The following is a 72,089-nucleotide window of genomic DNA, read 5'->3' as shown; positions in this document are numbered from 1 at the left end:
CAGGATTAGATGCATCAGGGCCACCATTGTAAAAAGAAGCCATGAATCTGGCCAGGCCTTAAATCTCAAACTGTTACCAGATGAGACAGGTTGGGATGAATGGAGGCAAAGATGCTGCATCAACTATTGCCCTCTAAATGAGGAAGGTTCATTGTGAAAAAGAGGGACATACTTATAGAATCCTCAACCTAGTGCCTAGCCAAGGATAGCAATTGTTCTACACCAGTCTGTGCCAACCTACCTAACATCAACAGCATGAACACAGTAGGTGAATGCTTCCTCTGCAAAACTGAATAAGCTCCATCTTAACGAAGAAACAGTTTCAGGCAAAATTTAGAGAAGATGAGGGCATTCTCCACTCCATGTTCTGCAAGATGGTCCCCAGGGAGGCATGTGTCCTTCTGTGTCCTTCCTATGGCTTCCATGTGTGGGAATCTGGCCCTGCTGGGAGACATCCAGCAGCACTGGAGAGGCTATTAGCTTCTACCTGAACCGCTTTCATGCAAAATCCAGTGACAATTTAAAAAACAAGGCAAATCTTTTATGATAGGCAATTCTATTCCATAAGTAGACCAGAGCAGGGAAGCTACAGCTGCATTCAGGACTCTGTTCCCTGCCAGGGTGACAACACCAACAACCAAGGAAACAAACTCCCATTTCATCACCTGGATACTCTGAGAGAGTACTCTCAGGTCAGGGCACTGTAGCCCAGCAGCTGGAAAGAGCCACTGGTTTCTGTCACTCCATCTTTTTCCAGGCATTGCAACTGGCATTGTCATCAGCTACACATTAGGCCAGGTGAATTGCAAGAGGTCCCAAATAGCATAAGGGTGTTCCATGGCCTGTTGGCTGGGGTAGCAGAGGGGCGTTGTCCTGGTTAGAACGGCTGGGACCAATTCATCACTGGATGGGTGTAACCCAAAACTGTGTATTCTATAGCCTCCATGCCATTTCCCAAAAACTGTTGTCAGTAGAGGCCTGCAAGGTGGGAAGATGTTCCTGTACCCTTCTATGGAATTCCCCGCTCTGATACCCTTTTATGGAATTCCCCACTCTGATACCCTTATATGGAATTCCCCGCTCTGATACCCTTTTATGGAGGAGGGACTGAGCATCCGCATGCCCTTTTATGGAATTCCCTACTCTGAGGGAGGGACTGAGCACTCCCGCCTGAACTGGAGAGTATATAACTGGGAGTCTGGGGAACCTTGCCACCTCTCGTGGGATCCAGAGGAATACTGCAGACCACTGCCTTCAACTAGACTGCAGACCACCGCATCCAACCAGACTGAGACCACCACCCTCGACTGGACTGCAATCACCACTTCTGACCAGACTGCAGCAGCTCTCCCACCAGCAGGTTTATCCCCTCTCCCTTTGCTTTGGACTCGGGGGTGGGCCAAGGTACACCACTCTTGTTCATGCCCCAGGGTGCTGGGTTGTACATTTGGGTTTTGTGGGTTAAAACCAATTGTCTGTCTGTATAATTGTACTTATTGCATTATTTTAATAAATTGTTATTCTGACTTATAAATCTCTCTTTTGAATTGAGTTCATTTTCCCTTGCTGGTTAATTTTTAAACCAGCACAGGCGTCAAGCCAAAGAGCTCACTCTCTGAGCCGGGACACCTGAATAGTGTGGTGCTGCTGTCTAGGTCTTGTGTTTTAACACCTAGAGATGTGTGTGTCATCTTCATTTACAGTATTTCCTTGGCAGACTAACAACGAACTAGGTCTGACTCACCTGTCATGAAATACTCTGCTGTAAAAGGATTTTTACTGAGTTTTATCTGAGGAAGTAACTCAGATGTTGTTTAGTAGATGGGTGAGCAACGTGCCTTTTCACACTTGGGGAAAATGGGTATTTGGGATGGATTTTTAAGGCCAAACCTCTCTGACTTTAGAGATGACACCAGGGCAAGAGGTGGGAGAGGCAGGCTCATAGATCAGGGGTTAGAGGGCAACAGTGCTTCATTTGCTGTTCAGGAAGCTGGTGCTTGAATGTTGAAAGAGCTGAACTGAGGGAACTGAAAGCTCACCTTGGGGGCTGTGGCCTCCAAGGACCAGCCTAGAACTTCCTGGAGCTGCCAGAACATGACATTTCTATTGAAGCTGGTGGAGGTGCACTGGGATAAACAAAAACCACAATGATGCTTGGGGGAGGGCACAACTTAGCTCCAAAAAGCTGTAAGGTGGTGTTGATACCTGACTTGAGCTGCTCTTTGCTCATCCAGGACAGAAGACCACTCTGACATAGAGCAAACCCCACTGGTGTTTGCTGAACATGCAGAAAATCTTAGTCCCTAGCGCATCACCTAGAGCTATTGTCAGATTTCCCTGCCATAGGAGCTAATCCATTCTTCTACGTGCCTACCTGATGGCCTTCAGGGTTTAACAACCCATGGCAGAGCTTGAGCTGTATCTGACACAGATGCACTCTCTGTCCCTGTCCCTGACTACTGCAGCTGAAGAGCTGTTGGCCCACAGGGCAGGTGCCCCTCTCAAAGCTTCTCTCTTGGAGACCAGTATAGCTCTCCCAGATGCAGAGGTCGAAGCCTCTGTAACTGGGAGGAGGCAGAGCTTGGTTGTAGATACAATTGGTTGTAAAGGATGTAAAACAAGCAGCATTGTTTACGTTCTGTCCAGAGTGGACAATAGATCTTCATCTTCCCACGCAGTTCCGCAGTCAGGGCTATTGTGTTTATTATTATTATTATTTTTCCTCCCCATTGTTAGAAGACACGATTTCATTGTTGTTGTTTTGAATCTGCTAGTTCCGGAGCTTTAGGATGCTACCTGCTGACCCTCTGTTTCGATTCAAATCATACCTTTCTCCTGGAGTCAATCCCATCACAGTGACAAGCCCACTCCTGAAAACAACAATGGTGCAATATGCAGGCTTTGACTTCACAACTGATGGGAGATAAAATTATAAAGAGGGGTAGGTGAATCATCTGCACTGAAGCACTGATGAATACACATGAGACAGATTGCAGCTCTGTGTGGTACCACGAATGAGTGGAGAAAGGGGAACAGTAAGAGATTCAGACAAATCAGGAAAGCAAAATGACCATACATGCAGGTAGGAGGGTGTCTTTTTCCGCTCCTGTGTTGGGCTCTCCTGGCAGAACTGGAACATTATGACAGTACTTTCATCCTCCTTTTTTTTTTTTTTCCCTGTCTTGTACTGGATTCAGTGAGAAAAGAGGGTTGTTGTGGCATGAAGATGGGGACTCTTCTTTCACTGCATGGTCACCATCTCCAAGGCCATGCTTACTCAAGGCATACACAGACTGGGGGAGGGATCAAAATAACAGACCTTCATGTTAATTTTTAAAAACCCACAAAATTTTCCTTCCCTAAATGTTAAAGAGATAGAGAAGATTCTCTCTTTTCTCTAACAACTCTTTCCTTGCTTCTATCACCTCAAAAAACAGGGAAATGTGCTTGCATGGAGATCTTTTATCTCTGAAAAATTGAGAGGGCTAGAAAGCTCTCTTTTTCTTTATTTTGCTTCACTTGGAAGACCTGGAAAAGACAAAAGAAAGTACTTCTTTGAATGTTTGGTTTTGTTCTGTTACTGTCCTTCAAGATATGTCCTTCAAGCTTTTTGAATTTTTATGGAGGAAACAGAATTCAGAAAATAAATCTACACTTTTCTGAGTGCTAGATATATCTCTGGGGCAGGAATCCTAGATAATATCAGGAATTTCTTTAGTACTAAACCAGTGCCAAATCTGCCCAATTCAGTGAGAAGTCCAGGAGGTGACATGAACATGGCATCTCCATGTGTTGCTAGAAATAAGATAGTACATACCAGAAGGCTCCTTCTGTTTGTAGGGTCAGGTCCAATGAAAAAAAAAAGGACACTGAGAAATAGCTATGGCAAATAAAGCTGGTGTACTATTTCATAGGGTGAGTGGTTAACCACTGGCATGAAAAGCTAGGGAGACACCTTTTTGGTCAAAATCAGCTCGCCTAAGCTTTCAAAAATTTCCATTACACAGTATGAAGCAGGTTATTTTTAAAAAGAGAAGAAACGACCATTGACTTTGTGCTGACATCACATTTCACTGCATTGTTGTTGAAGCACGTGCTATGGAAAAAAGGTCTGCAAACCAATATGGAGACTAAACTGCTCATTCATATATATATAAGCATAAAACATTGTGAAGAAACTGGATGCATCAGTTCTTCTGTCATTTTCAACAATATAAAGACAACAGACATGAGTGGTCTTCCTATGGATATAAAAGAGGCATGAAAGGTGTGAGGGTTTTCCCCTGTCCATTGAAATCAGCCCCAGGGCAACGGGCAACTGATATAGTTTCCTTTGGAGCAGTTGTGGTCTGCTCATGCTGTACAAAGAGCTGTATTTCTGCAGGGTCACATAAGTTCTCAGTACCCTTCTTTGTAGCACTGGCTCTCTGTAGTAATTTAATAACTCACATTTATTGCATAACTACTATTCATATTCCATTAGCTTTTGGTGGGGGTGGGGCGTGCACAGAGTAGCAATGTACATTGTCATGGTTCACAAACTCTTGTGACACTTGACAAGTGAGAGGAAATTGCATTTTTCCCCACTGTAAAGCAGCTACAGAAATGGAAGGTATGAAATTAGTCAGTCAACATGAATTAATCAAGGAAAGGAACTTGGAGATGTCCTTGGAGAAAGGCAGGCTGAGAGGCTGGGCCTAGAGCCTGTTTTTGGCTAGTAGTACATGCTAGAGAGACAGCTCTTGTCAATGGCAGCAGAAGGGCTGGGTACAAGAGATGGGTGAGACACAGTTAAGTACCCAGTCTGGAGGGACCATGCCATTCTGAAAGCAGCTAAGACCAAGGGGTTGATGAGGTTTTCAGCACAGGGAGCAGGAGGAAGGAGAAATTTGGAAACAGCAGGTCTAAGAGAAGCTTTCCTGAGCCACCTGGTATTTCAGGGTCTTAGGGTTGTTCCACTGGGAGATGTCCTATGGAAGCGATTCATCTGGCTCTGCAGCTTCTCTGCTCCAGTGCTGTCCCTGCAGGTGTGGCAGGTGATTGACCTGCACAGTGTGGGTATTCCCTGATAGTGTGGATCTGCAGGTGTCAGACTGCTGACAAACCTCCTTTGCACAGGACGACGACGCATCCTCCTCTCTTGCAAGCACTACTGTGCTTTCTCCTGGGGTAGCTGTGACACTGAGACACAGAGACATTCTCCATACATCACTGGGCTGGAGGAAGAAGCATCAGAAGAGAGAAGCTTGTGTTTGCTTCCTCTGGGAAACTGACTGGAAACTGCCAAGCTGGCCTGAGGTTTAGTGCCTCTGGAGTGCTAGGAATGGTGTTGGAAGCACAAGAAGACAAGACAATTGCAAGCCAGCACATAGACAGTGATAATCCCTGTCCTTCATTCACAGCCAGAAAGCTGCTCTTTCCTGTAACACTGCCTGCAGAATAACTGAGAACTAACAAAAAAGGCATTGCTGCATTTTTTACTCAGTGTGTTATTCACCCACCACCCTGGCTTATAGTTGTGCTTGTTTTCTCCTGTGTTCAGAGGCTGAGTGTTTGAGACACTGGACAGACGATGATTGTTTTTGGTACTGAATACAGCTTTTTGGGGTTCATGCAAGACTGATTTTATTCATGAAACTTGAGGTGACTTCTTAGCTGTAGCAATATGAAATGGGAGTACAGCTCACCTTGCAGATGGTTGACTAAAATATTAAACAGTGATTCACCATTACTCACTGTCGCATCAGCTCATAAATTTAAAACAACTCCCTTTCCTATCTTTTTTATTTAAGGAAAAATAAAAGAAGTAAAGCTTTATCATGCATAACTGTGCTAAATTGATCCTCCGGAGGGTGGCTAATAAACTTTTTACTGGATTCTGCCTCTTTACATTAGTTGAGAACTGAAGCTATGAGAACTGAGCAATGCATTTCTATGTTAATAGAAAAAAAAACCAGGAATGGTGACATCCCTAGTAAAATAAATGAGTGGAAATGTGAATACAGTTTTCCATTATATTACTTAGGAGGATGAAAATAACAGCTGAACACTGGTTACAGGCCACAGAAAACAAGAAGGTGCTGGCGAATTGTTTCTGGGATCCCTATTAGCTGTCATTAACCATTGCCCAGGAAACAATCCATATCTACTGAAATCCTCATTAAAACATTCTCATAGATTTCTTCCTGTAAACTAGGCAGATTCTTCTTTTCTTCAGCAAGCCTCTGCCCCTCGGTTGGGCACCCACTGTCTCTGGGCATTAGGGGAGTTCTAGCCCATATTTTTCTGTTTGTTTTCAGTTTACAGTAAGTTCCAGGGGCTTGGTGTTCAGAGTGCTGGGGCAGTAAATATGCAGAGTGGGAAGCAGTCCTTACCTAAAGATTATGCGGCCAGAGAAGAGACTGGAAAAAGAAACCGATACTACCAAGGTGAGTGGTGAGAGAAAAAAAATCTCATTTATTGAATTTAGAAAGACGGCAAAAGTTGCAAAACAAAAGGAATAAAATGAAAAGGAAAAATTACAACACGTATTGGGTGTCCTAGGCACGCAGGATTCCCAGGAACACACCCTTCAATTCAAAAGTCCCGCTTTTTAAACATTCTTAAGGTTCAACCCCGTTTACGTCATAGAAGAGACGTTCCCCTCTCCCTGGTTGGCTGTGTCGTGCTGGGAGGTGGAGTGTCCAGCAGCACGGCAGCTTCCAGGACCAGCCATGTGGTATAAGGGGTTTCCTTACCAATATTCATTTACAGTTCCCTATTCCCGTTCGCATGTTTCCCTGACACCGGTTCCAGGCTGAATCCGGCGTCTTACAACTCCACGATACGCCCTATAGGTTAGTAAAGAAAAACTCTTATGTTAGTGATTTGCTAAATTCATTTGCTTGTAATAAAACCGATTCTTTATTTCTCACAGTGGGAAAGCTAGAAATTTGAACTCCTGGTTCCCAAGCCAGGACTTCCTCTGCATAGACCAGGCTACTCAATTTAACTTCCCTTGAAAGGGGAATAAGGCCTCCCTCCACTGATTTTAGCTGCTACTGAGAGCTGGAATAGTTGCATTTGCCCCAGATACAAGCCACCTCCCAAACACAGCCGTGACAGGTCAGAAAGCAGTTTCATTATCAGTGCTTGTGCCTGCTGGGACCTATCCAGTGGTCTGCTGTGATTGGAACGGAGCATGTAACACATTGCGTGCCTTCTTGAGAAAGAAAATTTGTTGAAGGACATCCAAGAGGATGGAGCCAGGCTCTTCTCTGCTGAGCAATAGACAAGAGGCAACAGGCAGAAACTGATGCACAGGAAGTTCCTCCTGAATATTAAGAACTTCTTTACTGTGTGAGTGACTGCACACTGAAACAGGTTGGCCATAGCTGTTGTGCAGATACTCAAGATAGTCCTCACTGAAGACATTCAAGAACCATCTGGACACAATCCTGTGCTATGTGCTCTAGGATGAGTCCACTGGAGCACAGAGCTTGGACCAGATGACCCACTGTGGTCCCTTCCAACCTGACCAATTCTGTGATTCTGTGATTTACAACATCTCTGCTAATACAAAAATTCAGTACTTTTGCCATATTGTGTCATCTCTCATCATCCTCCAGTGGCTGTAGCACTTGCTTTTCAACATCAAGGAGAATTTAAGTCCCATTTTTTAAGGATTATTCTGCTGCTATGAGTGAAAGCTGGTGGGACCATAAGCATCTCTGGCCTGCCAGGATGTTGTTTGCTCTCTCCTTTAGCCAAATAAAAGCAGAGAGAGTCAGCCTAAGAAAGCAGCATATCATGAGCTCTTTCAGTGATCAGCAAACACTTCTGAAAAAGAATGATGACAGAAAAGCATTGGAACTAACAGATTTGAATAGTGGCAGTGAGACAAACAGAGAGAAATCAAAGTTCCTCCCTTTTGTGTTAAAGGAGAGAGAGTCCCAGCTTGCACCTGCTCTAGGGTTTTCCCAACACTGTTTCCTGTCTCATGCAGGAATGAAGCCAGAATGCTTTGGTCCACCAGGCTTCTCATGAGCTGTGAAATTCTGCCATGAGACAGTTGCCTTCATTGTGTTGTGTCACTTGCTGTCTTGTAACGAGTGTTGCCCATCAATCAAGTTTTATGGTAGAGCCCCCATGTTGTTCTTTGTCTCATCATGTCAGTAAGTCCCATGCTCATTCTTCAGCAGGGGGTAGACATGCCTGGTGCCTTTGCAAAGGTTGGATGAGACAGGTCCTCTGGCAACCTGGTGAGGCAGAATTTGACTCACTCTGCAAAGTCCTCTGAATACAGAGGACTTGCAGTAAGGATGATGTTTGGGCACTGGAGAGGGAGAAAAACACCACAGACCTGAGGCTCAGGCTCTCCAGGGCCTCTTTCCTAGCTTTGGAGGTGAAGATGGCCTTTAATATCACCATTGTCTCTTTCCCCAGCTCCTCTTAGCAAACCATTACTGTGCTGGCCCTGGGGTTTGTTTTGAAGAGAAAGCGTTGCCATGGGCTCCCAGAGAAGTTGCCATGCTGTTGAGCTCACATCAGCTGCATCTCTCCTGGTGGTGCCTTTCCCTGTTTTGTTTAGGTTCTGGTTACAAGCTGCCCTGGAGCATGGGTTGTGCAGCCAGTGAGTTTAAGTGCTGGACAGCGGGAGCAGAAGAGGGCAAGTAGTGGTAGTGCAAGGTTGCCCACTTCTGCCCTGCACCAACGTTCATGCTACCTATATGATGTCAAGGATAGGAGTTTGAGGGCCATTGTAGATGTTGTCTGAGGGAAAAGTGGCCGGAGAATGGCTTATTTGTCACTTGGATAATCGAGTGTGACAGGAAAAGCACATGGTCCTTCCTCTTCTTGTGCTCTCTACCCTTAGACACCATCGCAGCCTGGGAACAGCTAGGATTTATTTTGGTGTCTTAGCCTCTGTTGCCCTGGTTAAAGGTTGATCCTGTTCAACCTTTCTGTCCCTTCAGGGTTCCTGTGAAGATTTCCTGCTTTCTGCTATAAAGGGGGCCAAAAATGCTTAAGGAAATGGCAGTTTCCCAGGCAACCACACTTAGCAATTTCATCAATTAATCAGCAGGAAACTAAGGAAGAGAATGGGAAGCAGATGCTCAGAGCAGGACAAGGCTTTGAATGATTGATGTCATCTAAGAGACAGGCAGAATTTACTCCAGGAGAGAACTCAGCCTGAGGGGTTGAGGCAACTTCCTTTGCAAAGGTTCGTTACTGCAGAATGATGGCAGGGAGCCAGGAATGGCTTTCTGGGTGAATGTCCAGTCCAGTATTTAGAAAATGATCAGGTACATTGCAAAAATATAGCCAGGTTGGCTCAGAAAGGTACATGAAGACTCAAGGAGAGATGGAGCAGGAGTTATATGCTAATTTCCCTGACCACATGTGACAGTTCTCCTATTGAGCCTAATAAAAATGGATTTTTGATGTTCCCCGGTCAAAGTTACAAGTAGGTCTGATCTCTTCAAGATGTTAATATCCTGCTGCATTTGTGGTCATGATGTGTTAGCTAACCTGTCTGTTTGTTGTAATCCAGGCAGACACATCCAGCAACCAGTACTGCCTTAAAATACAGACCGCATATGCAAGGCAGCTGAGGAAGAGATTGGATTTCTTCTGGGAGTCCATGCTTGGATTAAAAGCTGTAGAGGTCTTAACCAAATGTATCAGTGCTCTTGTTTAAGCCATACTGAGAACAGCAATGATAAGAGGAGAAAATCAGGAAATTATTCTCCAGGTTATAGAGAATCTTTGTTCTTTTCTTGTAACTTGATTGGAATGAAAATGAAAAGGTCTTAAAGAAGAGACAACAAAGTGGAAAATGCCTTGATGAGATAGAAGTTTGAGTAACTTTGAATCCATTCTTTTTTCTTTGCTTTTAAAATATCCTTTATACTTTCTTTTTTTCTTCATGGCATTTTTCTTCAGAAGATATTGCTCCTCCCATTTCCCTCCACATTTAACAATCCAACTTTGGGATTTTTTTCTGGTGGAAGCAACTAACTGGACCAAATGACAAAGACAGCATTGTTAGCATCCTTTCTTCAATAAGCTGCACATTTTTTCTCTAAATGAATTCATGTGACACTGTATTCTTTCATTAACACTCTTATTTAAATGACTGCCGGAACAGAGCTTTTGCATAAATCAGCAAGAAAAAACAAACCATCTCTTTCTATAACCATTTGTTCCTTTTACCTCAGTAATAAATCCCTCCTGGGGATACAGAGCTCATGGAATTTATCATTGATCCTTGTAATGCACATTGTGGTACTATATTTCACATGCCTGGAGTGCATCTTTCGATTAGAGCAGACATCAGCTTTCTGCTTGTAAAAGCAAATGAAAAGACGCTCTCGATGGCAACGTTGAAATGAGTATTGATTGCATTATATGATCATTAGGTAAAAGAGCAAGGTTCAAATAATCAAAGTATTCATAAGGAGAAAAGCTAATCAGAAATTTTAGAACCAGATTAAATTTGTTGTCTTTTCTAGGATAGATTTATTGCCTTTATTGATATCAGCCCTATGGCTTTTCCCTTTCTGATACATTCAAAAACCTTTAAATACACCTTCCAGCTTGCATTATGGGTACCTGAAGATATAAGACATTTCAGCCTTCGATTTCTTTTAGTTAATTGATTTTAGGCTTTTCCTCTGATAAGGAGATTCACAAAAAACAAACAGTATTAACCAGCGTTTCCAAAGCAAGTAAGACCTTTGGTCCTTCCATGTGCAATTTTCTGTCAGGTGTCTGGGATGAGCAGGGACATGCATCCTTCTTCATGTATCAGGTCATGCTGGTGGTCCATGATGGTTCAACATTGCATGTATATCAAGTCCTGTGTCAGGAAGAGGAACGAAATGCCAGGGCCTCAGCCAGGACAATCTTCACAAGCCATGCCAGCTGGCAGCTTCACTCTCCCCAGGTGCTTCCCAGTGGCCCAGGAAGTCTTTTCTCACCTGCTCCAGGAAGTCTTTTCCAGGTGATGACTCAAGATTTCAGCCAGAAAGGGATGGTGTGAGGAGCAAATGAATAGGTCTCAGGGATGTTCCTTAGACATGAGAGGTTGGGAAGGTGCTTCCCTGAGGCATGGCCCCTTTTACTGTGGGAGTTCAGCACTTTGACTACCTTCCCTTGCTGCTTCTTACAGTGTCTTCCATCTGGTAAACGAGTAAAGGGGAAAGTTAGAAGATCACAGGCAATGTGTTCTCCTTGGGCACCAAAAAATGCCATCAGGCATATCTTCATCCTGCTCAGCTGCTGTCTAAACCTTGGGAGAGACATGAACTAGACAAGGGGTTAGTTCCTCCCCAGCCAACATGTTGCCCTGGAGTCTGTTCCCTTGCCTCTGGGTCAGGCTTGAGTGATGGCCAGTTCCACGAATGACTGAGGAAGACATGCTTCCCTGGGTAAAATAACCATCCTGAAGTAAGTCTTACACCAGACTGTGAGAGGCAACTACAGAGGGTCTTCAACCCTCCTTCCCATGCTGTCTTGGGTGACAGCCCTTGCAGTTGTGACTCCTAGACACCTAGTAAAAAGGGTTTTATTTCTTTCCACTTCTACCTCTCTTTCAAGCATCCTACTAGGTGCCAAATGCATGACTTCTGTGTTGGTCTGCTGAAATGAGAAATGGCATGGGGTAAGTGGAATTTAACATCAGACTGAATGAAGAGCAGTTAGTTGTGTGATCCTCTCTGCTCTTTGCTGTCTTGCCTCACCAAAGTTTGAGGGCAATAATAGTAAGTAGGAAGGCAGTAGATTGCACTGAGAAGGGCAAAAGTACTCATCACAGTATAAAATTTGTCCATGCCAAAGCGAAACCAAGCTGCACTCCTACAGCAATGAGAGAGGGACCGAGCACCTTCTCAGCATGCTGACACAGGGCTGATGAATATTGTGCTGCTTGGAGCAGAGTGCCAGCTGAAATTGTAGCTCTAACCCAGAAATTCCCAGAGGTAACCTGCCAGACCACGACACAAGTTTACATAAAATGTGTTTGCTCCTGCTCATGAATAATTTCCAGAAGCCTGACTGTAAGCCGACACTGCTTTATTAATTGGACTGTGCTAATTATAAGCCACCCCAGTTGGAGAGTAAGGAGAAGGAGTGGTGTGCTCTCTCAGGCACTGAGAGCCTTGTGACCGGCTTAGTTTCTGTTTAACAACAAATCTTTTTGCCACAATTTCAGACTGCGGAAGCTGAAAGTCCTTTGTGCACAGGAAAAAATGTTAAGGGTCAGCTGTGGTTAACCCACAGATAACAGTAACAAAAGCAAGTATGTGTCCATCTCAATGAACTGCAGAATCAATTACACATTCATGATGGGGGCTTGTCTCATGCTGAAAACTGGGGTGTCACAAGAAGAGGTGACAGACGCACACTGCAGAAAGTTGACATGTTTTATTTTGTTGTGTGCTGCTTTTGTGATGATAAGGTTCTCAGAAGAAACTCTTGTCTTCACAGCACAAGTTTGAAGCCTCTCCTGATGAGCAATGGGCAAACCTGGCTTAACCCTGGCATAACCAAGGTCAGAAACACATCAGAGAAATGCGCTTGTGTTCACTCATACCCACCACCAGTGTGACCAGGAATACTGCCAGAAGGCTCCAAAATGGTTGAATTAAATAAACTTCAAGAATCTCTCTGATTTCCTGAGAAAAGTGATGTGTCTCTATTTCTAGTTGGGTTGGGTTTTTTTGCTGCTACTCAGTGGGGCCTTAAAAATAGTGACCCATTTGTTGTGATCAGATACTAATTGGCTGTTTAAATTCAAGAACAATGGTTCTGGTCAGGTGGCTTTTTTAAATCAGAGGACCTGTCCTTTGAAATATGTTAGATGCTGCTTGCTTCTGAAAAGTCAGGAAAAGCAAGCATGAGAGCAATTACAGTGGCTGCACATTGCCTGCATGGATGTGGACTGCCAGCTGGGAAAACCTTTGGCTGTGGTTCTGTACAGCACTAATGACCTGGGCAGCAGTTTTGTTTTCTTCCCTGAGAGAGCTGCACTGATCTAGGTGCAGAAAGGTGCAGAGAGACTTCCTTGATATTTTCATCTCAAAGATGGAGTTGATCTGTAGGATACATTATTCACTCGAGCAACAATGTCCTTGGTGCCTGCCTGGCCCAGGCTCGATGTGTTTGCGAAGTTGCAGCTCAGATGAGTTGTCTGTTTCCCAGAAGGAGGTGAGGCAAAATGATGAATTTAAAAAAATTCTTAAATCTTCAGGACTCTTTCTGCTTTGAAGCAGCATATGACATTTGGTAGAAGAAAGTCAGCTCAGAGTCAGGCTTTCCTAGCTCTATCTAGAGGTTGCTTTGATCAAAGCTATCATTTTTTTTTTTGAGCCAAAACCTCCCACTGTAAAATATCAAGCATTGGGATAGAGTCTGAAAGCAGATAAGTCCTCTGCTCAGCTCAGGTCACAGACATCTTTGTGTTTTGGGGGATGCAAAGAACATCTTGAGTTTGAATCTTTTGGGCAGAGCAGTTCTGGAATGGGAGAGGCTGAAGGGACTACAGGTGGTCACCGACACAAAACTAGTCTCAGAACTGCTGTAACTAATTCAAAGAAGGAATTTTCTCCTGTCTTCTGCTGAAGGGTAGTGATGGCTGAGGCAGATACTTCCTCATTCATGGTCCCCAATTTGCAAGAAACCCCTGACATTTAAGCAGATGAGATGAGTATTCAAGAGCCAGAGGACTCCAGCTCCTTCACCCACAGACTGATCTCTGCTGACCTTCCACAACCAGTCAGAGGTTTCAGGTAGTGAGGAAAGCATGGGAAACCGAATGTGCTCCTGTAAGAGGTGGTGAGGATGTAGTGTTATCCTCAGGGGACCTGTTTGCTCTGCTGCAGATGAGCCTGCACTAGCCTGGTGAATTGATTATTTGCTGATTTGTTGAGCAGGCTGGGAAGGGATCCCACTGCTCCTGGTGATGTGGAGGTGATATGGGATGGGACCATTCACTGGGATTGTCCATCTCTATGTTTGGCCAGGCTTTGCCTTATTTTATCCAGTCACCTAACATATACTTCTAGACTCAGAGAGTCCATGTGATATTCTCTGAGCTATTTTGCTGGACAAAGGGGATAAGGCACAGAACATGAGAAAAACAGGAAGGGAGAGTAAAGGGAAATCACTTAGTTTCTGGTAACAGAGGTCTGCTCTCTCCTTCTAGGGAAATGTCTCTGTTTATCTTTTTGCAAATTATCTTCTCTTTCCCAAGGAAAAGCCTCACATTCAGCTGTGCCTTCAGTAAGTGGAACAGTGGAATGATGTTATCAGAGGACGAGATGCTTGTTAGCTGGGCCATTAGTGCTAAGAAGAGTCAGACCAGCTTAGGAAAGAGGTTAAATACAAGTGCTTTATAATCTTGGCTTTCCTATTTGGAGCTGTATTGTGAGCTCAGTTGTGAGACCATCCACATCTCTTTCTTGGCTCTGACTGTACCAGCTTGCAGCAGTGCCTGGCCATGGTTCAGGTGGAACAATAGGCAGAGAATACTCCCAGGATGTATAGATGGAGAAAAGAGTTCAATTGTATGAATGTAAACTCTGTTATGCTGCTTGCCCTCTAGGCCAGACAGGTAACCTTGGCCCATGTTATTTACCAGCCCAGATAAAGCTACTCAGATTTCAGCCTATGGTCAAGACCTTTTGGAGAAGTAGTGCCTTTGAGTCACACTACAGAGTTGGCAGAGCATCACCTTCTCTACTGAGGGATAGGCAGCAGCATTTCCAGCATGCTGCAGGTTTTTGGGAAGTAATTTTGGTAGCTGAGATATGGAGAGCTGCAAGTGTTGGTGTAGAGTCCCACATGCCATCCTCTGGAGGCTCACCTTGATATTCGAGTCAGAATGAGTCCTCCTCTTCTTTCCCTTTCTGAGTCACTGCCACAGTCTATTTCTGACTTGTACTTTAGGAAGAGTGGGTTGATAAGAATGTGATAAAGAGGTCATAGCTGGTACCAAGGGGTACATACCAAAATGTTTTCCGTAACTAGATCAGTGCGGTTGCGCTATACACTGTGATGCTGTTGTATACACTTCTAGGAAGTAGGTTGAGGCAAAAATGCAGCACTGTCTGGGTTCACTGAGCCCAAAGAGTTGGGATGAGGTTGAAATTGCCACCAGTGGCAGAGCTTTTTCAGGTCCCTCAGTGCCCTGTCTGTGAAAAGCGTTGCCTGACACAGTCCCAGAGCCCAGCCTTAGCTTGGAGAAAGCCTGAAGTAACCCAAGAAAAATATATCTATTATTCTCTTGCCAGAAGATGACTCTGGAAAGAAGGGATGGACTACTGTTAGGCCACTCCTAGAGGGGTTCAATCCTTCCCTCCTTTATATCAGGTAGAGGGCAAGACTTCACAATACTTAGTTTGAAGGACATGGCTGAAATCAAGCGAAAAAACTCCTCTATCACCCTGGCTAATGAGGTGGCAGCTGTAAGACTCAACATTCCAGTCCATCTGCATCAAAGGTCCTGGATAAGAGGAGGACAGGTTTCTGGGATCCAGTCTTTTGGGGAGCAGGCTACAGACTCTCTAGGGTCTCTGCCACCGAGGCAGCACAGGGCCAAACAGTCAGGAGGACCTGTGAGAGCTTGTGTCAGATTTTCCTCTTGGGTGCTATTGGATGCAGAAGCTGGTGGTACTGTCTGCTTTTCAGGTAGCTGCTTTGTGGGAGTTGAAAGATAAAGCTACAAGAGAAGAAGATGATGGCCACGGGTTACAAGAAGCATGATGGGACCAAAGTTTTTGAGAGACCTCTGTGGTGATATGAGGCCTGGTGATAGGAAGTGTTATTTACAGTGTTTGAACTCAGGCTGATGTCTATCATACACTGGCTAAGCACAGACTGCATTAAAATTGGCATTGAGAATAACCTTGAGGCAGTGGAAGATCTCTGCCCACTCAGGGAATGAGAGATTGCCCCTGATAAAGATATACCTTAATGCAGGCCAACACAGCCTTCAAAGTGGTGGTCACTGGGGCTTCCACTCTGCTCCTTTGGGAAGGAGCAGAGAGGAAGTGAGAGGCATCGAAGCAATCTATCATTTTAAAATTAAATGATGTCTCTTCAGTTCACAGGGGAGCTTGGAAAGTAATTTACCACCAATAAAAAGAAGAACAGAAAACAGCCCTGAGAGAGGCAGACCTCTGAATGGGCTCTGCTAATGTTCTCCAGCTGTGTATGCCATGGCCTCGGTGTTCAGTGTCAGCAGAGTCCTCTCAGTGTGTTGCTACCCTGTATCCACTCCATTTTGTCTTTGAATATTCATTTACACAAGCCAGATCAGGTGTGTACAAGAAAAAGGACTGAAATTGTTGTTGATTAGGCTGTAACAATAATGAAAGAAGATGGCTGAAGGGTCTGAAAGACAGATAGAAAAGGCAGAGCTGGAAAACGTCAGGCAAAGCACAAGGTGAGATACTGATATGCCATGGCTAAATTGAATCCAAAACACCTCCTAACACACACAGGGGAAGGTCCTGCAAAAGACACCCTTAATTTACTAATCTATCAGAAATGATTCTTTCTAATTTTGGCTCAGTGTTGCTGCCCGCACATGATAAATGTTCCTGCGTGGGAGTGCACTGAAACAGGGAAGCAGATGCTTGCTGGAGGGGTAGCATTCAGGCAGCGGATGTGACCCAGCAAGGAGGGGCTGTTCCTGGGCTTCCCATCGGGGCTCAGCAGGCTTCACTGCGCCCCTGCTGCTTTGTCCTGAAGCTGGCTGCGGGAACAGTGTGAGCCTTCCTGTCAAGAAACAATGGGGAAGGGGGGTCTGAGAGTCTCAAAATGGATTCCTCACCACATTAAGGGAGTGCACTGGGACTTGTGCTCTCATAGGGCCAATCAGGCATTGGTTTTATTGGAATAAGAATTGATGTTAGGAAGAAGGAAAAACATTTACGTTCCGTGTCAAAAGCGTGCAATAGAAACACAGCATGCCAAGGCAAGAGCCCTGTCCCCAGTGCAACATACATCTCCTCTTAATTAAATCTCCTGCAGCCAGCAAGCTTCATTCAGTCCCAGCAGTTAGCTGCGGATGATGTATGAGATAAGCCCTTCCAACCCACCCACTCTACACATCTCTGCTGCTCTGTGCTGGTGGGCTGCTCAAGATAATAGCAAAGCCAGATGCAGGGAAAAAGGCAGAAGGAATTGGTGCCTCCACTGGTAAATAAATTATTTACAATATTATTTTTTTAGATCTGCTCCCTTCCTGCCCTCTTGGAAGTATTGAACATGAAGAATTTTAAACCACTAGAAGGTTTGGGAATGAATCCTACTGCATCTGTACCACTGTACCACTTTTGGATTTACTTTATTCTGACCCAAGCCTTCATCATCCACAGCCTTGGGGGAAATATATGTTTCACAACTGATTCCAGGAAAGGAGAGCCAGCTTATATGCTGTGGGTCAGGATAGGGTCTCTGAGCCAGCTAGCCACCTTCCCTGGAGCTTCTTCTCAGTCAGAGAGGCCAAGGTCTTCACCTGCCTGTTACCTTATATTTTTGGGCACCAAGTGCTTACCACAGCTTATGCAAGGCCAGATAATCTGGCCTGACTTTTTGAAGCAACATTGTGTTTTGGAAATAATCCCTTTCATTTGATGAAGAGCAACGTTGTTCTGAGGTAGATACAGCATCCTGTCTTCTGGAGAAGAAGTCTGGAAACTTCTGGAACCTCTTTTCACCAGTATTGCACCCAAGAAACTAAATTCCTCTTTTTCGGGGGTCAAGTCATCCGTGGCTCTGGCTCTGCTTCCTCACTGTCTTCTCTGGCTGCTTATACAGTTTTTTCTGCCTCCATCACACACACAGAGCCTTTCCAATAAACCCTGTGAAGCCCTCTGTGCCGTGCTGGTCATGCTTTTCAATAAGCTCACATCTATACAGGTTTTGCATGAATGCTCAGGCCTGCTGTTCAGTTTGCACCATGTTGTGTCGTTGTGTTCTTGCTGCAACACATCTAGACAAAGTTCAGGAACACTTACCAGTGCCAGCCAGTCTAACTCTACCTGAAATAATAGTTACGATAATTAGAGTCATTTTATCATCCCCATTTGCTGCCGTTTTTAGGATCAAAGCTCCTGAAAGCACCTGAAAGCTGTATTACTCGGACATTCTGACTGTGTGGGCAGATCCGTTTTGCAGGGTGGTTTCAATAGGACTAGGTTAAAGATCTATGCTTGCTGAAGTCTGCAGGTGAGTATTTGCTGGTTTTCATTCATCTTCTTTGCCCTGTTCCTAATGGAAGTCCGCTTCTCACAGGATGTAAACAGCACGCCAGATGTTTCTGCAAAGTTAAGGCAATTAATTGAACCAACCACTCCTACTGCCCAAGCAATTTATGGTAGTTTTTTGCTTTTGCTATTATTTCCTTGATCAAGAAAAAAGATTGTTGTTCTCAGCGGGAATGAAGAAAAAGAGATTCAGAAAAAGGTTTGGGGAAAGGAGATTATTTTTTTTTAAATAAAGGTTTAAAAAGCTACCCTGGTCTTTCTTTTTGGGTGACACCACTGGAATTTAACTCTTTCCTTCCAGTGGCGATACTTTCCTATTTATGTTAGTATTAAAATCTCATTTGTTCATCCACCTTTTGAGTGGCAGAAGGAAGGCAGTGTGGCACACCTACATCTCTCTGCTGTTAGATCTCAGGTCCAAATTTGATGAGATTCGTAGCCATGAAGCATTACTGTTTTCGTACTTGCTTCTTTTAAGCAGGTGCTGAAAAACAACAAAGTACCATTTCTGAAGGTTATGATAGGATTGTAAAAACTAATACCTGCAGAGAATGAATCATCCACTCAGCTTATACATCCACCCCGGGATAAGAAGAAGCCCATCTGGAAATAGCTACACCAGCTCCCTCAGTTTGGATGTATGCATGTCAGATGATCCATCAGACATGAGGGAAAGGTTCATAAGCAAATCTAATGTTACAGACTTACAACTGTCACATTGGCATAGCAACCTAGGCTTTGGCTTTTCTGTTTTCTTTTTGCTTTTGAAGAATCCATCAGTTGTAAATGTGGATTCCACTGGTGAGGGGAAAAATGAAGGGAGCGTTCAGTCCAGGGAGAAATCTGCCAGCACTAGGAAACTTAACCTCAATGCACAGGTAGCAAAAAACCCACCACCTCTTCATGGAGGAAAGGGATTGCCTGGTGAGCTGAAAGCTGAAGCAGTATTAGAACCAGGTTCGTGATCTTGATTTTTTTAAAGTTGATCCTTTTTTGTATGAGAAAGCCACACATTTGGTGCACATTCACAAAACTAAAATAGGTGTTTGTGTATCTTCAAACAACAGATAAAGTGAAATCAAAGTCTCACTTTGGCTTGTGTCCACCTTGTGTGTCTCCACAAAAGACCTTGCAGCTCCTCCCAGGCTCCTGGCACCAAGTGCTTGGCTCACAATGCCCAGCCTGATTCTGATGCTCCTGATTTTCCTCACTACTGGTGGGTCAAGATGTGACAAGCCCATTTCCTACATTATGTGAACAACAGCTAAGTCTAGGAGAAATCCTGAACAAGAATATAACCTAATGCTAAACCAAAGGCAGCCACATGAGGGAGGACAATCACATACCTGTCTGGCTTTTCTGGTGGCTCAGATTTGGCTTAGGCTGCAGTTCCCACCCATCATTAATTGTCACATTGAAAAACCCCAGAGCTATAGCAAGGATGGATAAGAACAATTTCCACCAGGTGATCGAGGAACTCAATCGCAGAGTGAATGTTCAGGAGCAGTGAGGGCCAGGCTTAGGTCCTCACTAAAGGACAGAAGCCAAGAGTGGTAACACAGCCAGCAAGGCAGGGTCTTTGGAAACCAGGACTCTGGAATCCATACTCACACCCAGGCAAGGCAGGCCTAGATGACAGCCAGGTTCAGCCAAGAGTGAAAATCATCAGGCAAGTTCATGGTAACATGTCCAGAGTCTCACTGCAGGCAGCAGTGCAAGGCCTTTGGACCATACCTGCCTTGCTGTGCCTGCTTGGGACATGAGTTCATACCTGCCCTGTGGTCTGTGCATTCCTTCACTGGCCTTCGGAGTCATTGTGCCCTCTCTTAGGTGTAGAGTAATAGCAGAACCAGTGATGAATAATCGGAGTTAATAATAATGCTTGCCTAAGGTACTTGGTGCACTTTGCTCCCAAATAACTGTTGAATGAAAACACCCTGTCTGCTGGAGACACACCATGGCTGTGCAGCGCTGTGAGATTTAACAGCATCTGACAACAGCCAGGCCCCCCTGGCAAGCTGTAGTTTTCAGCCAGCCATTGCTGATCCCCTTTTTTTTTCCATGGAAGTGCTGAAAGTCAGCTAAGTAATGCTCTCCCAGTGAATGAATTCCCCCAGCGGCATGCAGAGTGGATCTATTCCCTGGGTGCTCACCCAGGAAGTCATTAGCAGCTTGCAGGCAGAGGTCGATCCCATTACCATGGTTTTGTAACGTTTTGTTGAAAAAAATAAACCAGTGCCTTAGGACTGAAGCTGACCTTGAATGAAAAAGAAGGAAAATCCATCATGTCTGGAGCTTGTCTCTTTATGGGTTGAAATGTGCTACTGTTGAGATGCTTATTTCGGGGAAAGCAATTAAGGGAAAGGAGGCAAGGTGGGAGCAATGTTTTGGAGGTGAAACAATTTTTCATCAATGTATGTTCTGCCCCTAAAGAAGAGCATTTCTGTGACTACTTGTATCCTCTGAAGTATGACTGAAAGATATCTGGAAAAGGACCTGACTGAGGCCTCACTCATAGGTGCAATGATCTTTGTGCAGATGTTCTAGCTGTGAGTGTGTAGTAATCGGTTGTACTCATGGGCAGCCTCCATTTCTCTGCTGGCAGATGGTACTCATTTTGGTGGTTTTTGTTTAGGGCTAGGGTGAGTACTTTGCTATGAATGGAAAGTAGATTCTTTCAACCAGTAGATCCTGGGTAACTGGCAAGCACCCAGACAAACACAGAATCCAAAATAAGTCGAGTATCCAGCTACATCACTTGCACAGTAATCCATGTTCCTTCTCAGTTGATTTTTCTGCTCTCCTCAGTTTTAGTTTTCAGAGTACAAGTGCTAGGCACTGGAGGTGGTTGTGGAGAGGGGGAAGGCTAAGATGTCTCTTGCTGTGGGCCCGTTTGCCTTTTCTGTGGTTTGGATGGATTAGAGGGAACTCCAGCCCAGATAGCTACCTGATGTGCAAGGGGATTGGAAGAAAGAAACATGCTGTGGTTGATACTTGCACAGCTTTAGAGATGTCTCCTGGTGTCACTGGATGCTTTCTCATCCACATCTGGACTTCCTCTTTTCTGCCTAGCAGGTTCTTCTCTGCGATGGCCTCTATTAGGTGAGTCAAAGCATACCATTCACTTTGATGCAATAATACAAGTATAAGCTGCTTCCTGCTTAATGTGGATCCATTTGCTTCCATTTATGATGAATTAATATTTTCTTCTGTGCTGTGAACAGTAGCACTAAGCATACAGCAGGTATGCTGCTAATTTTGTCAGCAAAGCTGGTTAGGGAAGGAGATAAGAGGGGAAAGAATGAATCATTGAAGGGGATAGCTGGCTCAGGCACTGCCATGTTATCATCATGACCGCACAGCAGTTGCTGTGCCTACTCACCCGCTCCACATGAGGTCCATTTGGACCTGCAGAGACACACAGTGACATGAAACAGTCTTTCCTTTAAGCTTCCCAGAAAGCTCTGGGCACAAATGAGCTGGCAAAAAGGTAGCTCAGTCACGATCTCCAACCACTGGGAACCTGCAGAGTATTCCTGACAGCCAAGTGCTGCTTGATCCAGTAGACAGAGGCAAACGTAAGGGCTAGATCCAGATGTGAAGCAGGCTAGGAAAAGACAGGAGGTACCAAGCTTTATTACCTGGCAAGGAAATTAAATCCTGGGACAGCTCATTTGGTAGATCCTTCAAAGTCTGTGCACGGAGAACAGGTAACACTTTCTACATGATACTATCAGAGGAGATTTGTCTGAAGGGGCACACTGTTATGGGTGATGGGAGAATGGGGTTTGAGCAGCTGGCATAAATGGGAAGAAAATGAAACACTATTTGGTAGTTCTGGATCACCAAAGACCTCCGTAATATTAAGGTGAATAAGTTGTAGTAGAGTTCTTATCATCTCACCTTAGCGTTTCCTAGTGCTGCTACTGCTGGGTCCTCCCGGCTCCTGAAGTTCATGTATTAGACATTCCAGATTTCATAGTGGTGCCCACCCACATATGGTTTTAACTGTGTAAAATTGTCTTTGTCAGTAAAGAAAGGCTTTGTTCCAGGACAAACAAACCCTTCAGCTCAATCAGAGCAGCTTAGAGATAACCACACAAATTTGTTCATGTAAACAACAGCAGATACTATGTGATACCGACCCAGGTCCAAGTCCAGTACCTCCAAGTTCATCTGCAAATCACCTCGAATTGCTGCAGAAGTGCAAAGTGTTGTTTGTTTTTGATAAAAAGCAGAGCAAGTCTCCCTGTTCCTTATTTTTCTTCCTCCTTCTCATCCATAAGTTAAAAAACAAGGAGGATAAAAAGAGCATCCTAAGGGGGAGAGTTACCACATGCTGCTGTCAGTGTTAGGAAAATAGTACTGAGTCACACAAATAATTTTAGATGCTTCTAAATACACTATGCTCTCAGCAGGCAGCCTTTCCAGCTATAATCTCACCGGCTGTCCCTAATTCTGAGCACACAGTATACTTTGCTTCCTTCCTGGTTGCAAATGAGTCAGAATTTCTCTCTGTCACTCACCTGAGCCAGAAGGAGTTCACCAGCTCAGTGCTTGAATACTAATACACAATTAGAGGATGTATTCCCTCTCCCTGTAAAAAAACCAACCTCTCACAACCCCAAACAAAAAATGCAAGGTACAATTGGGATTCCCCACTGAAATGCAATAGCTGGGGAGCAGTTTCAGCTATCTTGGTGTGGTAAGCTGGGAAAGCTCTCTGGGCAGCCTGCTTAAATTTTGCTTGCTATTTGAGGAGATGTCAGCTCTCCATGGCAAGGGGATTGCCCTTGGAGTGGACAGCATGGACGTTGGAGCCCCCAGAGACTCAAACCATATAGCTCTCACTAGCTGCATAAAAAAAGCTAGGAGCAGGCCTCTGAAGAAAAGAAAGTGAAAAAAGGAAAGACTCAGCCCAAGAGCCAGGATGAGTTTAGAAATCTCAGGAGACTAGCTCCTGCTATGATCCATGGAGAAAATCTCAGCTGTTTTTGTTCGTTTGTTTGTTTCATTGGTTGTTTTTTAAAAAAGTAATATTTTAAAGGAAATTTGAAAAATTCCATCAATCCCAACACAGAAAAAAAAAAGAAAGGCAAAATTCAGTCTTAGGTGAAGTGATGCATTTGCCCGATTCTATGTTTTTATCAGATTAGAAGAACTTTGCTTTATTTTTGTCTGTAGAAGTTGGCTAAGTGAAAGCACTCCCAGATCTTGCTTTCATTTGCTCCTTTTCTCTCCTTCTCTATGCACCACCTTAAATATAGTCTTGTCTATCTCTTCCTTATATTTAACCTATATGATTCTTTAGGTTTATCCATATTTGTCCCTTTCTGTGTTTGGTATACACCATTACTTTTTATTGTCTCAAAGAAAACCAATAAAAAGATAATTAGAAAAAAAAATCTAGAAAGCTGTTATAGGTTTTATTGTCTCTGTTTTTCAAGGGCAAAAGAAAAGGGAGTGCCGGAAGGAGAGATGTAAAGTGAAAATCAAGGAATGAAATTGAGAACCCACACACATACAGAAAGGAAAAAAAAAAGCAAACAAGAAAAGAGTAATGCTAAGGGGAAAAATGATCTTGGGTAGTAGTAAGCACTCTCCAGAAGAATAATAGGATCATGACTCAGGCTCATGACTTGTTCTGTCGTCAAATGTGGACCAATGAAATGGCAAGAGGGCAGGTGAACATTAAGCCATGGTAATGCACAGAAAGAGTGAGAGGTCACCAAAGGAGATTTAAGTGGCTCTAAGGGATATCAAGAGCAATTTATTATGAAAAGATGTTCAACTTACTTAAAAGAAAAAAACAGCAGTAAATGAAATGTTGTCCAAGTGTTCTCAGGGGAAGGAGAGGGACAGATGGCAAACAGACCCAATAGCTCCCTGGAAAGGCTGGAAATTGCTGATGGAAATGGCAATGACGAAAGAGCAGGTGATGAAAAAGTAGTGCATCTGAAGACAGACTGAGCTCCATGAGCAGATGGGACATTGGGTACCCGCTGGCAGAGACTGAAGGCACACTTTCAGCAACTGTTTCTCAAGTAAAGTGGATCAGATCTTGCCCACATTGTGCACAAACTGAACAGGGAATGTCCCTATGATGCCTACACATTATGTGGTCCTGTGAGGCTTCCATGTGGGCGTCACCTTCATCACTGAGAGCTGAACTATCATTGAAATTCTTTCTCAATCCCTGTTTTGGAAAAAGTGATAAGAAATTACTAGAAAAATATGTTATATCTTTTCAAAGAAAAAAAAGTACCACTAGCCCCACTAAGAGCATATTGGGTTTGTATGGCCAGGTTTTGGCAGTGGGAGGGCTACAAGGGTGGCTTCCATGAGAAGCTGCCAGAAACTTTCCCCATGTCCAACAGAGCCAATGCCAGCCAGCTCCAAGATGGAACCTGCCAAGGCCAAGCCCATAAGCGTTGCTGGTAGTGACTCTGTGATAACATATTTAAGAAGGGGGGAAAAAATCTGGACCAGTGGCAGAGAGAGGAGTGCGAATATGTGAGAGAAACAGCCCTGCAGACACTAAGGTCAGTGGAGAAGGCGGGAGAGGAGGTGCCCCAAATATCAGAGCAGAGATTCCCCTGCAGCCTGTGGTGCAGACCATGGAGAGGCAGCTGTGCCCATGCAGCCTATGGAGGTCCATGGTGAAGATATTCAGCTGCAGGCCATGGAGGACCCCATGCCAGAGCAGGGGAATGCCTGAAGGAGGCTGTGACCTCTTGGGCAGCCTGTGCTGGAGCAGGCTCCTGACAGGGACCTGCAGACTCGTGGAAAGAGGAGCCCACCCTGGAGCAAGTTTGCTGTGACACCGTGGGGGACCCACACTGGAGCAGTCTGTTCCCAGAGGACTGCACCCCATGGAAGGGACCCACATTGGAGCAGTTTGTGAAGAACTGCAGCCCATGGGAAGGACTCACATTGGAGAATTTCATGGAAGACTGCCTTGTGTGGGAGAGACTCCATGGTGGAGCAGGGGAAGAATGTGAGGAGTCCTCCCACTGAGGAGGAAGGAGCAACAGAAAAAGCATGTAGTTAGCTGACCACGGCCCCCATTCCTGTTCCCCTGCACTGTGGGGAGAGCAGGTAGAGAATCAGGAATAAAGCTAAACCCTGTGGAAGGAAAGGGTAGGACGGAAGGTGTTTTATAAGACAAGGTTTTATTTTTCAGTGTCCTACTGTAATTAGATTGGTAATAACATGCAATTTATTTTCCCAAGTTGCATCTGTTTTGCCCATGATGGCAATTGGTGTGCAATCTCTCCCTGCCCTTATCTCAACCCATGAGCCTTTCAACATATCTTCTGTCCCCTGTCCAGCTGAGGAGGGGAGTGATAGAGAGGCTTTGGTGGGCATCCAGCATCCAGCCAGGGTCAACCCACCACAAAGAATTTCTGCTAAAATATCAAAGACAAAAAAAACCCTAAACGTTAGTGGCAAGAGCTGAAACCTTTCTGATCACCTCAAGTGCATGACAAGAGCAGAGAAGGCATAGGTATGAGCTGGACACTTTATATAAGCAGTAGTTTATATGGGGAAGTGTTCAGAGTCAACCCCACTCCCCTACCATTGTGATGACTCAGTTTTTGCGCTACCACAAGAACCCTGACATCAGGATAAAGAGCTTTCTAGGGAGCAGCACCAGAGCCCCTTTGAGCATTTCCCACCCCACAGGACTTGCTCTGAACACAAAGTCCCTCATGATCACAGATCCTCCTCCCAGCCGTGCAGCTCTCTTTAGCCAGGGCACAGTCAACCACTGTCTCTGTGACTTGGCCTCTGTGTAAAACCTGCTCTAATCTGCTCATGAACACCTCTGTGTGCTACAAACCTCTTCCTCAGTGACCTCTGCTCAAGATCTCATAATTGCTTCTAGCTGCCCACAGGGACAGAAATTTACCCCAAAGAGCTGTGTCAGCATACAGAGGAAGGAAGGTGCTAGCGGATACGTTGAAAAGTTGCCAGCTAGTCCAACAGGAGCTTAGCTTTCTGACATATGTATGTTCAGAAGAGATAATGGAGGATGAAGGACATATTTTAGCTCCAACATAACTAAATGGGTATTTTTCATGTCCTTGTGTTTAAAAAGAAATTCCAGTAGCTGAACCCCAGACTGGGTTGTTGCCGAAAAATTTCTGTGCATTGGAGTTCTGGTTGAGGCTGGGTTTCACCAAACCCAGCTCACTGTTACTCCATATGGAAACGGTGCAGGAGAGAGGCAAGAGATTCTGCTGGCAACCCATTTTCCATATCAGGCAGGCAAGAGATTTTGAGTCAGAGCATCAAATAACACCAGCCAAGTGCTTTAGAGACTAGCTGAAGGCCATAGAGGTAGAATAGACATCTTTCTTTCACAGTGAGATGCTGGTCAAAGAACTACTACACACTTGTGGAGACATAGGACTGAGACTGCTTTTGGAGCACAGTAAATCATTCCTGTCGATGTTTTGTGTGTCATGGTTCCTCTCCTGGTCAGATGGTGTAGCATAACCCTATGCTGATTTTGTTTGTTTAGATGTAAAAAGTTTCTCCAGCTAGATGTGGGCTTTTTTTCTGATGTACCAGTGAACTGACAAGAAAATGGCCCAGCAATCACTCTGGAATAGCCAGCTATATGGGAATTCATTGCATTACAACTGTATTATAGGCTGCACCGGCTGCAGTGCCTCTTATTATGGATACCTGGTTCTTCTTGTAAGAACTCATTCTGCTTGCATCTAACTTGGTCAGAATATCAAGCAAAATTCTTAGTGTCATTCTCTGCCTTGGGATGAATTTTTTTTCAGTCAAAGCAAGCTTGGTTAATTCTGAAAGTGAGGTTGGGGGAAATATGTTTCTTGCCGCAGCTATAAAAGAAATTAAAAACTTCCAAGGTTTGTACTGCAATCTGCAGTTTCTAAGAAAGGTTGTGAAAAAAACACCCCAAAATGTGGGGTGATAGGTAGATGTATAAACTGCTAGAACTGCTCAAGAACTTTCTTCTCTGAGTCTCCATATAAGGTTGGCTGGCAAACCTTCCCCTGTCTTCAGCAAAACCATGAGCTGGGGCAGATGGAATGAAAGTTTAAGTGGGTAGCTGAAATTTTCAGAAGAGAGTCTGGAGTGTCATAACTGACCAGTGGCTTGATTTGCCCTTGGCTTTGTTGTTGCAAACATCTGAAACCGTTGTAATGAAGATTTCAAAACAGGTGAGTATCTGACAGGAAAAATGGCAACTCAGCATCTGGGAGATCTCTGTGCAGCAGAGGACAAGGGTAGAGTTCAGGTCTGTTACGACCCGCCCTAGGAAAAGGGGAGGGGGCGTAACCCAGGTTTTTATCAATAATTCCCTTGGGGTTGATTAGAGTGAAACGACACTGAATAATCGGTGTTTGAAAACATATATAGGTAGGGTTTATTTTAAACATATATAGGTAGGGTTCATTTTAACAATTTTGTTTCAACAGGTATGTTAGCATTTTGGGTGTTATCATCTATATCATTTATAGCAATATGGCATAGGGATAACTTCGGGGGGGGGGAAGGCATAAGGGAGAGAAAGGAAAGACAGGATAAGGGTAAGGGAGAGTAAGGGAAAGAAAATATGAGAGTGGAAAGATGCATATAGTCACCGCCCACGGGGTCCAGCGATGACACTTGGTAGTTGCCACTTCCATGTCTGTCAGTTGAAGTGGTGGCCTTGATCTGCTGGGGGTGAAGGAGGGAAGCCCTCACACTCCAAGAAGTTATGAGTTATTATATCCATGGTTAGTGTCACGGGCCATGTCTCGAGCCTCTAACCTCTCCCTGGGCCTGCGCAGAGGTTTTTGTGTCTGGCCTGGTTCCCGCCTTTCAAGATTGGCAGAGGGGGGGATGGGCTTTGATGAGCCGTCAGAGGTATAAACTCGGCTCTTTCTGCCTTTTCAGGGCTTGACACCTTCAGCACTGGAGGGAGGGATGGGCCCAACTGCCCATTAGAGGTATAATGCAAAAGTCAAAGGCCTGCAGAAGTCCCTTGGCAATCCTAGAATGCATAAATCATTAACTATTTCAGTCTCTGACAAGGTCCCTGTGCATTATGGCTTCTTCCTGCATTTTGAAAATTAGGCATCAGATTGAATTAAGTTGGAATTACTGCCTTTTTAGTTATCTGCATGCTAACAGCTTCCCAAACCTCCCTCAATCTAGCAGAAAATGGAAAAATCTAGTTCACAGAACAGGACTAGAAACCACTTCCCCCCATGTTCTAATTATATCATAAAAATGGGAAGCATTTTTTATTTTTATTTTCTAAGAAGTGCTTCTCAGTGTGATTGATGCCACTGCCTTGGAGTGGTTGTGTGCATTATCAGGGCAGTATCACTCACTAACAGATGGAAACATAGGAATTATTGCCATTTGTAATGGGAAAGAAAAATCATTTTGCCTTTAAAAGGTGCAGCATAAGAAAATAACCAAGCTTACATTTTTTTCAGGCGTATTTTTTTGGTGTTTTTTGATATGAGGTTGAAGAATGTTGGGATGAGAAGCACTGTGCTCATTGCTGGCCTGTGGTGGCCACAGATGTTGTAAAGGAGAGCTGCACACTTTGCTGTACATCCTTGTTGGTGGCCTTTGAGATGGGGAGCAAGAAGGAGTGGATATCATGTGGGTGACCAAATGCATAATCCATTTTGCTCCAACTCTGTTCTACCAAAAGAAACAGGCAAAAAGAGGCAAAAGAAAAAGAAACTATCATTCGGGAAGAATAATGTAATATACTGCCTAGAAAATTTATCCTTATCTCCATTAAATATAAAATTTCCCTCTTCCCATGATCAGATGATGGTGGGATTCTTTGGCTTACAGAGGTTGGACTAAGTAAACTATGGATGTCTTCACACCTCTTCAATCTTGTGAAATAAAATCACAAGAATCCTATAAAAAAAATCATGCACAATAAAAAGAAATGCAAACCTTCATCTTTAACAGCACAGCTATTTAAATAGTCATAGGAAAACCGCACCAATATGGTTTGAAGAACACTTTGTCCTGTGGACTTCTTGAGTCAAGACCAAACAGTCTTTATCTTCAGCTCCATCTGAAGATTCTGGTCTTCCTGCAGGGATTTCTTTAGAACTGAGTGCAAGGATAACAGCTTGTGCTGTGTGCACCTTTCCTGGCAGATCAAACTGTTCTGTGTAGAAAAATGGCAGGTTTATGGTGCTTCAGTTGGAAGAGTATTTTTTGATTACATACATTTTTTCTGGATCATTGTGCTAAAGAAGACATTTTTCTTGGTTGGCATTGCATAGATATAACAATGAGATGGAGCAGGAAATCCTGTGACACTGCAAGGCTCTTAGGCATGGTGCAGGAGCAGCAGGATACTCTCAGTGACATCACCTGTCCCAATGTTCAACATTACTCTTGTAGCAGCTCCAGGGCTGATGTGAGTGCCTTGGATCTGTTTTTTACCTGAGATATGGTATGCCATATGTCTGTCTGTAGAAAGGCTGTGGATGAAAATCTGGGATGTTTATGTTGCTCTCTGGCTGAAGTAAAGTTTGAGTCCTGATTGTCTGTGCTCACACATAGATCAATGTAGAAATGCAGATTAAGTGGATGAGGCATTTCTGTTAAAATTTATGAGCCTCTTTAGGCTCCCAACCCATTCAAAATTACTACATTGCTTCACCTTTTCTAATGTGAAGCCATGAAAATACATTGGCAGCATCAACTAGAACGTCTTCCCTGGCAAACTAAGAGAGGGATGGCAGCAGATACCCAGAACAGAAGACTATTCTGAGTGGTGTAAATATTTCTGCTCCAGCCAAGCAGAGATGTGTCTGCTGAGGTCAGCTCTGAGTTCAGACCTTGGCGTGCCACCACGGGATGGCAAAACCCATCCAGGGCACCTCCCCAAATCCTCTTGTTTTTCAGGGAGGCAAGGGCCTTTCCTTGGCTCTCCCTCGTTGCCACAAGAGGGCTCTGAAAAAGCAGCCCAGCAACCCTCAACAAGCAAATGTGCCCTCCAGTTTGGACCTTTAAGCTGTGCTGCACACTTGGAGAAGTCTACAGAAAGGCAGCTGAGACTAGGTTGACTAGGAGCAATATAATGGCAAGGTTCTGGAAAAATCCACCAATTTTACACCTGCTAGGTGTCCACAGAGCTGTTGCATGTCAGGACAGTAGTAGAATCAGAGCGGCTTGAGTCAGAGAGGGGAGTCAAACAGAGGTGCCTGCAAACAGGGACTTTACATGGGAAATCTAGAAGAAACCATCCAGAGTGGAGACCCTGGCTTCTCAGGCCTGATGCTAGTTGTTCTGCTGTGGTTTGGCTGCAGTTCTCCATTTCCATACGCAAGCCATGGCTTAGAAATTTTATGTTCACACCTCAGACAGCAAGGCCACAGATGGGCTTTACTGTCCTTATGCCTTTTCTTCTAGAGACTGATTTCAGAGAGCAGCCAAGGCACAGACCGATATCTGGCTGCACTGGACTTCCTCACTGTGGCAGGACAATATGTTGAATGATGACTTACGCACCCATGGAGAAGAAGCTTACACCTAGGTGACAGTAGGATGGTCTAGGGCAGGAGGGAAATATACACCAGATGCCATTTTAGCAGTATGAGTTTGGGAAAGGAAAATGTATCTTTTCTTTCCCAACCTTCCCACTCCAAAAGTAGCAAAAACTTGGATTAGCTAAGTGATTTAAAGCATGTGCATGTCACTCTCCTTCCTGTGTCTTGAACACATCAGAAGATGTCATCATCATGGCTAGGCTTCGTGAACGAAGATTTGGGAAGGGCTCTACCCACATTTGCTACAAATGCGCTGGTGGCTAAAGAGGCCAATGCGAGATAGGCACATCCGGTTGCAAAAGGCACGGCAGAAAGACTCCTTGGATGGTATTGGCAGGATACGATTCTTTCTGCGTTGTCTTTTCTCCTCTAGAGTGATCCTGCGTGCGTTCTCAAAAGAAGCAGCAGAGTTATAGATAGTGTGTCTCCAGGCCTCCCAATCGGAAGATGTAATGAGGTAGTAAATTTGGTACTTAGGTGGAGTATTGAAATCGAAGACAATAAGGCCTTTTTCTCACTTCTCCTCATTGTAATTTAGTTCAATTCACTCTTTCTATAGTAATTTAAGTAAATGACTGGGAAATTATGAGCTCTTTGCTGAACACCATGTTGTGGTGATGAATTCATTCAGTTTTTTCTTAAATGTCACAGATGGTTACGACAAATGAAAGCCCAGAATGAGGTGGACTCACTCACTAGAGACATAGGCGGGAGAGGAGAAATTCCCCTCACTGTAGAAGTTGCTCTTCACTCAGCAGACTTAAAACTATTTTCAAACCCTATAAGCAGATGTATTGGGGGAAATACCAACCAAACATGATGTGACAAAGATAACTGTGGATGCAGAGTTGTTTAAGAAAAGCTCTCCTTTCATGTCTCAGACTGGTATCATGAATAAGATGATGGAGGGAGGAGGAAGATAATGGATGGAGGGGGTGAAGGCAGGCAAGAGAAGGAGGGAATCTTGCATACAAGACGTTATCTAGATGATCTTAAGACATCATAAGGCGTTTGGAGCAGCACAGGAACAGATCATATCTCAGCAGTGGCATCTCAGGAAGATCAGCAGCAGAGTGAGACCTCTTTCAATTGACATGGAAGCTGATAGGAAGCTTTCTACCGAGTAATGCTGCATGTTTGTGTCATCTACAGTATAAAACCTGCAAGGTTGGAAGGAAGCCATTCTCATGAGTTGGAAAACTAGCCACAAAATCACCGTCTGTTTTGGAGCAGGGAACTTCCCCTTCAGAGGGACGGCCTCTGGGACACCTTGTTAAGGGGCAGGTTGGTGAGAAGAAGGGACAGGTTAATTCTTCAGCATTTCAGCATCCTGTGTCATTCTGAGAGCTGTGTTAAATTGCTCCCTTCTCTCTTCTCTGAGGTTTTCCTGTGGCTAATTAATTATAGAGAGAATTCAGAGGCCTTTGTGGGTAGTTTGTCAACTTTGTGCTATGAGTCAAGAGGAGTGCACCTCAGCGAGTCCTGGAATGTGGGCTGGGCTCCATGAGGCATTCCCAAATTTGGTAGTTCATCTAGATTTGTCTGGGACACTTTGCATCCTCTCTGTACGGCCAGCCCATCTTGCTTTCGAGGCAGCATGTAGCATGAAACACACAGCAGGCAAAGAGAGCGGTGGCAGCAATCATGGTATCTCAGAGACCTTGAGTTGTTTCCATATTCACCAAACTGGTGCAATATTGCAGCATCTTTCTTCTGGCTTGCCCTTGATCTTATAAAGAACAGCAATGGACAGAGAAATTCAGGGTGCAGTTCTTCCTTTCTTCCTTCCTATTTTATATACAATAACAATGGTGACAAGAATATGAAAATCCAGACTTGACATATTCTCCTTCTTTCCTAATAACCAGAAGACTGAAGAAATAGCTAAGTATAAACATACCCTTGACCTCCAGACTTCACTATTAAGTCCAAACCTATACAAAATATTAGCCTAGAAAAAGCCATGTCTTTCCAAACAACTGGTGCGTTTTTTGGCATGGCATGGGTTCATCTCCTTACCATCTGTTCAGAGACCACTTCTCCAGGAAGGGTTTCCTCCTGCTTCTATATAATCTTGTGGCTCAGGCTCATGGCATTGCCAGTGTGGAAATTCAAAATACTCAATGTTCAGCTTGGAGATGTTTGGTCATAACTCACCAAGTATCCCCTGGGGAGAGGCTGTCTTATTTGAAGAACGTCAGGTCTGTGGGCAAGCTCAGGTTGTTTCAGCAGGAACTGGTCTTATTTGTGGTCTATTACTATGCAGTGAGCTAGGAGAAGTGATGGGTGACTTCACTGACCAATCATACAGGCTAAATAACAAATGCACTGGCACTCAGATGAAGTTGAGGGTCCACTGGTTGGTATACATCTAGCATATATTGGGCTGGAGAAAAAATAGGTTTGTAGATAATTCACAAGCAGCAAACTGGTGAAATTATGCCAGAAGGAATTCAGCAAGCCCCATTCCTTGTCTCCCCGATTACTTGAACAATGCAGTCTATGTTACATGTGTTTGCCTTCTGCCCTGCTTATACCATTGCATAAATCCAGTTATGTGAAACAGTCTTAAAAAGGAAAAGATTAATAAGAAATTCAAATTAAATAGCTGGTGTGTGAAGGAAAGAAGGATGTTTAAGGCTTTGGGAGTAATTCTCATTTGGGGGCTTCTGTAATTTTGGTACAGTATATAACAATCTTTTATATGTGACATTTTTAGATGTGTTTCCATGTTAAAATAATTAGTCTTGGACCTCAAAATCACAAATAGGAAAGAAAGGTGACAACGGGAGCCTTAAAACAAGAATGAAAATATGTTTGTTCGTACCAGCTGTCAGCTTCCAGACTTTGGATTCAGCCAAACCCTGACCAGCTCTCTGAGCAGACTTCAGTTGACAGTCACAGCTGATTTGGGCTAGTTGTGGCTGTACTGCTAGCACACAGTAGGGCTTGAGTAAAATCCTAGTTCTGTGTATGCTCTTGGCTGCCCTTTCCCCATGACTGAGCTTTCTCACAGGAGGCAGGACTTTTCCATCTTTTCTATACTTGACTTATGGTGGGACCCTGGAGTTTGCAAGACAGATCACTGTGACTTCTCACTTGAGAGTGCAAGTGTGACAGTCACTGGGGAAACAGGAGCACAAGACGGACTAAAACACCAGCAAGAGGTGGCTTGGTGGCTGACATTTGAATGTACAAGTGCAGAAGCTCATGTCTGAACCTTGAACCTACTTTCCAGTTTCCTTTCAAGGATGATTTTCAAAAGCCTTTGGTTGGAAAGGAATTGTCAGAGGGCCATTTCAGCAATGTGGCCTCATATTCAGCTTCTTAAGGTGCCAAGAGGATGGGATGGGAACTTGAATGTGTAAACAATCCATATGTTAGGGGCAGGTTGTGAACATGTGTTGGGCTTACTTTCCTGGTGCATAATTATTACAGATATTTAAGTACCAGAGAGGTTGCACAATACCTTAATTACTGTGTTTAGATAAAGCCTGCTCATTGTAGGAGTCATACTCTCTGGCTCTACTTTCTCTTCAAGGTGTAATTTAAACTGTTGTTACTGAGATGTATGGGTGGCCAGCATGCACTAAAGTTTTCTGTATGGTTCATACAGATCTTAAATGGGTATTCTTCACCCTCTTTTCAAGGTGCTGCACTTTGTGAGCTTGTGGCCTGTAGTGTAAAAGTTGCCAATTCTTTGAAGTAGAAAGGAGGCACATTCATATACATGTGGTGATTCCTCTTACAGGCACCTTTTGGTTGTTTCCTCTTTGTATCTGAAACATATGTGCTTCCGCACATACTTGTACTACCAAAGGTGATTGGTATCCAAATTGTTAGGGGAGTAGAAGGAAATTTTTAGATGAATCTGAGCAAGATTCTAGGATGGTCCACTACAAATATGTCTGGTACCTGGTGGTATACCTGAGTCAACTGTTTGTTTTTCCTTTGAAAGCCTGAATGAAATTAAATCAAAACAAAACAAAAACAGAGAGAGAAACAGAAGAGATGGATTCAGTTTCACATAAACTCCACGATACAGGTCTGGGAAAGGGGGTCGTTCTACCTGGCTTCAGGGTTCTGCAATCTAAGGTTGCTGCTTGGTGCCAACACAACTATTGTAGGAAGTGGTGTCTGTGAACTTCTTCCCTCTTTTGAGGGACTTTTCTCACCCAGCAGCAAGTCTTTTGTAAGTGAAGAATTTACTGTCCTTGTCCTTTCTCATCACAGTCTTCAGATAAATTAAATGTATAAGCCAAGGAACCTCATCCCTGTTTCAATTCCCTAACTCAGCACTGAGGATGCTGAAAGAGGATATCTGAAAATGAAAGATTGTCAGGTGGTTTCTCACTTCTCAGCCTTGGGGAGCAACTGGCCAGAGTTATGTCTAAGGAATTTGGGCAAGGGGATCAGTAGGTAAAAAAGAATGCAAATGAGCTGTGGCAAACACCTCCTAATAGAGATACCCATAGCTGGAGTAGCTGTGTATGTCCTCAAGGACATACTCCAGTTTCTCTCAATCACATCACTGCAGTCAGCCACAAATACTCAGCCATCTCTTAGATTCAGTCAGAGGAGCTTAACAACTGTAGTTCTCTTGCTTTCTCTGTAGCCAGTCCATGCTCAGGATCCCCAAATGGGCCATTTCTTAGACCACAGCTAGGTAGGAGTGATTCCCTTTGGGGCTCCTCACTAGGAACATGCCTTCTAGACCCTACTGCGTGGTATAGACCTAAATAAAACATTGGTGTCTCACCTCATCTCATACTGTTTGCTTAGCTGGCTCTTCCCTCAGCTATTTTTCTTCTAGCTGAATGAATAAACAAAACCACCCAGTTTAAATGCCTGTGTTACAATTTTTATCTGAGCAGGAGAACATTTCCCAGTAGCTATAGCCACGTGCACAAGAGTGAGGACCTGTGGCAATTAGCAAGTGTGGGAAGAGAATATTGGGTCATGTTGAGGCAGGTTTTTCAGTAATTGTATAGGGGCAGCAATTAGAAGAGGCAGGAGACTCATTAGATATGCTAATCCCCCAGAGTAGGCAGTGGATTGCAGAACAACCTTCCAGTCCAAATGATTGCTCATAGCTCATGGTGTGCCTGAAGTACAGTGAAAAAACCTCACCCTCTTCTGAGTGGCAACTCATGTGGTACACATCAGTGGTGGGGCTGGGGGAAGCAGTGTGGGTTCTCTGACTTTTAGTCACAGCAGTCAGCTTCTGTAAAGCAAAGGGATCCCAGAGCAAATTGCCATCAGCTGTTCCTCGATGATTTAATTTGTTCCTCTTCCCCTTGTCCCTTGCTCCCCAGCTCTTTGCCCTGTGGTGACATTCACAAACAGCAGTGCTGGCAGGTCTCACAAGCAGGGCAGATGCAGCTGGGATATGATGAGGAGAAGATGATGATGTACAAGAAGATGCTGAGAGAGCTGGATATGCTCAACCTGGAGAAGAGAAAGATGTGTGTAGTGGAGAGGTCTAGCTGCTGTCTCTGCCAAACAGGGAATTACAAGAAAGATATGGTCAGACTCTTCTCCACGCTTAACAAAGACAAGTTCCTCAGCCCTTCAGTTCTCTCTACACATGCTACATGCTTCAGGCCCTGGCCATCTTGGTGGCCTCTGTCGGACTTGTTCCGGTCTATTGAAACTTCTCTTGCACTCAAAACTGGACACAGCCCTTCAGATGCACCTTTATCAGTGTGAAGCAGAGAGGAATAATAATTTCTCTCATTCTGCCGGCTGTGCTTTGCTAACATTAACTGAGGTGCAGTTGGGCTTCATCATTGTGAAAGCACACTACTGAACTCATGCTCCACTTCTTGTCCACCAGGACCCTCAGGCCCTTTTCTACAGAGATGATTCCCAGTCAGCCAGTTCCCAGCCTGTCCTGGTACAAGGGGCCACTTCATCCCAGGTGTAGGAGTCTGCCCTTGCCTTGGTTAAACCTTGTAAAGTTCCTTCTGGCACAGTATTCCAGTGCACTGCAGTCCCCCTGAATCACAGCCCTGCTTGCCTGCCAACATGTCAGCTGCTCCCCCCCAGCTAGTGTCATCCTTGAAACTGGAGAGAATATGCTGGGTCTCATAAATCCAGATGATGAACAAGATGTCTTATGTATTGCTAGCCCCTAAAAACACAGATCTAAAAGAGGTAATAAATGCCTTTAGAACAAACTCAATTTTTTTCCACAAAGCAGGAAGAAATATCTATCTTCTGGAGATATTTTAAATAAAACACCTAGATTTTCTCAGAACCACAGGATCCTGAGGCCTCAGGGTTTCAGATGTTGTAGGAAATACCACAAGACCTCATTACATGTTAACAATTAGGCTTATAGTTTAACTACATGCCTTTTGCTATTTTCTAGTTTTATAGTCATCTGCTCTTTGTGGGATTACTATATATCCTGAATATATTGCACATGGGCTACAGTGATGTGCAACAGGGTCACAGGAAGGTGAAAGCTGTTTACCATGCCTCTACCCTGACCAGAACTGGTTTCTGTGATTTTCACAGGACAGATGGGTTTTTTGTTCTCCGTGGAAGAGCTTTCTGGGAAGTGTCAGTGCCACTGTTTTGAAACTCCAGTTCCTGGGGATCTTTGGTCTCTTTTTGTTCTGAAGGAGTCTAGTATCACCAATGGACTTGTTCATATCCCTCTGCAAAAGCAAGATGCTGGTTCATGATGAAGCTAATGAGGGGTACTCTACTAAGGACACTCCAAAAGGAATTGTGTTTGCATGTCCTGAGATACGCTTCATCAGTGTCTGAGGCCACAATTAGGACTACTACATGAAAAAGGCAAGCAGAACTAGTGCTGAAAAGAAAGATGTGAAGCACGCTTTGCTGGAACATTGGTGGTTGACCACAGTTAAGTATGGAGGATGATGCTGCACTTATGGATGCTAGTAAATTTCCTAAGTGCCTGGCTGGCGCGTCTTGACCAGAGTTAAACACATCTGGAGTCAGGAAGGAATTTCGAGTCGAATTGGATAGCAAAAACAGGATTAGGATACTTGTTGTTTTGCCTTCTGTTACAGGGATGTGGTCTATTTACTAGGCACACATGGGAATTCCACTTACCAAATTTCTCCCCCTTGAAGGCACTGAGGACACTGGCAATAACCTTCACCTCTCTCACTGTCTTTCTAGAGTAGGATTTTGTGTTGCTTTTGAGGTAGGTTCTTTGGGTAGAGAATCTTAAGCTTCCTTAGGAGCATTGGAGTTGCTCTATGGCTCATGGAGTGCAACCCTGTGTTCCTACCAGGACTGAACGACTCCTCAGTGGTTGCCTCTGACTGCAGGAGGCTGGATTAGGCAGCCCTATAGCTCCTGCTGTACATTCTACAGCAAACGAAGCAAAGCATATGACACTCTTGTATAATGGACAAGTGCAGCTCTTCAGAACCAAGTTACATCAGGAAAAGTTGTGTCTTAGGGGGTCCCCAAGACCAAGCTACCAAGATCCACTAACCCATCCTTGCTGAATTGCTGCAACAGGAAGAAGAAGTGCTGTTTGCTAGCTCATTACAAGCTTATAACCTGTTTGCAAAGTTTTGTCCTGGACTCTAGACCATTTCCGAGCTATCTGCTGACCTGATTGGAATGAAAATTTTAATGGCTTCTAGAACAGATCTTCTCACAGATTTTGTCCAGATGGAGAGAAAAATGTGTTAGAGCATGCGTAAGCCCCCTGTGTTTTGGAAGAGAAACATGTATGTCACCAGGTTGCCAGACTGACAGTTCCCAGTCTGTCTGCACATCCTCATCGCCACAAAAAAAAAAAAAGCCCAGATGCTTCTTTGAAAGGCAAACAGGTGTATGGCAGACTCCATCTTGTGCAATACCTAATAGAAAGTCTGAGCCACCTCCCAAAAGATGAATGTCATGTCTCCCCACCTTTGATAAAACATTGTTGACAAATAGCAGGTTTGCCATAATTAGAAGCATAATAACTAGGAAGTGCAGCTCAGAACCAATTCAGGAATCTAACTCTCTCCAGCTGCTATTAAAGCTGATGTCTCAGGCAATCAACTGCAAATGGGTATTATTTTCTAATTGAATCCACAGCTCACTACATGTGAGATGTGAATGAATGAGGTAAACACACGTGCAGCCAGCAAAACTCACAGCTAGCTGTCGTCCCTTCAGTGCCACCAACATGGCCCTCATTCATCCCAAAAGCTGTGAGGACCTTGCTACAGTTTTCCAGAGGCCTCAGGGTCCAACACAGCTAGGGAAATTGCACCTGCTTTCCTTCTGATGTTTTGATTAAGGGCCTGCTTGAAGCTGCATGGATATTCTGCAGGCACAGGGGACTTTGAAACACACACTCAGGGTGAATATCTGCAAGCCATGCAAAAGGACTGAGCTAGGAAATATGGAATAGCTATTCCAGCATGATAAATCAGTCCACCTCCTTTATTTGGTCTTGGCTTCAGCCTTCATTCTGCTGGAGGCTGTCCTGTCTTGTCAAAACCCTGTCAGAAAGGAACTTGCAAGAGATGATACAGTGTTAGAGTCCCATATCAAGCACTGTGGGGACATTAGCAGCACCAGACTGGTCTGTCCTGGTTGGAGTACCCCAGACATACACCACAGAAAGTCTGCCAGTCCATTCTCTACATGTTAATGGACAGAGGTGTTAGTCTTCACTCCTGATAGAGCTGTGATGACTGTGTGGATGGAGGGCTGTAGGATTAGATTCTCCTGACTCTGGCAAGTGACTCATCCTTTCTGGGAGTGGTTTAGAGCACAGGTACCATGCTTCTGGTACCCACCAGCCTAACACAGTAATGTTTGAACAGAACACAAGGAAATAGAATTACATGGCAGGGCAGCTTCTGAGATATCATGTATAGGGTGCGTTTCTCCCTTCCATGAGAAGTACTCTGCTACCTTGTTTAGAAAATGTCTTGCTTTTCTTTCAGCCTGTATTTGTCTGATATCCATGTCCAACCTCTAGATTCTGTTTTGTGTTTGCCTATAAAATTATAAATCCCAACTGTCAGAAACCTTCCTTCCATATGGATGTGTGTAGATGCATGAGGTCTCTTTCTAAGCTAAGTAGAGGAGCCTCATCCACCTCCCATTGGGAGAGAGGCTATCTAGCCTGCATCCTACCATTCTTGCCACTTTCCACCTCAATGCTTTCTGTGAGTCAGCAAGCAGTGTGTGACTCAACGAAAATACACGTAGGGCAAAACAGCCATGAACTAAATTCAGTGCTTGCTAAAGAACATGCAGCTGTTATTCTGGGGATCAACAAACCTTCTAATGATACTGGGTGGATTCTGGCCAGAAAGATGTGCTGTGCTGAAGAAAGGTGGGAGGAGAGCCTGGAAGCAATGCAGCAACATTTGGAAAGAAGAGTTGGTTCCACACTGGAACAACTTCACAGGATTCACAGCAGAGCAACAAGAAGAGCTCTCCTCCTTACAGGAGGACTAGGTCTGTCAGTACTCCTAAATGGGAGAGCTGCATGTTGTGGAGGCAGTACAGTAGCTTATCCCTTGGAGTTGTGCTCTCCAGATCAGCTGTAAGGTGCTACCTTACAGCTGAAATGCTCAGAGACACCTAAAAGCAGACCAGCTCCCATGGTACCATAGTGCCTGGCAGGTTTGCTGAAGTCAAAGTGCAAGGTGCCCTGTAAGCAGGGAACAGTGCTTGAGAAATCCACAAGAAAACCCTCTTCGTTTTAAGACAAGCAAGACAACATAGAGAAAGACATAGAGAAACAGCTGTTTTAGTGAGATACTGGTGTAAAAGACCTGATGCAATCACCTCAGCACAGTTCCTGTTCCTCCTGGTTTGTGTGAGTGTTTCCTCAACGCATGAGACATACATTCAGAGGGCAACACCACTCCCTTCTCTACCCTTCCCATGCCCAGGAGCACTTCTGACCGTGAGAAAGTTCTGACATGCAAAGAAGACTCCTGTAACAACGCCTTGCTTGCTGTCAGCTGAAAGCAAGTGACACCCTCTCTAATGACTAGTTTCAGAAAGAAAGCAAATACACAAGGATGCACTCACCTGTCCCAGGTGATCACTGCTGTCTCCCACGGGTGAAATTGCTGGGGTTTTTCGACATACCTGTTGCTAGCCGTATCACCAAGGTGAAGTCACATCCTAGCTGGGGGATCAGAGGGACCTTAGGGACCTTCAACCTGGCAGGTGCTACTCTGAACATTATGCATCTGGACACTGCTGTGTAGTACAGAGATATTTCCCAGAAACTTCCCCATTCTTTGGTAGAAAGGTGCAAAATGCCTTCAAGATCATCCACCAGTGGGGAATGGAGCAAAAAGTAGCTCCAAATCTTTCTTTTTCCATATTTTTTGATGTTGCTGCCCCATAGATTAGGGACATATTGAAGCCCCTAATGCCACCTTTTCTTCCTGTCCCCCACTACTTGGCGAATTGCCCATGGGAGGCTCTGCCTGGCAGAATGTGAGAGAGCCACATTGCACATGTGAGGGTGGTTTAGTAGCCTGGCTTGTAGCATCCAGAGGGAGTGTCTGCTTCTGTTGATAGCATTTCCAAAGAAAGGAGCCAAATCCACCCACATGGGTCACGGAGACTGTGTCTTTCTGCCACATGCCTTCCCTCTCGCCCAGCCCTGGCAAGGCCCTGTTGTTCCTCACGTGTTGGCCTGTGTGTGGAGGAGACCCGCCAATGCCTGTCAGGCTCCGCAGCCCATGGATCTGCCTTCAGATCCAAAATATCTGTCCAATCCAGGCATTTTGGGAGAAGGACTTGGATTTGGTCTTTGATGTGGTTTGATGGGAGGAGTGGGAATTGTAAAGTCAATCCAAAATCTGTAGAACACCATACTGGGAATAAGAGGATATATTAAAAAAAACAAACCCCAAAACCAAAATCAGTACCATGTAGGCTTGTGGTTCATGGAAAATACAAAATAGAAGGGAGCTTTCTGGTCAAATTTTGTGATTTTTTTTTTCTCTGTTTTTCAGATTTCCCGTGTTTGTTTTCCCTATGGCCACAGCTTTGTGATTCTCTGCAGAAGTAAAATCATTGTAATTTCAGCATCCCCTTCAGATGCGTCAGCCTTTGCTCCATCCTCAGAGGTTGGTAGGCACTTGTAAAATACAGAGAACTGAGAGTGAATGCCAAGCAGCTGACTTCCAATGTTTATTCATCTTCTCAAAACCTGAGGCTTTTAAAGAGATCTTCCTTCGGCTATTCCAGCGATCCCCATGTGGCTTTTCTTGCTTTGGGTGTGAGCTCAAAACTCTTCTTCTAAGCAGGGTGTATGTGCTTTGAAGCTAAACCAATAATTACCTTAAGGGTTTAAAGTGCTGATCTTATTTCCGCAGAGGGGGCCACACATATGTACAGAGGCAGTCAGGAGTGTGGGCTGGAACAGAGACCATAGAAGTGGCCAGGAGAAGAAGTGGGATAGCTCACAGAAGAAATCTCTCCCTCTCCCTTAGATCCAGATCTAGCAATGTCCTTAATTATGAGTTTAAATTTAAGTATCTGCATCAATTAAAGACAAACCAATGCTCTAATGAGCTGCAAACCTTGGCCCAGCAGAACTTGGAGTTGCATGTCACACTGCTCTGCTTTGCAGAGAAAGCAGCACATAGGGCAAGAAAATCCTCAGTATCAGAGCACAAAACTGCGTAAGATCACAGCATCCCTGTTTCTTGGTTTAATTTGGCTGAGGAAATATTAATAAAGAAGTGAGAAACTGTTGAGCATGACATTCAGTGCCTGTCCACTGCTTCTCCCATCTTCAGTGCATCAGCTGTTATGGCAACCTGGGACCAGTTCCTTGAGACTGGAAGAAAGCAAGTGCCACTCCTGTCTTCAGGAAGATATGGGGAACTAGAGGCCAGCCAGCCTCACCTCAACTAATCCTGGAAATAATTTTCAGGCTCATGAAGGACAAGAAGGTGATCAGAAGTAATCAGCACAGACTTACAAAGGGGAAAGGGTGTTTAACCAACCCAATAACCCTCTGCAATGAAGTGAGGGCCAGAGCAAGGTGCCATACCAGCTGTACTGGTTGTGAGCTCCGCCATGTCACTTGTTTGCACGATTTGTGTATCTCTGTGTGACAGAGGATGCAGTGCTGGGACCAGCTAGCAGTAGAACCCAAGGGATGAGACTTGAGATGCTGATATTGCGGAGAACTGCTCTCAAAGGGCAGGGCCTCCCCTGCACTGATCCTGCAGTGAACATGAATCGTTCAGAGGACATTTCATCTCCACTTTGCCTCCCCAACACCTTATTTCTGGGGCTGGGGCACGACTGCTGCTCTGACGTGCGTTCTGGGAGTGGTAGCAGTTCATCATGGGAAGTGGAGCAGTGCTTGGAGGTGCTTTCAGCCAGCTGGACTTCAGGAGAGCAGACTGGTAGGAACTTTCCCAGAGGACTTCCAAGATGCTTGCAAACTCGTCAGCCAGCACTTGATGGCTGTTTGCCTGCAAGAAAAACTAGCCAGCTGCTGTATCTCAGTGGTTTTGGTGCTCCAGTGGCAGTCTTTTCTTCCTTGTCTTTCAAGCACTCCTCTCCATTGAGTGGCTTTCCTGAAAGGATGACAGGTTTTCTCCTGTGGTGGGAGAGAGACAGAACAAGAAACTGAACCTCAGTATCCTCTGCCAGCCCCTTCCCAGGCTGTGCAAGGAACCCAAGACACACATACAGAGCAGACTGATACCAGCTCAGCCTCTTCTGTTTGGTGAAAAGGAAGTGAAGCATCACACCAGGCTGGGGTTTAGCCTTCTTGCTGGGCACAGAAGAACCACTCCTGCAGGTGAAAGAGTGACTTTCTCTCCGTCCATTTGCATCCCTCAAAACTTAGAAACCTTCCTGTTATCCCCTACTAAGCAACAAGACCTGGTTTTGTTTTGAAAAGTTCTTTCCTCTCAGGTACCTGTCCTTGCAAGACCATTAGCTGGGGCATCCTGCACTTTTGCTGATTTACTAGAGAAGGTTTTGGAGCTAAATTACTGGTTCTGTGCTGTCTTGACAGCAGCACGGTGGCACTGAGCAGTGCTTGCCTGCAGATCCTACGGACGTGGATGGCACTTATTTTATGTTTTATTTTTCTGGCTTTCAATTGCCTGAATCTAGTGAGAACAAGGATGCTGTTACCTGTCCTGAATGCTGAGCTGGCAGACCAAGCTGGCTTCACAGACCTAGTATTTTTCTGCTTCCTCTAGAGAACGTGATCTGGCAGTGGTGGTGCTTAAAGAGCATCAGCCAGAGAAAAGACAGTGCAAGAGACAGCTTTTGTGAAACAGCTTATGACCCACATTGCAGCCTGCTACAGAGATGGGAGGTGTCCAGGATCACCACGGTTAGGATCATGTTTCTGTCTTTTTTTTCACAGGCATGCTAGTGCATACACAGAAACTTGTTATACAGGAAACAATGTCCCTGGCATTGTCAGATTTGCCCCATCACCAAATGACAGCATATATGACCCACACACTCGATCCCATGAGTGCAATTCCAAAAGAAATCCCAAGTATTTTCAGTGAGAAGGAACTGTAGATACTTCAGCTGAAAGGACAAAGATATTTTGGGCAGAAATAAGGGTGTTTCAGAGTTGGGTAGAATTATCCCACGAATAAGTCATCCATTTCGACATCATCCCCACCGCCCTTATTCTGACAGAGATAATAGACAACGAAGGCCATGTTGAACAGTGTAGTCAGCTGGTCCCATATTTCTCAGCAGGTGTCATTATTTCCAGTTGTGGGCTTCATTTTGAAGAGTTCAACAAGGTGAAAGCATGCTGCAACAGACATTGCTGGGTAAAATAAAGAGGAGGTTGTACACCCCAGCATAGACAGCCACTCCAGAGACTGGTCACCTGTAAAAAGGCAGTGGAAAGAAAGAGGCACTTCTAATGCTGTGTGATAGATACTCCATCTACAAGGAGTTAGTCTAGCTCTAAAGTGGGCCTAGAGATAAAATCCACTGATGCAGCCAAAGACAGTGCTGGACTTGGAAAAGATCTTCATGTAATTTACCCTTGATTTCTTTTAATTTGCTTTACCTGGAATGGAGGTAGTTACTGCAGGTATAGTCCCCTAGGGATTCATGAGGTGCAAATCTTTCCATACTAATTTCTCATCTGCACTCAACCAAGCAAAAATAAAGATGTGAAGCTCCACCAGGAGCCCTTTAAAAATACCTTCTCCCCCTTCAGTTAAACACGTGTGCTCCCTATTTGTTGCACATTGCTAGGCATTCACCCATCTTCTTTCTCCAGCACTGATTTTCTCTACATTGACCAAATTCTGTGCAAAATTTTGAGTCAAATTTCTCTTTTGTTTCTCAGGTTGTCCCACCTCCTCACTGCTGTTGAGTTGAATCCTGTTTTTGGGCACCTGTTGCTTTTAAGTCAACCCAGATGTTGTCCAGGTGTCTTGATGAACTGAAATGCCTTAACCAAAATGAAAAACAACTTGTTCATTAAGAAGTCATGCCATATTTTACTTAAGACTTTCATGTAGTACCAAGATTTACTGCTGGAAATCACTGGCCCACCATATTCATCTTCTTCACCTCATTTTGCTTGTCAGGATCTTGAGTCTTATCAGGAGGGCAGTTTGTGACAAAAATCTCAAGAGAGAGGTGGCAGAGGATATAACTGTAGTCTTTCTGTAGAAAAACAGCAATGTTTTATGCACAGGGGAAACATAATTTTTATGACAGTTAATTTTGGTACGAATCACAGCAAACCTTTTTTTTAATTTTCTGATTTTTCTATTCAAATGTCCTTGCAGGAGCTCTCTTGTACATGTCCCCAAAGGCAGAGATCTGACAGCCATGGATTTCAAACATGTGCTTACCCAGTGTTGGATTTGGTGAAACTCTTGAGAACCAGAAACATTTCAGATTTCTTAGTAAATATACATTTTTCAATGAAGCTGAGTAGCCCTCTACATATACCTGAGGTGGCATCAGCACACACAAACACACCCATGCACGTTGATAATACTCAGGTACTCATACAGTAATTAGAGAGAGTTATTTTCAGATGAACAGTTTTATTACAAACAGTGGAAAATAAAATAAACAACTATTAAGAGCAACCCAGTAGAGCTGTATTAACCCTGCAGGAAATATTTGTTCTTTCTGACAGAAGAATAGGTTTATACTAATGCTTAAGCCAGTCTCCTAATACAATCATTTTGCTCTGATAGCTAGTTTCCATGATACTTTTAGGGCCAAAGTTTTGCTGCTTAGGTTTCACTTTCTGGTGCATTCAGCCTTTAGGGTAGATGTGGGAAGCTTACAGGCTTGTGAAGTTACAGAGTGTTTAGGCTAACAGGGAGGTCTGGGGACCTCTCTGCCCCTTCTCTCCCTCACACCTTCACAGATGGGTCAGGTCTGATGGTGGATGGTCCTCAAGGATGGAGATGCCACCATACCCCCAGGCCTCCATCCAGGGCTGTCCTGCTCTTCTGCAACAGATTTATTTCCTCCATGTTTGCCTTCTTATTTTTTTCCCCAGTCTTAGCTGACCTCTCTAGCATGGGCTGTTCCCTTCTCTTCTACATCTAGCAACTCTGGCTGGACTGCCTTTCACCTCCTTTCTCTTGACTTTGCGAGAGGAGTAATGAAGCTGTTGTAGCGCAAGGTAGATTGCAGTCCACATCTATTTGAAAAAAGAAAAGCAAGGAATGTCAGAGAGACCACCACCGAAATCTGGTCAGTGGTGTGAAGATCTGAACCCAAGATGCATTTAATCTTTCACTTCTATCTTGGCAAGCTGTATTTTCCCATTTGGACAGCTCTGTATGTAGCCTGATTTTTCTAATATGTGAATCATCTAGGTATGCTTGTTAAAAATGAGGTCATTTAATTGAATTGCTAAATATGGCCTAGGATTCAATTTCTATTTTTAACACATCTGTGTTTAGGACAAATAACATTTTTCCCTCCCTTGATGGTGAGCAGAAAGTTGCTTAGGACATATTGCATAGGAGTTTTTCTATCACTTAACAGAGTTTTGATAGAGTTTTTCTATCACTTAACACTGATAAAAAATTCACTGCTCTGGTTTTGTGTAAGCTCTCCATTACTGTGCTATTTTTTCAACATTTCAAGCCCAGGTTTCACTTTTGACTATGAAAGAAACCAAACTGTATTTAAAAAAGAAAAGCAGAAGAGCACCTCAAACCTCATCTATCTGTGTACACTCAGACCTGCCTGCTTGACTGTGCAGACCATATCTGGCAAATGGTGACCGAGGAGTCTGTGAAACCTGTGTGGGGAAAGAAAGCTGGGTGACTATATTTCTATGACTCCTTTCTTCCTCACTCACTGAAAACACAATGTCTTCTTGGCGCAGAAAAGCTGCCTTGGTGTCAGAAATGGGTATGCATTGCTCGTGTTGTACAGATGGGCTCTGCACCCAGGGAGGGGTGGATATCAGCTCAGCCAATGTCAGACAGGCTTTTTGGCTGCATGGAACATGTGCCTGTTGATTCTCAAGAAAGAACAAAAAAAAACATCAATAAAAGCTACAGACATCTAACCCAGTGCTCAAGATGCATGGGGAGAGAAGGGTATCAAATACAACATTTCCAGCCCAGATCCTCAGCACTTTACCGAGACCTTTCAAATCTGTCTAGATCAGTGGCAGGACCAAGACTCATCCATAGCACCTGCCAAGCGGGAATTAACAAAATTACCCTTAAGGAGAAAATGGTCAACAGGGTTTTGATGTCCTCAGAATGCAGATTTTTGCATTCAACTGGAGGAGTGTCTTAAATTCAATGGAAGCCAAACCCAAACAGCTCACTTGGAGAACGGTATTGGAGAAATCACAAGCCAAATGTTGAAGAGGGGGTTGCATAAAACACAGTGTCTGAAGCATGGGCAACTTGCTCCCACAGCCGAATATTCTGAAATCAAACCAAGCTCTGGAACTCAGATAAAACCTAAGCATCACTTCTACTTGCTTCTGTGTGTCAGAGTGCACATGGACAATGGAGGGAGATGAGAGGACATGGACTTCTTGCCTGCCTAGAACTACAAAGTTACTTCCTTTTAATGAGGCTTGTTTCCACTACTCCTCTCAACAAGGATATTTCAGATAAAGGTGACAGAGAAGATGCTAAGTAAAGGAACTGCTTGAATAGCTGGATAAAGCAAAAGACCAAAGTGTTGGAGAGGTCTTCCCAGATTCTAGAAGTGATACATGGACACCAAAACTCATCATGAAAAACCTGATCTGCGCAGGAGTGATGATAAATCCTATTTCTTGGAAAGAAGAGCCACTAAAACTTTGGATCATGATGCATTTTTTCTCATTCTCATCTGCTATGCGCATATTTGCCCCATCTACAAACCCTGTATATAACTCCTACTGTTGTGATGACAGGCATATGCAAATGTGCAGATGCAGACAAAGAGCAAATCCAGCCCTACTGCAGGTAACAGGAATTTCCACCCCAGCAACAGCAGCTTTATTAATTCACCAAATCACATTGGCTCAGGATAATTACGCAAGCAATGATAGTGCGCATGGACTCTACAAGCTTGTTAATGATTCATGTGCATTTTAGCCTCTGGGAAGAAAAAATCAACAGGAGGTAGGAATGGTGCCTTCAAATCAGAGGGGCAGTTCAGGCAAAATGGCATAGCTCTCTGCCTCCTCCCATTAGCAATAGATCTTGCTCTTGGGGACTTCCATAGGGCTTATAGATACACTCCAAGATAAAAAGAAAAGGTTTTTTTTTATTGTGCAATTTTATTTGTAGTCTTACAATATTGCTACTTTTTTTCTTTACAGGCAGGAAGTCCTGTGTAGGTCTATGGTATTTCCAACATCTCAAGGCCACACATTGACATGACACTACTCAGCCCATCCACCCTATCCCTACTAAGGGCTGGAAAAAATGCCTAGCAAGAAGTAAAAGCATGAGGCTAGCATGTTCTCTTATTATCCCAGGGTACTGTCCTGGCCTCCAGGTGTGTGGGACTGGGGGATTTCCTGAAGCAGAGGTTCCATCTTTGCAATTAATAGCCCTTGACGGATTTTTCTGTCATGAATTTGTCTAATTGCTCTTTGAACTTGTGTGAGTTTTTAGCATGCACAGCATCCTGTGGTTCGGCGTCCATGCTTTAACTACGCACTGTGTGAAGATGTCCCTTCTTTGGAAACTGTCAGCTGGTGTCCTTTACTTCTCCCGACCCCTGAACCATCCGGGCTCGTCAACATGTGAGCCAAGGAGCATAGGGCCAGGTGCGCTCTCAGATGCTTCTCCTGCAAGAAATTAGCCACAAGCACACCCACACAAGAAACACTGTTGAATCCAAGCTAAATTTTACATGACAGGGAAAGTCAACATATTTTTAAGACAACTGATCAGTTTTACCAGGTTAAATCTGGACATCAGAGTGGGTGTGATTCAGTCAAGTGCTAAGACTGTGCATAGCTCTGAATCTACAGTTTTCCTTTTGTGGTCCTACTGCCTAAGTCAGCCTTTGCAACAGGAATCAGCTTGTGGAATGAGTGTGTCAAGAACAGGATCACCAGAATATTTATAGATACTAGAGAAGGCAATCTTAGAGCCATGAAGGAAATTGAATACCAATGAAACATTTTATTAAGAACAATCTCTTCTGAAGGAAGCCCAACTCCTGGGCTGCATGTCTGAGACCATATAAAAAGTCCTGGTAGGTCACTGCACTTGCAGACTCCGTAACCATAGCTGTAACATGAGTCAGAGCTGTCACATCCATGGTTTGGTGATGGCAGATTGAAAACGTACATGGTAGGTGATTTGAAATCGCAGATAAGGATAATGATTATGATTATGGCTTAATTCTCTTTTTGCAGACTAAACCTCACATGTTATTGGTGCCATCAGCTACAAGCAACCCCTGCACAGCAGCTCCAATGCACTATGTGGTAGTAATGGGCCAAGTGCAAAGATGAGCTGCTGCAATACTCTGTCCCGTTCCCATCAGTATAGGCCTAGGATCAGGCAAAGAGAAAGATGTACCATAGAAGGACGTTTGTCAACAAGCCTAAAGATCAATTCCCTTTGGAAAAGGTGGTTTTCTAGTGTAGTTAAAAGGATTAGCCTGGCTTTCACAGGTAGCCCTCATTAAATATACTGATATCCTCCATGTCCCTGGCTTCCTCTCCACACAGTTTCTCTGCCCTTTCATTGTCTTATAAACTGTTGCATGGTTTCACAGAAAACTTGTTGTAAATCCTAATCCATTTACACAGTCCAGGAGACTTTACCATGTCACTGATGAGGATTCATCTATCACATGAGCTTTTTGGGGCTTTCTGGGGACATCTTCAAGGATGTCCCTGTTCACACGCATTTTTTTATTTCTCTTAATCGTAGAGGAAAGAATGAACCATTACTGGTCAATGTGTCTATAGTATCTCCCATGATTAATGTCTTGAAATGGCAAGAAACTTCTGTGATGTTTTGTAACTGGCTGCATTATGTATGTATCAGCTGCTCTGTATTTTCACAGAATCACTAAAGGGGTAAGGTTGGTCAGGACCACAGTGGGTCATCTGGTTCGACCTTCCTGCTCAAGCAGGGTCATCCTAGTGCACACGGCACAGGATTGTGTCTAGGTGGTTCTTGAATATCTCCAGTGAGGGAGACTCCACAACCTCTCTGAGCAACCTGTTTCACTGTGTGGTCCCTTCCACAATAACTTTGTTTTTTTTTAAACTCCCAGTAATACAATGACATTAGACTGTGAGAACAGAGAAGGGGTTTTCTTGGGTTTCTTTTCCATATCAAATGCCTAAATAGTTTGCTTATTTTCTTCACATCCTGCATGGCTGATCTTAGCTGCCTGTTAAATCTGATGGACACTAGGCACTTTACCAGAGCCTGAGATGTCTGTGTAAGGATAACTGCGTTTTGGGATCCTGGGCTTTAGGGGGTTTGGGTTCTGTTTTTAATGACTCAGTTGTTTTTCCAATAGGTTTGTAGATGCTGTGCTGACTAAACAGTGTCACAAATGGGATGAGCTATGCCAGGGAGAACAGGAGATGTTCAATTTTGGGATTTTGTATTCCTGTCTCCTGGCAAGGCTGGTGTGCCCACCTCACCTTGAGGTCGTGTCTAACTCCCACAGAAGTTTAAAAACAGTGTTTTTAAAATAGTTCTCGCTAAAGGCAGGGCAAAAGACAATCTCCCTGTAAGAACAACCCTCAGTCTCTGTGCAATTCCGAAGTTGGAGAAGTTACCCTTACTGGACAAATGGGGAAAGTCAGGTAAAAAGTCAGCATATGACTTACTGAAAACACCCAGCAAGCCATAGTGCTGTCCTCAAACAAGCCAAGACTTCTAATTTCAGCCAGCTCTGGTTATTTATATTGGTATCTGACCCAAAGCAACACAGGCCAGTGGTAGAGATACCCCAGCTGTAGCCAGAGAAGCCAGTTTAATTGCACTAATAGTAAACCTTCAAAAAAGCCCTGCATGGAAAATAGTGTTGATTAGGTGAATGAGTTTTCTACTGCTCTGAGGAATGCTAAATTAGCCACCTCTTCCCGGCTTGTCTTTCCCTAGCAGGTCAATGTGGTTTGTAACTTGAGTAACACCTGCAGCCTAAGTCCCATCCACAATGCAGGTCTCTTTGACTGAAGTGTGGTGGGGCTTAACCGTGATATGATAAGGCTAGTCTTCAGCTAAGGTGTTTTAACATCACAAACCCACTGTCCCAGCCCAGGGCTCAACAACCTCACACTTGTGTGAAGGCCTGTGGGGAAAGTCAAGTCCCAGTAGTTCCTCAGACACTTGATCTTGCTAGAGGTCTCACATAAGATGGGCAATAGCAAACAGCCAATGTCTCAAAGCAGGACAGCTGAACTCCTGTTGTGGCTGATGCAGAGGAGCAGATATCTGCATCAGATGATTCATCTGAACAGTCTTAGGAAGAATGAATCACTGGCTGGCAGTGGCTGGGTCTCTCCCTTTCTTATGACATGTGAGATGGCAATTGCAGTTTGGGCCTTCAGTTTCCCCCATGTCTCCTGAGACACAGGCTGAACTACCTGTGCTTTGCTGCCCTGGGGGGACAGCAGCAGCCTACAGGTCTCAGCCAAGACTAATTTCTGGGTCCTGCCTTGAGATCTCTTCCAATGCTGAGTTTTCCATCCTAGGGTACAGAGGGATAGCACCCCCCAGGGTTTGAAGGGAAAGAAGGATAAAATCAGGGATGAATTGAACTCATGAACCAACAGCTCACAGGACTGGGAGGGCTCTCTATCTTGCAGGACCTTTTCTAGAGCCTGCACATCTACAGATGTGGTTAAGCATTTTATATTCTTTAATTAAGTGAGCAATAAGTCTCCAGTGACTTTTACCAGATGTCTGAATTAATTACCTGCATATGTGTAAAAAGACTAACCTGCCTGATTTTGATGAGTGACTGAGTACAAGAGAACATTGGTAGGAGCCCTGTCTCTTCACTTGTTCAGCTTTGAGTCAATACTGTGGCAGGGACTAAATCTGCCTCTGCATGGCCCTAAGCTGAATCAGCTGATTTTATTTTTCTTCATCACCTCCTCTTTCTTTTCTCTTCTTCCACCTTTCTTCTTAGCTTCACAGCTGCTCTTTGAGGAGCCATGTGTTATTTTGTTGCTCCATGCTGCATAAGCAGCTGGCAGATGCAATCCTGGTTCCTTTGCCCCATCATCTTGTTATGGGTTCCTTTTATGGCTGTTATTTCATCTAGCCTACAGAACAGCTCTCCCATTATCTTGGTGAGACTGTTTCAGTGACTGTTATGCCAGTGATGTCTATCATTACTCTTCAATTGTTTTCCCTTGGGCAGGAACAGCTGTGGCAGTGAAGACCTCTTAAAGCTCAGTTTTGTTCCTGTGCACATATATCTATGCACATCTTACCTAGTCATACAGACACACCAGAGCCTAGTCGTCTGCATATAGGCCTGGCGCTGGTATGTTCGAGAAAGTTGTGAAGCTATGTCTGCAGCCAGCAACTCAGGTGGTTTAGAAAACTTGTGCTGTGAAGTCTTGGTACTTTTGGAGGCCAGGATGAGGCAAAATCAAAGGAAAACCAAATTTTGATATCATCCAGAGGAGCAGGGAGATGGAGCACATGGAAAAAGAGGATGTCATAATGCACTTCAGAGTACAGCCCAGGATGGTGGTAGTAAACAGCCTGAATAATATGACGCCTGTAAAAAAGTGCTTATTTCATATTTTAAGTGACTCTTGGATAATATTACCAATGTATCAGTACAAAGGAAACTAAAAGCCACCTTCAAGGAATGGTGATATATTTGTACTGTCTCATGACAGCAGTGTAGAGCAGAGAGCTGCAGCACTCTGGAAGCCCAGATTCCCTCCAGCTTTCCCTCAGTTCACCTCCATCCTGCTGCTCCAGTGCCTTGAGGTGCATTGTTTTGAGGGACAATTTAACTTGCAGTGTTTTTCTGCATACAAAACACATGTCTGTCTCCTTGGGTCAGAACAGATCCTTGCATGACGACGATCAATGTGTCAAGGTTACAGAGAGATCTTGTGTGTCAAGATAAGACAGGGAAGGATATCTCTGCTTGGCTTCAAAGGGGGGTTTACTGCTAAAGGGAAGTGGTGACATGGGACGCTTCACCCTTTGAAGGGTGCAGTACAAAAGGCCACAGCATCATGCAAGAGCACGAGCGCCTTTTAGCTCCTTTCAATTCTTCCCTGTTCCCAGAACCTTTAAATTGGTTGCACATATCAATTAAGTGCAGCTCACACACCCTATGAGGCAACTAAGTGCTATTTTACTTATTTTATTACAGATGGGGAAACAAACATGTAGAAAGGCCTGCTGACACGTGGCTTCAAATCCTCTGGCAGAACACAAAGTTCACCCGTCTTTGCTGTGTTCTCTGGGCCACCTTCCTCCTCTGTTGCTCCTCTGGGTGAGATGGGTTCCCTCCAGCTGCACCTTCCCGCTGCAAAAGTGCCAGTCTCCAGAGTGTGCTCTAGGTCCTCCTCACGTGTCGGTGGCTGAGCTGAGGGTGAGCCCCATGAGGTCTCAGTCACTCCCACACAGTCTGCTTTTCTTGGGCAGAGGAGCAGCACCCACCATACAGGCAGCCTGTGTTTGGTCTGTGCCTGTCGTGAGGGGGCCTGGTGAGCACCAGTGTTGCTGGTAGAGGCAGAATAATTGGTTGTACTGATTAATTCTGAGCCTAGTGGGGGTCACATATTAACAATAAACTGGAAATGCCAACGAGGCTGTGTTCATTCTTGATTGATGTGGCACGATTTAATTAACCCAGGCTTATATTTGAGCACTGCCCATTAGCATCTGGTGTTAAAAACTCTCTGAACTGCCTGAGCTTAGCAGCTAGCTTAAGGAAGCAATTTGACAACTAGTCAGAAGATTTAATTGTGCCATTATGTGCCTATGTATGGTACTGAGTGCCATTTAACCATTGCCCTTACTAGCTGATTAATTACTAGGCCCAAGTGAATAAGTGTGGGAGCTCACTACAAGGCTCTCCATGGCTGAAGCAGAGACAATACTGTGTTCAAGCTGAATGCCAACCTGTTTGTGTGGCATGAAGTGGATAAGTTGGGATCTGCAGGCAAAACCTGTTTGTTTTACTGCAGAGGCAGAAAGAATTAGGAACTGGCATAAGCCAGAGAGGAGCAGCGCATGAGGTAACCCAAGAAGCTTTCCAGCTCCAGGGCTTTTTGGAGTAAGAGGCCAGCACTTAAAATAGCTAATGCAAATGAATTTCAACACCAACAGACTATCCCCAGGGAGGGGGAACATTTTAAACGACATATTATGGACTCCTGTGAGCTTAGACTGCCAAGACGTCTCTTTCCCATTTGCTTTCTAGTCCTGGGTTCCCAGGGTGAATGAGGTGGACTCATTCTGGGACTGAAGCTGCTGTGATGGAGATCCCACTTGGGCATTAGGGCAGAGACCCAGCGACCATGGGCATTGCAGTGGGGTCCTCTGACCTGCCAGCCAAATCTGTTATTCCTGTAGGCAATCCCACTCTCTGTGTTTCACCCATAAAAGATGCACCTGTCAGAATCTGTTGAGCCACTGGCCTCAGCAGGTCTCCTGGTATCACCAGCTGACACCTACCGTGGGGAAGAACTGGCTCTAAACATCCTTGCCAAACATGAGCAGGTCCTGCCTCAGGCACGTGGAGGAGCCCAGGCGGCTGCACAGACTGTGGGAGATGGATGGGAGTGGGGTGCAGCACCTCGGGGCTGGGCCAGTGCACCATGGACGGGTAGTGATAGCCTCCCTCTGACCCAGAACCTAATGAAGAAGCACAGGCTGGAGCTGGCATGTGTATGAGGGAGGGTTAAAATTTAGCAGGTTCCTGCAAAAGCAGGTACACATGCACACATCTCTGCTGGGCCGGACACCTTCTCCCCATGTGCCTTCAACTTTCCTCCTCAGATAATGTTACCCCTCCTTTAATTTTGCTGGAAGGAAGCAGATAGCTATTTGGCAGGTCACAAGAGAGCTCAGCATCTCTCCGAGCCTTCAGCAGCCCATTTCCGGCTGTGGTTTGATCAGGTTTCTATATTCATCACTGTGTTTCCTGTGGGGGCATTTCTGATAAGCTTTGCACTTCACATCCTGTGGTCTCTCCCTCTCCTCTGGCACTCACAGGATGTTCGCTGCACTACGAGCAACAAGGGGCTGCTAAATTACTTGCCAAAAATGAGTAATTTCTGGGTGTTGTGGGCATCATCCCAAGGATGGGATAAGTGGAGTGAGCTGAGACACTGGCAGGCAGGGTAGACTTCAGGGGCTGGGGTCTGGAGACTGTGCCAAGGAAGTGGTGGCTGGGTATTTAACAGCTATGCCCTACAAATTGAGGAGGGCCCTGGGAGCTGATGACTTCAGCCCAAATTTTGCTCAGTCCCTCTTGGGTGTCCCTTTGACCTGTTTCTGTGGAGGCACCCTACTCCTGCTGCAGTCAAGGGAGTTGAGCTGAGCTGAAGGTTTCAGTCTGGACTACTAATGTACAAAGGGAGAGGCAGAAAAGTGCAGGAAGCAGGGATATAATGCAAAGAGAAGAATTATGACCACATTTTCAGATGAACCCGATTCTCTCCTGGCAGGTCCATATATCAGTGAATTCCACTGATTTCCTTTCATTGCAATTCCAGCAATGTTATTTAACAGTGGAGCTAAAAGTCATTTCCAAAGGGAGATTTAGGGAATTGATATGATTCCCAAATTGAAGACTGGGGAAAAGCATATGACTTGCTCACTTAATTGACTTTCAGTACAATTTTTTATTTCTCATCAGTGAAAAGCCATCATCTTCCTTTGAAACCTATTACATTTATGTGGGATTTCCTTGATTTCTTTCTTTTTTAATCAAAGCCCAAATTTTGTTCTGCTGTGCCAGTGTAAATCCAGGCCAGCTTCACTGCTGTTCCCAGATGTGGCTGAGTGCAGTGGCTTGTATGTCAGTGACCTGAGGCACATCTGCACCCTCCTGCAAACACTTTGCTATGTACTTTCAGAGCCTGAAACGAGGAGTGGGTTATATCTTTGCGAGTCACCTGGGAAAGTTTCCCAGATCTGAACATCAGCAGTGGGGTACAGTGTTAGGCTGTGGCTGAGAAAGAAACCCGGTCAGCAGTTTGGGTTGCCCTGCTCTGGAGTGAAAAGAAACTTAATAGAATGGATGTGACCAGACTTTAACACAGGCTGATCTTAGGGACAGAGGGAAGGGCATGAAAAGGACCTGGCTCTTCTTGCTTTATGAGGGTACAAGTAGCTGCAGTTCATCATAGGTACTAGTGTTACAGACCCATATGAGAAATGTCATGTCAGAAGTTGTAGTTCCCACTAAAAAAAAGAGGAAAACATGGTGAAACAACTTCTCCTTTGTCAGAGATGATCATGGGAAGAGTCAAATAAACAACAGCCAATTTCCAAACAAATGCAGTCTCCCAGTTTTCCAGGGTGTAACAAATAGCTGTCACACCACTCAAAATCTTGGCGCAGAGTGTTAGGGCCTTAGCTGGTGCCAAATATTGTAAGCATTTGTGGAGGAGTGTACCTTGGCCAAGGGAGCCACCTCTTCGGATGGGAGCCAGGGTGCAGCCAACTCCAGCAGGGGTTTAGCCACAGCCCTGCCTTGATCATCACGTTTCCAGTCCAGGCAAACCCCCGCACCCCAAATCCCTTCAAAATCTGTGAGACAGGGCCTGGCATGACCTTCAGGGTGGCTGTGGATGGTTTCATGCTGGGCAGCACAGCTCTGCTGTGTGGGGCGGTGCACACAACCAGGGCATAGGCAGAGGACTGGCGCTTTGCACACGTGGGGCACAGGCACCTCACCATCCTGCCGGACCCTGCCAGCACTCTGGGCTGGGTCCCGCATGCTGGGCAGGTGTGCCCAACCTCACCTTCTGGCTTGCCCGCAGAGCATGGATTAGTGCACAGACACCAGTAATTAGGGCCATGTGCACTGAAAACATAAACAGGCCATTTCATCAGCACCCAGCCCTCAGCCCTCGCTGCGGTCAGATGCCTGGCAAGCCGCTTGCTGAGATGCGTAGCCTCCTTCTCCCACCTTTTACAGCCTGTGGGCAGGAACCGCACTATTTGTTTCCTGGCTCCATTGCTCACAGGGTTTTCCAAGGGCTGGGAACAGCCGAAAGAAGGTGCCCCTTTACAGCTGCCCTGCTGTAGGGGGCTGTGAGCATCTTTGGGGTACACAACAGACAGTGCATGGGCACGGACCTTGTACAGCTGTCGGCAGCTGGTTAGGGGAGGTTTTTAAGTCTAAAGCTAAATGTCCTCCATTCAGCAAAAGTGGAGCTGGAGATGGGTCTGGGATAAACTGGATGTCACCGTGTGTTGGTAAAGGGTTAGATTTAAAAAAGGATTTACCGGAATTGCTTAAGGTGGGGTTTGCGAAAGGGTGTTTTGCGGACCCCAATACGGTCTTTGATGAAGGTGAATGGAAACGGTACGGGGATAAGTTGTGGGAGGATTTATTGAATGACGATAAAGTGGCTAAAAAGTTGGGCAAGCAGTGGCAGGCTGTTTCTAATGCTTTGCAGCAACATAAAGCTGAACAGCAGGCTGCTCGAGCCGCTGCGCAGCGTTTGGGAGACATCGGCAATCCTTTCGCTGAGTCTCCGTGCCCGCTGCCTCCCTCCACTAATGTTATACATATCCCGCCTGACTCTCAAAGGCAGGCTTTTATTACTCCCACTGCCCCTTCCCTAGAATTCCCTAGCCCGTCCCCTGAGTCCCAGCAGATCTCGTCTACCGGGGCTGCGTCACCCCCCTCACCCGATACATTAAGTTTCCAGAGCTTTCCTCGCCGACATGTTGGTACTGAGTCAAATTGGGTTTTTGCAGCCCTAAAGTAGAAGGACTATTCCTTGTACCTTTAGCAGCCAAATAAGTGCAATCTTCCCCTTCACTGCCCCTCTCAGTGGATTTTTTCTGAGAGTCCCACCATGCCCTGTGGGTAGGCTTGGACTTTTTTTGCTGCCATGCACCTGAGCCATGAGTGCTGTAGCCATTGGCTAGAGGTGTTGAGACACTTAGCTGAATTTGGGATCCCAAGAGACTGCAACAAAGCATGGTGAGAGGCAAGTAAGCCAGGGACTGGCTGCAGGTGCCAAAGTCCAGCCAGGGGCCAGAGGCCAGGCCTTTCAGGAAGCCACAGAGATACTGCACCGGGAGCCAGAAAGACAGGCACACAAGTGTAGCTGGGGACAGAGGAACAAGCTGTGCCTTTGGCCAGCAAAGGGAGGTGAAAGCAAGGCTTGATCTGGTTGTAAGGCAAGTCCCCCGCTACCTCCTTCAAGATGTGATGGCTGAGGAAGTACAGTGAGTTGGACATGGAAAATACAATTGGCATGGACATTTCACCCCTGGGAATTTCCCTTGGGTGGTGGAAAAAAATGACACCACCATGCATAAAACGGAGCAAGCATGTGACTATTTATACTGCCACCCAGGGCTGTTCCTGTGCTTGGGATGCCATTTTTGCTTTCAGCCACTAATCTGTGTTTCTCATCTCTCCTTTTCAACTGTGGTTCAACACAGTGCTGGTCCTGGTTTTGGAAGAGGAGAGGTTCATGCCAGGCACAGCACTGAGGAGGCAAACAGTGACCTGGTGGGCACAGTCATCTGAGAATTTCTGAAGTGCTTTTATTTTGGGCTGCACGGGTGTCCTGAGTCATGATAGTACCTTTCCATAGACAGAAGCAATGAAAATCAGTAACAGCCTGCTGAAACCCATCAGCAGGCGAGCAGAACAAGCTGTCCCATCTGCTGTTTTTCCTTTCAGCTTCCCCAGAGGGAAACCTAACTATGGGATAACGGCTTCACAACCCCGGATCCCCAGGCTCAGCTTGGAGCTGCTGGGGGGTCAAACCTCCCTGCAGAGGTCAGGCAAGGCTTCCAGGACCTTCCCAGTGGAGCCTGGATGATAGTGCCTGGGACGGTCATAATTTTGTGCCTTCAAGGGAAGCCCTGGGCTGAAAAGCTTCCCTTCTTCCAGGTTTTTTCACACAAGAGAAGCCCAAAGCATCACAGCTCTATGGCTGTGCATATGTGCATCCCAGAAACAAAAGCTCTGCAGTCAGCCCTGACAAGCCAAAAGTGGGTCAGGTGGAAATGCGGGAGACCAGTGACTCATCTTGTGGTTGACTGGGCAATTTGGGAGGAGAAAAAAGCCGCCGTCTCTAGGAAATGGAGCACGTTTCCAACCCTTTCTTTCCTCTGCCCCTAATCCTAACATCTCTTCCAGCAACAAAATGATAATGTTGGAGTCAGCCCTTAATGCCAAAAAGCATTGTCCCTCAGAGGGAGCATCTATGGCCCAAATATGCCAGCAAGGCTGAATATCTGTTTAAGTATCTGAATATCTTCCTCCTCACCCTACACTTCAGATGGGCATTAAATTGGTCTGGGTGGGTGGGTGTCTGGGCTTAAACAGATGCATCCCTACACGATCCAATGCTGGCCTGGAGTTTGCAGGGCCAAGGGAAGGGGGAAGGGGCCATGCTGGCTAGTGCAACTCCAGAGAACATTACTGCTGGTCCTGGGTAGCAATCAGAGAGGGTGTCAAGGAGGGACACATCTTCCCTGGCATTACCTCTGTGAGTGGAAAGGGAGTGGGGGGAGAGGAGGGCGCATGCAAAGCCAGGAGATTACAGCTGCTTGTTAACGATATTTGCTCATTACCTCAAGCAAGCAGCGGTCATTCATAAGCCCGGCCAGCCCTCCCTGCTGGGACTTTGTGTCTCGTGGCCAGTGACCACAGCAGCTACACAACCTCCCTGCCAGCACCTGCAGTCACACCAGAAAACCTCCTGCTGAGCAATGAACAATGCAGGATGGCATAGCTTCTGGGGAAAAAAGGGACAAAGAGGACATTTTGCCTGCCAGGGATTTCAGACGAAGGAAGGGATGCTGTGGGAAGGCAGGTCTGTAGCCAGTGTTGCTGGGCAGTGAGGAGCCATCTGTGCTGCTGTGACGGTTAGATGAGGATGAAGAGGGTGTGCTGCAGACAGGGCTGACCCTTGGCTGTGTGCTGGCAGGTTAAAAGCTGAGTCTGACATGCCTTGAGCGGATGCTGTGATGAAGTGGGGCCCCTCTGCTCCCTCCCCTCTGGCCCCAGAGCCCCCTTCACTGGGCACAGCCTTCAGAGAAGGGGATGTGGCCACCACCCACTTCTTCCTTTCCAAGTGGATAGGAAACAACACTAATGCAAGACAAGTTTCTCCTTGTCAGGGAAGAGGAAATGGGCTAATACGAAACCTACCCCTGCTGGCTAAGCATGCCTTTGCTCCCCATGCAACAGGCACTGGCAATGCTTAAGCACGTATGTGCCCCGAAATAGCACTGAATTGGTAAGACTGGGGCAAAAAGTCGTGTGTACAATTAAAACCACTGGTTCATCCCAGTCCCTTTCCCCGTGAGGCCCTGACACAACGGGCACATACACATCAGTGCTTGCTATATGCCCTGGTTGCACTTCGTTGGGGAGGAAGGATGCTTTGTGCTCATGGTTTTGGTGTTTCAAAGTTCTTTACAGTCCCTAGTGCTTTGGCATTTTTCTTCCAACAGGCTCAATCAAGGAAATTCAGCAAAAATGAAAGGGTGGTATAAGAAATGTCCTGATGGACAGAACAGGGTAGGATGAGATGGGATATCTCAGTGATGCAGGGTGGGCTTTCTCAACTGCCCAGCAGCAAAGGTGACAGGGACATGTGTAACACAGAGAGGAAAGGGTGAAAACGACCACAACAGATTTGATGAGAATTAGAAAGCTCAGCTTTGCCCTGAGACCTCTGCAGTTTTTCCCAAGCACACAGAAAGAGAGAGGCCAGTCCTCACGTAAGGAAGCAAAAGGATATCCCTTCCAATTTGCTCTCCAAATACAGGGAGGGAAAGTCAGGCAGGTTTTCCCTTGGCCTAGGACATCTGCAGGAGAGATACCACTGTGGCCCTCAAAATTTTCCTGCAAAATAGTTGTGTGGCCACATTTACAGAAATTTTGCTTTCAGATGAAAATGAGTTTTTACAAGGCCAAACATACGCAAGGGCAACTCTGAAAAACCCTTCAATTGGAAATTTTCCTTTTCTGTCTTATACCACACACATAGGTCCAGGAGGAGTTTGTGTGGAACTGAAACCAGCACATGGTGCAAGGGGGCTGCAAGGATGGCCATGGGTTGCAATTGCACCTCTGACTTTTACCTCAGCAGGAGACCCTAGGCACTAATCCTGATCAATGAGGTTCCCTTAATGTGATAACCCTACTGAGGTCCTTGGTTCTGGGCAAATTGTCTCAGTTTCCCATCTTCAAACAAAGCCTCCTGGTGGCATCACTGATGCTGGCAGATGGGCCCACCCTCCCTCACAAAAATTCCTGTGAGCCCCTATTTTATTAGGATAGTCTCAAGGCTAATTCTCTTAAAAAGTGTCTGGCCATCTTTTTAAGGCAACATTTGAAATTATAGTTCAGATTAACTTCTACAAGCAGTGCGTTCAGACCTAGGTCAGTTCCACCAGCTGGGTGTTCTCTATTCAGGAATGCCCCAAGGATGCTGATAAGTTGTAGAATGTTCCAAAGGCAGTGGCTGGGGCTGTCTCTCTCAGAAGGTGTGCCGGGTCCTTTCTCTGCATGAGGAAGCCTAGCAAATATTGGGAAGGAGGTGGTCATCCCCAGGGGATCCTGTGATTATAGACCATCCTTCTACCCTTGTAACAAGGCATGTGGGATCAACCACCAAGCAAAGAGGGTTCATGTTTGTGGTATAGCAAGGGTAGTGTCTCCCAAAAAGGCTTCCAGAAGTGGCATAGGACTGGAGCAGACAGCTGTGAGGCCCCTAGTCACCAGCTGGCCACACATTGCTGCATAACTCACTCTGGGGATTTAGTCTTGCATACCTTCCCCAAAGGATGTCAAATGGAGGGCTGGCAGTTCCCTTTTTTTTTTTTGCTTCCTCTTCTGTGCACTTTGTCACCATTGCTCTGCCCTTTGGAGAGCCTGTGGGGCCACATTGTCTGCGCCCCTTCCTTCTCCTCACTTCATTTCCTACATCAGTCTTTCCTCACACCCAGTACCATTACTCACCACGCTCACTCTCAGCCACTGAGCAATGGTCACACCAAGGATACTGAAAGAGAGAGAGAGGGAAACTCTTCATTTTTCAAAAGAAAATTACAAAAAAATACAAACAAACAGGGAAAGTTCACCCAGAGCAAACAGCTCTACTGTAGCTTCTCCCTGCTAAAATGCAAGGGTGAAAAGAAATGCCACTGGGCTTTGCTGCCTTGCAGCATGAGGGGGATGTGGTGTGAAGCTGGGAGAACCTGGTGCCGTGGTGCCCACATGTGCCATGCCTTTGCCCGGGGCAGCAGGTGGCTTTCATCTGGTATGGCTGAAATTGTTTTTCTTAGCAAGTTTGGCTCCAAAGGAGGCAGACTATTCATACTGGCCTCTGCTAGCTGCCAGCTGTCATGGCAAAACAGATGGCCTTGTCACTGGAGCTGTGTATTGGAGACTTACAGCACTGATGCTGAAAACAGGCGAGAACAACCCCCAGACCTGACATACCTATTTGTGTGTGTACATGACTTGTCACACCCATATATTTTGCCTCCTATGCAAAGTTTCCTATAGGCTATCTTTTCATTCATCTTTGCCTTCAGAGGTGACTGCTTGAGCACTATTCCCTTTACTATCAGCCTTGGTGAGGTGTGCTGGCAGCACAAACCATCACAAACGTGTATGGGCTTCCATGTCAAGCCAAACTCTACAAAAACAAAACTTTCTCTCTGCTAATCATGTTACATGCCATGAGCTCGCTGAGCTGGAGCTAAGAGCCCAGAATGACAGAGCTTGAATGACCAGCAAACTGGGGAGCCCTCACTTCCATAAATCATTTCCATCCCGTGAGAAGAGCATGGTGCTATATGGTGTCATCCTCAGAAGGTGATCTCCTGACAGAATTATTTAGCAAGTCTTGATGGAGAAGAGCAGTCTACAAATGCTGAGTTGAAACATGTCAATGCATCCTTCGTGTGACAAAGCAAATTACCCCGCAAAAAGAGAAATATTTCCCTGAATCTCTTAGGCAGAATTACATTTTAGTCTTATTAGGTAATTCAGTGCAATACTGTTAGGCCCCCAAACAGTGCAGCAAGTAAGATGCCATTTCTTCTGCTCCCATAGCTGGAGGGGGATAGGTTTGAAATGACTGACTCTTCCAGGACAGAAATGGAGAAAAGCAGTGAAACAAGGAGGTAGCAGGTTCAAAGCAAGCCCAAGGAAGTGGCTCTGGCATAATGAAGCAGTGGAACTCCTCCCTGCAGGATGCTGTGGATGCTGAACATTTGCATGAGTTCAAAAAGCACCCAGGCCTATTCATGGAGGAAATACCTATTAGGAGTTATTAGGGGCACAGATCCCTGCGCTGGCTCAGGAAGTCCCCCAGGCACATTGCACAAGATGGGAAGAGTCGCCTGGGAAGTGCTGGATCACTTGCTCAGGTTCATGCTGTTTCCAAGTTGCCTGAAGCAGGATAGCTGCCCTTGCAGCCAGGTCATTCATCCAGCTGGACTCTTTATATCTTTTTATTGAGACTGGAGTACAAACATCCTTTGAGTGTTCCCCATGTTATTGGACTGGCTGGGACATCTAGTAAATGCACCTATTTAGCACATAGTTTTACTGTTTCTGATGTTCCCTCTGTTCTACTCTTACTATCTTTACTGCTTTTTTGCCTTATTTATGCTGAGTCAGTGCTGCTGGTGCTTGACAACATTCCTGGGGCAGCTTAAATCCTCTAGCTGCTCAGAGAGTCACCAGGTCAGTGATGGGCTCTGGCTGGCAAGTAGTCTGTTGGAGTGTGTCCTAATCTGCTGGGGTTTTCTTTTCCCTTTATTTAATCCATTGGGCAAAGCAGAGAACAGAAAAAATGAGCTCCTGGGAGAGATTTTCAAGGGCATAAACTCTTGCCAGCGAGGCTGTGACATGTGCCTATTTGTGTGCATGCCAACTGCTGCAGAAGTTGACTTCAGCCATGAGAGCATATGTTTGGCAGCAGCCTGAAAGCCTGAGGTCTCTGCTTCTTCCTCTGTCCCTGATAGAGCTATCAAAGCAAAGGCAACAGGATCAGGCCTTTCTACATAAGGTCTCTTTTTTTAACAAAATACACCTCACATTGGCACAGAAAACCACTGACAAGCAAATTGAAGGAGGCTGAGAGAGTTGTCCAGCCCTGTTTCACATTCCTCAAGAGGCACAGATCATCACCAGTAAAAGTCTCCTCTCTGCCTCCCTCGCTGAAAGAAGGTCTAGCTTTAAAGTTCAGTGGGGACACTTGGGGCAAAGTCCATGAAACCCTTCATGGACACAGTCATCTGACGCACTTTTGGGTGTGAGTCAATGCCTGATGCACCAAGACAGGAGGTGAATCAGTCAGAGGGCTCTGCTGGGGGTGTCTAGGAAAAAATCATGGCAGCTGCGGTCACTTCTGACCCCCTGGGCCATCCACACTTGACCCTGTGGCTGCCTCATCTCCGGCAGGGGACAGCAGGGCATGACAAGCCAGAGCCACGCGTCCCCGCCGGATTTGTGTGATCAGGCCGCAGCGGGAGCTGAGATCATCTGTGAAGCAGGGAAGGGAGATTAACTGGAGGCACAAAGAAGCCCCACGGGGATTTCAGACTTTCTCTTCTTGCCACAGCTTCCCATGGATGGCTGTGCTGCTCAGGTCTCTGGAGTTCCTGGCTGCTGGCACAGAGGCCATGAGAGGGATGTGCGACTGTTTGCTGTGCAGAGACAGTGCTCAAGGCAGAGCCTAGACTGCGAGGTGATGGAGAAGAAAAAAGCCTGCCTTTAAACTTGAAGCTGATTTGGGGTTTTGTCTTGTCACAATTATGATGACTGCTTCTCTGTGCCTCAGGAATAATTTCTGGGTTTAAATCTTCCTTTGATTTTTTATATACAGTTGCCATTATCTTGGTCCCAGGCAGGCACACAGATGCATCAGCCTAAGTATGGCCAGTTTGGCTCTAACCACTCTGCTCAGAAACTTTACACTGAGTGACACCAATATTAGGGACAGATACACAGAAACAGGACTTTCAGCTACACTTCTAGCCTCTGAACATTTCTGGCTCAGCAATCTCCCCGTATTTAGTAACCACCTATGTGCTTTACTTCCAGTAATGTATCCTTTCACTTTTGAAACCCTGTAAACTCAGAGCACACACAGGGTCCTTCAGCAAGGTGTTCCCCTGGTTAACACTTCATGTGAGCTGATGCTCCTTATGTGGGTTTGACCTTGCCAGCTGTGACAATTTCAGTTCCCATGTCCTGCCACCTGGGTGATTGCTCAGCATTTTCACCCCTCACAACAGGGCACTGTCATGTTGAAAGAGCCTCTGAGGAGCCCAGCTCCTGCCTGGCCCACTGCTTGAGGGACAAGAGCTCGGGTTAGTCCTTGGTTCCCCTGTTCCCCTGGTGCCTGCCATTTGGGCCTTGGGATCAAGAATGCATACAAGGGAGCTGCCTGAAGCCAACTGCACCTGCTGTAGAAGGCAGTACAAGAAGAAGTGCCAGACACGTTACCCCTCCCTCAGTATAACTTGGAGGGGTGTCCCAGTTACTGCTGGCACAAAACAACCTGCATTTCCACTGCTGTTTCAAAATTCATACAGTTACCACTGTTACATTCATAAAAATTAGTGGGACATTTTTCATTCATAGCCTGAGTGTATGAGTCTGACACTATGTATAAATAGGTTATAGTCACACTTACATAACACTGCCTTATTTATGATCTTAAGCCCAAGGGAGAAATGTCTCATCCACTGTCCTTTCTTCCTAGCAAAAAACGTCATTCAAAGCTCAGCTTCAATCCTATCACTGAGGCCGGATGCTTAACCAAACACTGGGAAATTCAAGAGAGGCATTTCTCTTTTGACTTGCAAACAGTGATGTCCCCAAAGAAGGCAGCTGCTAGGACCTGCATGCCTGTCATTAAATACTGAACCAGGGCTGGAAAGCTTTCAGGAGTGATCCCTGTCTTCACAAGCATGTGGGATATAATATATGTTAAAGACAAAATGTCACAGGCTATGTTAAAGGTGAAAATGCCACATCCTTTACTGGTTTCAATCTAGTTTTCAAAGCAGATCCCTTACACTGAGCCTGTGTTACAGTAAACTGAGAGGAGGGGATCAACTTGATTTCATAGATTCACTTCTCTGGCTCTGCTGCATCCACAAATCCCGCAGCCAAAGATGTGACTAATCCCCATGGCACTTAAAATTCTGGGATTAAGAGACCCATGTGCCTGTTTTATCCACCTCACATACATCTGCTTTATAATCCGTGGTTGTAATAACATGACCACAGACCATGTGTGTCCTGACACCTGGGGAAAGCTTCAGGGCTTTTGTGGAAGGCAGGAGACCAAAGGGGATGGGCACAGGTTGCTGATGGGGTCTGACAGCTGGCACAGCACCACAGTTGATTAAAAACGACAAAATGTCAAGGACAGCTCCTGCAGATTCTTATGTCAGGAAGCAGCTTACAGGCGTGGGTTACCATGGTCTGCCAAGGCTGCAGAAACGTTCATCAATGACCCTGCACCCAACAAACCACCACCTGATTTGAACCACATGCTGGAAGATGCTGTGCCCAGGGGATGGCCAGACTGGCTCTCCACCTGCTGGGACCCATATCAGGGCTGGTCTCTGCGTCCTGGTGCTGTCAAGGGGTGATATCAAGGGCAAGTCTGCCACATCTGTGGGATCATTGGTCTCTTAAGTCCTTCAGAGCGGGAGCGATGCATCAGATCTGTGTGCTCTTATCCACCATCCAGTCCTCAGGAATCCCACCAGCAGCTAACCTCCAAACCCTGCAGTCACCTCACACTTTCCACAACAACCAGACAGGTCAAAAAGAAACAACATGGGGATATTGGGGAGGGAGCCTCTCTGTTTCTGCAGGTAGCATTTAGGCCTGTTGTGGAACACCTCTCCCCACACCACCAGCCCTAATTAACTGCATGATCTAACCATTTAGCAGAAATTGTCAATCTTCTTAAAATCCTTCAGCCATTCACTGACTATCCTGGATCAGACTTCACATTTCTCATCCAGAGGGATGGAGCTGCCCTGACTTTTAGAGCCACAGATGAGGAAGTGGCAAAAGGCAGGGAGGTGACAGAGAGAGGGGAAACCAAACCTGCAGCAGAAAATGGCTTGGGCCACTTTGTATGCTTCTAATTTGACTGGATCCTTCCCTAATCACATTTGCATGGGCATAAACCATCTGTAGCCATTGAGGTACATGGAGCACCCCATTGCAGTTCTGAAGAAGAGCTCCCTTGCTTTCAGGAATAAAGGCTGCTTTTTCCATCTCCCAATCTAAATCAGATCAGGGGCCCACTAATTAGTCTCCTACCTAGTGTTTTATAGCTCTGATACTGCAGGGCAAAAGCAACAGATTATTTGTCCTTCTTGAGATAAAATCTGTAGGGCAGTTCACTGGAGTGGGGATTGCACACTGAGGCCTCAGCAGAGAGCAGAGAAAGCAGACCTGGCAAAGCTTCTGTCATTTTTCATGTGCTGTTAAAGGCTTTTGGGTTGGCATGCAGGTCTTCGGGGCTTGAGGCAACAAAGACTGTGGCAGGGTTCAAGCAGCCTGGTATGAAGGAGCACGGATGGGAAGGGGAAGCACTTCAACCCAGTCTGGGACAAATCTTTCCTGGCTCCATTGCCTCTTGCATCAAGCACATACAGTGTTGTTGAAAAGCCCTGAGGGATTGTCTGTTGAAAACTAGTTGTGGATGAGCTGCTCTTCTGACTGCCCACTAAGAGCTGAATTTTTTCTTGATGCCTTGGAGGACAGGGTGATGATATGGGACATGCTTGCTGAAATATGCTGTTGTGCTCCTGGGTTTAAAACAATGTCTGGGACAATGTGAAACTTACCCATGAGAAGCCGGTGCAGGAGGGATGCAGGTGGGTCTAAATAGCTACATGCCCTCAGGTGCTCCCAGGACGTCCCATGGTAGGCAAGGCACTGCCCTGTAGCTCAGGTTGCTCACATGCTTTTGCAGCTGAGGGGTTGGAAAGCACTGGAAATGAACATTTTCCCCTCCTCCACCCGTCAGCCAATCTTGTATAATTTCCCCTTTAGCCTCCCTAGACAGGTTCATTACAATCCCCCTCCATTAATATGCAAATATGCCCTAGAGGAAAAGAGAGCCTGAATGTATTAGCATGAATCTTTTAACTCTTTCACTGCTTCACTTCCTTTTGCAGACAGGAGGATGCATTCCCCAGCCTGGAAAGCTGAGAGAAAGAGAAGTGCCATGAAAGGAGAACTGTAAGGTGCTGTATGAGGACAGAAGGGAGCAACGACCCTGCAGCACTCTGGGTGGGATGGGTTTTGTCGGTAAGTGCAGACCTGCAAGTTGCTCAGACCTTGATTCTGCCTTTTGTTTCTGCCAAAGGCTTCCTGCACATGCCAGGGCAAATCACTCAACCCTTTGGCTAACCACTGGGAGCTGTTGGAGAAAGGTGGCAGCATCCTTATGCTGGAACCTCTGCCACATGTCAAGAGTAGTGGGGATATCCCTCTGTGCTTTGTCCATCCACAGCCGTACAGACTGGCTGACCAGGAGGATAGAGGGAATCAAGGTCTTGGGAAAATCCCTGCATAACAAAGTCCTGACCAGTGCTCCTGGCCAGTGGCACAGAAGCAGGCACATCTGTCAGGTAGCTGAGGCTTGCAGCGTGACGCAGCATGCCAGGACCCCATGTGTGCACGCTGGGGCCAGGAGCCAGGGGAGCAGAGCTAGGAAAGCTTGGAGAAGCTCAGAGGGCTCACTGGGCTCAGCAGCTTAGAGGTGCCCATAGCAGCTATTGCCCACCCAGGGGGACTCATGCTTCAGCATTTCTCTGGGCAGCAAAAGCCTTTAGGTAGCCAAACAAATTGGTATCTACTGGCTTGCAAATTTACAGCCTGGCTCTAGTTTGGTTTTCAGTGCCACGGTGAGATGAGGTGTAAATTCCTTTTTCTTAATTCAGGGTACATATTGACATTTAATCATCCAAATATGCGCCTCCTTTGACACTTCATTTCCCTTCAGCCTCCTTCAACAATTGCCTCTTCTGGCCAGGGCCCTATAAAAGATGATTTCTTGACTCTGCTGAAAAGGAAATGAATGGTCTCTTGCTCTGCCTCTCTCTTTTCTTTTGGTTGTTTGTTTTCCAGCACGATATATTTCAGTTTGCACCATGCAGATGCTGTTTGACAGGAATATTAGCTTTCACGCTTCTCCAGGTCTGCAAAGCCAAGACATGAAGCTGTATGGCTTTCTCACATCACCATCCCCTATCCCCAGTCCTTTCCACTGCCCCTGCTCCTCCACCCCACGTAATTGTAATTGTGTTGCTTCTTTTGCCTTGTGGCTTCTGCCTTGCAAGCATTTTTAGTGGCTCTCATCTTGACACCTCCATAAGCAAAGTTAACTAGATTTCCTTTTGAGCTAACTGAAGTGAGGGAGTTCACTCTTTATCCTGGCTGAGTGGCATTGGCCTGGTTAATTTTGGGCGCTCTCACCTTTGGGTTCAATTTCTTCAGTTTTTACCTGTGAGCCATCATCCCCAGCACAGCATCAGCTCCAGACACAACCAGCCAGGAGCACAGCTGTGGGAATCCCTGGCGTGGGTGCACAGTGGTATTTCCAGCAGCTTGGCTGGGTGCAATTTATTTTCCATGAAGAAAGAGCCAAGAACCTGCCACCTCCAGACAGCCAGCACGAAGGGATGAACAATAAAGAAAGGGTTCAGGCACATGAAAACACTTGGAAATCTCCACCAGCTGCACATGCACACACATCCTTCCACATAATGTCCTCCATCAATGCTCATGCAAACATCCAGAGACAGCAGCCCAAATGCCCCTTCCTGCACCCATGCCACTATTGCCTTCCTCTCCCACCTCAGATCAGTTTGGCCCAGTCACACACTGGATCAGAGAGGGAAAAATTAGGATGTCAGGCCCTGCCCCCAAGGACATACGCTTTGTGTCCTTAGTTATCCAATTTTAGTGTAAAAGCTGGACTGAATAGTGCAGAAGACATTGCAGACAGCAGGATAGCTCATCACATGATAGTGAAAACAACATATTTTGGCATCAGCTCTTGAATAAAACTTTCTAAGACATTTTTGATACTCCAACTTGAGTTCAAGTCATGTTGCTTTGAGAGCATAATTTTCAATTAGTTTGTAATGAGATTCTCAGTTTGAGTTTTTTGTCTCTGACAACCTTCTCTAAAGGAAGAAAGAATGTCCCCGGCATGTCGCTGGCCAGCCAAATTCTGCTTCATTCAGTAGAAATAGGGGTTTTGTTATCCTTCTTTTTGATGCAGGTTGGAATGGGAGAATTAGCCTTCCACCCCTGTGGTATTAGGCAACAGGCTCAAATACATTCCTGGAGTGGGATGTATTACACAAATGGCAGATATGTTTTCCCCATAGCTCATCTGATTCGACTTAGCTGGCAAAGCTTTGGCACAGCACACAAAAGCCAGAGGTGCAAAGATCAGGCTGACTCAGATGGAGGGGAGAATCTGACAGCAGTTGGAGAGCAGAGTGTAAGGGAGAGGCAGCAGCGGGACACAGGAATGTCACCAGCTGTAGGTCTTGAACGTGCACGGTAGGTTGGATTGCTCCCAGGCAGGCACACACAGCAAGGTGTTACCCTGCCTTGCCCAAGTAAACACCTATCAGGCACGCAGTGCAGGGGAAGTCAAGCTGCCTGTTCAAATGCCGCCCTCTGTGAAAAGTAGTGATGGGGCAGATGGGCTTGAATATCCATTGGGCCCTTAACCTTACTCCCACCATGTCCAGGTCCACATTGGGATATCTGAGCACCTGCAGGTCTCTGAAGCAGATTCACCTGGGACTTGCCAGCATCTGCAGGGAACACCTTGAGTGCAGTCACTATCATTGGGGTTTTCAGCATTGCTTTCATTTGAAAGCAGTCCAAAAGGGGACCTCTGGGTGAAATGACTGCTTGGTGTTCAGGTGGTGGTGAAGGCGAGACCCCATTGGGACACTTCAGGGCTGTGAATTTGCTCCTTTGGCTTTTAGCTGAAAACAGAGTTCCTCCGTGCAAGGAATCACATTGAAGAGCCCTCCACAGGGCCACTACCCAGGCAGGGTGCTGTAGTGTTTTTAAGGCTCTGCAGCTAATGAGATCCAATTTTCTGACAGGGAAAATGTGGCCGTAGCAAATATGAAGTTAGAGGGACCCAGAGGGACCCTGCAGAGCTGACAACGGGGCCTGCTTAGTGCCTGCCCCCTGCCCCTCGCAGCAAGCAGTCCAAACAAAACAGAAGCAGTGGGACAAAGGGAGAAATAGAAGAGTGCACAGCGTGTGCCCGGCCATGCGTGTGTGTCTCTGTGTGTGTGCATGTGCTCCCCAGTGTGTGCCCGTACACGCGTGTGCACACGAGTGCGCACCTTGCAGCATGTGCGTGTGCGCGTGTGCCCAGCGGTGCGTGTGCCCTGCAGCGTGTGCGACCCGGAGGGGTCCTGGCGGGGGTGACACCCCGCTGCCCCGCGGTGACAAAGGCGCGGCGCCGCCCGCCGCTCGCGCCCATTCACAACGTGGGGCGAACATGGCGGGGCGGGCGGATTTTTTGTGAATGGAGGCGGTGACGTCGCCGCGCCCGCGCACCGCCCCCCCTCCATTCATGCGGCCCCGGCGCGGGTGA

This window comes from Neopelma chrysocephalum, unplaced genomic scaffold (assembly GCF_003984885.1).
Source record: "Neopelma chrysocephalum unplaced genomic scaffold, ASM398488v2 Primary Assembly neopelma1_42b, whole genome shotgun sequence".
NCBI lineage: Eukaryota > Metazoa > Chordata > Aves > Passeriformes > Pipridae > Neopelma > Neopelma chrysocephalum.
The sequence above is the reverse complement of the archived record's forward strand: the minus strand, read 5'-3'. Positions refer to the sequence as shown.